This window comes from Bidens hawaiensis, unplaced genomic scaffold, assembly GCF_021521415.1.
Source record: "Bidens hawaiensis isolate Kalapana, Puna unplaced genomic scaffold, B.hawaiensis_p1.1 tig00029413_1, whole genome shotgun sequence".
NCBI lineage: Eukaryota > Viridiplantae > Streptophyta > Magnoliopsida > Asterales > Asteraceae > Bidens > Bidens hawaiensis.
Window position 1 is genome coordinate 103546 of NW_027494878.1, and position 72089 is coordinate 175634.

Below are 72089 nucleotides of genomic sequence, written 5' to 3' on the forward strand. Positions count from 1 at the left end.
CGTTTTAGTTTGTTTCGTTTTTGTTTGAATATTGTTTTATGTAAGTTCGCCATGTATGTTAGCGAACTTGGGATTAGCGAAGTTAGACAACTTCGCCTAGTATGTTAGGCGAAGTTGTCAAAGTCTATATATACTTCGGCTTAGGTTTTTTTGGAAAAGGTTTTGGACGGCAGAACGTGTGTTAGTGATTATTGATATCACGTGTTGAAGCTTTGGAATATAATCGAGTTTATTAGTATTGTTCCGTGCGTTATACTTTACCGATTCAACGTATTGCTTATCTTACACTCGTATCGTATTACGTGGGGATTCCGCACCCCCGTGTTACGAGATACTCCTGTGTAGATCCGGCTGGGAACTTATAATTGGTATCAAAGCATTTGCTCATGATTATGTTGTACGGGATTATCACACGGGTGTTAAGATCGTTCCGTTTGACTATTCGCGGTACGAGTTTACGTTGAAATACCTCGTTTTTGTGTCTTGCCCATCTTCCCCCATCAAATATACTTCTAATTCACCCCCGTGTCCCTCGCAATCAATCTAACCAAACCTGCAAAATTTAATTGTTCGTCAAGCGAAGTTGCCGTCACAAACAGTAGGGTTTAGGCGAACATATAAGGGTTTGGCGAAGTTGATTAGCTACGAAGTTAAGATACTAGCGAAGTTAGTAATAAAGGGAAGTTAGTGATTGGCGAAGTTAAGAAGCAGGCGAAGTTGTAGGCAAGCGAAGTTGTTCAGCGAACTTAAGTTTCAAGCGAAGTTATATCAACTTCGCTATTTGCTCACTGTTCACAGAAGGTTAATTTAAAAACAAAAAAAAATTTGAGTCTTGTTTCTTTCAACTATGACTTCAATAAATATCACAGAACTGGTAACGATGGAGGTTGAAGCCAGTTCAGCAACTAAAGCTCCGAAACTGCTTAAGGGTACCAATTTCGTTGCATGGAATGATCGGTTTGAACAATATGTGAAGTATCAAGATGCTAAGATGTGGGTTTGCATTCAAGACGGGTACATTCCACCAACATCCATGTTTAAAGGTCGTGAACAGATTAAGAAGTACAGTAAGATGGAAGAGGACGAAAAGAAAATGTATGAGGCAGAGAGTAAAGCTCATGCAGCTATTACAATGGCTCTTCCACAAGAGATTCTTCATACCTTCAAGAAATACAAAACTGCTAGAGAGCTATGGGAAGCAATTGAAAATAGATATAAAGGTAATGTGGGGATACGTACTTCCAAGACAAAGCTGCTAAAAACCCAATTCTCTGTATTCAAGTATTTGAAACATGAATCACTTGATGATATCATCACAAGATATTATCATTTGATGACCGAACTAAATAATTACTCCATTGAATACAAGGAAGAAGAGGTAGTAGGGAAACTTCTTGATGCTCTTCCACCGAAATGGGAAATGTAAACTGTACTGATGAGAGAAGATAAAGATTTTGACAAGATTGATTTGGAAACAGTGGTCAATAAGTTACGAAATTTTGAACTAAACATGGTTCGAAAGGAGACACCAACTGATCCGGTTCAGGATCCGGGAATGTATGGTGCTAAAGTCACTCCGAGTTCAAGTTTAAAATTAGAATCCACTACCTACTACTCTAAGGGGGAATCAAACTCAACTCCAGATGGTCATGTGATTCTCAATATGGATGGTGACGTATGTTTAGTAGCAGGAGGGAGTAATTCCTCAAAGCCTCAAACTACAACTGGAAATTTCTCATCCAATGCTTCAAACAATAACTACTCACAGATGCCTATGAGTGTGAAATCTGCTGAACAACAGTTTGCCCTCTATGCATCTTTCATTGCATCCTATGAGAACTATATCAAAGATAAAATAGTAGACCCTGCAACTTTGGATGAAGACTATGATCAGATCGATGCTGATGATTTGGAAGAGATGGATCTACAGTGGCAGATGGCTATGATAGTAAGAAGGTTAAAGAGATTCATGAAGAAAACGGGTAGAAAGTTTGTTGGAGAAAGACCAGGGTTTGATAAATCAAAGGTTCGATGTTACAACTGTCAACAAAATGGACACTTTGCTAAGGAATGTACAAATGAGAGAGTCGAACGAAGTCAGAACAGGCCTGCACAACAGAATGGGGGTGGTAGTGAAAATAGGGCTATGGTATCTCGACAGAATGGTGGATACAACTGGAATATACAAGTTGAAGAAGTGTTCGAACAGGCTAATTTGGTAAACATCGAAACTGGAGGAAGTGAGAGAGAGACAGAAGAAGATCAGGCATACATGGCAGAAGTGAACGATCAGCTCTCTAAGGTAACGTCTGAACTTCATTGTGAACAATGTGAAAATCTGTCTGAACAATTAAAAACATTAACTGATCAGTTTGTTAGTTTGGATACTAAATTTAAAAACCTGAAAGATGAACATCACTACTCTAAAACTAAAGAAAATAGTTACTCGGTAAAAATAAAAGCTAGTGAAAAGGATATCAGAAGTCTTAAAGCCGGTCTAGCTGAAAAAATACAAGTAATTGATCTTAGTTATGAAGTGTTAGAAGAAAAGACCAAACTAATTGCTGAAAAAGATAAACAGATAGCTGATTACCAGGTAAAAGTGGTGGAACTAAACAGGAAAATTAAACAATTTAGAAATTCTTCAACAATGCTAGATCACATAGCCAGTCCTCCAAAAACTGAGAATAAAACGAATACTAATTATGATGCTGGTAAGAATGTGAACACACCAAATTCATTGGACTAATCCAAGATTTCAAAGAAATCAGTCTCGTTTTTTCCCTGTAAACTACCAAACCAACAATTATAATTCAGTTAATTCACGAAGGTTTGGATGGCCTCATAGCCAGTCCTCTAGAAGGTTTCCGTTCAGAAATTACAGAAAGCATCCTCAAACTGACTTTGGGCAACCAAAGTACTGGATGCTGGACAACAGATTTAATCGACCCAAGACCAGTAGGTCTTGGGTCCCCAGATTTTAATTTATTTCTTTCATTGTGCAGGAACAATCAAACAGGGCTGTAAACAATATGTGGGTTGTAGACAATGGCTGTTCCCGGCACATGACTGGTAACAAGAAGTTGTTACGTGACTGGAAATCTGTTCAAGGAGGAAGGGTTAGTTTCGCTGGAGAGAGTGGAGGAAGAATCAGTGGTATTGGAACTGTGACGAATGGAAGAATAAAGTTAGAGAATGTGAATTTTGTGGAAGAGTTGAAGCATAACTTGTTGAGTGTTTCTCAGATTTGTGACAAAGAATACACGGTGCATTTTACTAAAAATGAGGCAATCGTTCTTTATCCTGGTTTCAAGATACCAGAGGCCTGGGTTGTGATGAAAGCTCCAAGAGAAAAGAACACATATGTAATGGATATGAGGTCAACTGAGATGACAACAGAAGAGTCATGTCTTCTGTCAAAGGAAACTGAGTCTGAGTCAGAGTTGTGGCATGGAAGAATAGGACATATACATCTTCGCAAAATGAATTACATTGTCAAGAATGGGCTGGTACTTGGGGTTCCCTTGAAGAATTTTAACTTTGAAGATCAATGCTTGTCGTGCAAGAAAGGAAAGCAACACAAAAAGCCTCATCACTCCAAGAGGGTTAACTCAATTGTCAGCACCCTAGACCTACTACACATGGATCTCTTTGGTCCTGTGAATGTAAAGAGTCTAGGTGGAACGTCATACTGCTTGGTTGTAACCGATGATTACTCTCGATACTCTTGGGTATACTTTCTAAAGGCAAAAGATGAGACAGTTCAGTTGGTAATTAACTTGATTACCAAGGTTGAAAATATTGTTGAGAGAAAGGTAAAGTACATCAGGAGTGATAATGGTACAGAGTTCAAGAACTATCAGATGGAGATGTTCTGCTTACAGAAAGGGATAGAACATCAGTATAGCGCCCCGTATACTCCGCAACAAAATGGAGTAGCTGAGAGGAAGAATAGAACGCTAATCGAAGGAGCCAGAACCATGCTGGCAGATGCTAAACTTCCCGTGGTGTTCTGGGCTGAGGCTGTTGCTACAGCCTGCTATATCCTTAATCGTGTTTTAACTATTAAAAGATTAAATAAAACATGTTATGAACTTATGCATGGTAGAAAGCCAAACTTGAAGGGTCTTGAACCTTTCGGATCCCCATGTTCGATATTAAAGACTAAATCTAAATTTGGTGAGAAATCCGACGAAGGTATCTTAGTCGGATATGTTGTTGGGACCCAAACAGAAGAGTCTTTAATTTATCAAACAGCAAGGTTGAGGTGGTCTGTAACACTGACATTACGAGTTACAAATCACCAAGGCCTAGCATGGGACCTGCTGAAGCTTTCGACTATGATAAACTATTCAAATCTTTTAATGTGCCTTACTTGGATTTTGCAGAAGTTGATGAGAAAATTGCTTCACAGATTATGTATGACAAGGAGGAAAATATTGTGCAACGGCCGCAATACGATGAAAGTCAACTAACCTCGTCAAGTGCTGTTGATACTCCTGCTGTCTCTACTGAAGAAGAATTCTACATTCCATTTCACACTCAACATCAATCACACACTGATGAACTCTCTTCAAATTTAGAAAACAATCTGGAAGTTGGTCCGGTTCAGACTACTAGAATTCACAAAAATCACCCTTTGGAGAACGTGATAGGTAATCCGTCTGACGGTGTTCGAACAAGAAGAAGTTTGGATGCACACAAATGTGTTTACGCAAGCATTAAAGACACGGGTATTATAAATGAATGCTTGTACACCTGCTTCATCAGCCAGATTGAACCAAAGAATTATCAAATGGCTCTAAAGGATAGCTCGTGGGTTGAAGCCATGCAGGAAGAACTAGCACAGTTTGAGAAGATGGAAGTATGGAAATTAGTTGAAAAACCACAGGACGTGAATGCTATAGGTACTAAGTGGGTTTTTAAATGTAAGAGAGATGAGAAAGGGAAAATCATACGCAACAAGGCAAGATTGGTAGTGAAAGGGTTTAATTAGCAGGAAGGAGTCGATTACAATGAAGTGTTTGCTCCTGTAGCAAGATTGGAAGCAATCCGACTGTTCTTGGCTTATGCTGCACACAAAGAAATGAAAGTGTTCCAGTTAGATGTGAAAAGTGCATTTCTGTATGGTGAAGTTGATGAGGTGGTATATGTTGAACAACCCCCGGGGTTCCCTGACCCAGATTTTCCTGATCATGTGTACAAACTGAGCAAAGCATTGTATGGATTACATCAGGCTCCTCGTGCCTGGTACGCAACCTTGTCCGACTACTTGCTTGAGAATGGGTTCGAAAGAGGAAAGATCGATAGTACGCTGTTTGTCAAGAGAAAAGGGGGAGATTTTCTACTCGTTAAGTCTATGTGGACGACACCATTTTTGCTGCATCAAAAGTCACCATGTGTTAGGAATTTGAAGCAGTCATGAAAAAGAGGTTTGAAATGAGCGCCATGGGCGAATTAACTTTTTTTTTGGGATTGCAGGTAGATCAGAAGAAAGATGGGATGTTTATTCATCAAACGAAATATGTCCATGATGTGCTCAAACGCTTCAAGATGGACGATAGCACCCCATTTGACACTCTAATTTACGTCAACCATAAACTGGGTGCTGATTCTGACAGTGATGAAGATGTTGATCCCACCCAATATCGAGCAATTATAGGTTCTTTAATGTATCTAACTGCACCTAGACCTGACATTATGTTTGCAGTTTGTCTTTGTGCTCATTTTCAGGCAAACCCGAAGGAGTCTCACATGAAGGGAGTGAAGAGAATCTTGCGGTATCTCAAAGGGAAGCCAAAGTTGGGACCATGGTACACGAAAGGGGGAGAACTGGATTTGGTAGCTTACACAGATTCTGACTATGGAGGTTGCAATCAGAACAGGAAGTTCACAACCGGTGGATGTTAGTTTCTCGGAGGAAGATTGGTATCGTGGCAGTGCATGAAACAGACCTCAGTAGCCATTTCCACCTATGAAGCAGAGTACATGGCAGCATCAAACTGCTGCTCCCAGGTTCTATGGATACAACATCAATTTCGCGATTATGGTCTGAATTTCACTCAAACTCCTATTTGCATTGATAACACTGCTGCAATCTCAGTAACTAACAATCCCGTAAAACACAGTAAAAATAAACATATTGACATTCGTCATCATTTTATACAGGATTGTGCTGAGAAGAAATTAATTGTGCTTGAAAAGGTGGATTCATTGGATAATTTTGCCGATCTTTTTACTAAAGCGTTTGACCGATCCCGTTTTCAAAATGTTGTTGAGCTTAATGGGATGATCAATCCCGAGTAACCTTGTTTTAAATTTTATTAAAAAAAAACCATCACTATTGCTTAAAATTATGTCGGTTGCTCAAGTTTGAAGGACATATCTTCGGATATGTTTGGTCCTTATCTCTACTTGTAGTTTATGAGGATAGCCATTAACTGGATGACTGAAAGTGACCTGGGCGGTTTTTGATGTGCTTTGGTTCTTTTGCTTAAAAATTAGTCGTTCATACTTAGTTAGAGGGACACATACTTGTATGTGGTCGGTCCAGCTGTTCCATTGGATCTTCAGGATAGCCGTTTACCTGATGACTTTCACTTGTTCGGGGCGTTAGAATTTAAAATTTTTTTTGGGGAGATGATATAATTTTTCAAGTCTATAACTTCGTAAGAAGTTTCAAAACGATGTTTAAAAGAAAATTGATCCAACCTTGGAAAGTGATAGAAAAACTGTTTTTGTGGGCTTAACTGGTGAAGTTATTAGGCTTAAAAGACTCTAGAACAGTCATTGTATGTTATGGTAGCTTTCTATGGTATGTAAAAGTAGAAGTGATACAAACTAAATATTCTCGATTTAATGTGGAGAATCATTTTGAGTTGTGCATGTCTCCATATACATCTTTCTGAATGATAGGCAGAAAAGTGATTACCCGTACACGAGCCCCTGAGTGTTCTGATTTCCGCGAAGAAAGTGTTAGTATCTGCAATGATCCAGATTCGGGACTTGCAGTGGTCTTCAATTTGTACTTAGTAAATGTTAAAAAAAACAAAAAAAAACTTATTATTATTAAGCCTTCTGAAGCTTTTATTATACCAAATATCTAGAAAGAGGCTAGGAAGAATTGTTCAAGTGTAAGATTGTACGGGAAGAAGACTCTAAAGAAAGACGTGTGCTCATTGTTTTAATCAGACACTAAGGGTCGAAGTCAACTCGGGGTGACTTGGGGAAAGCCAAATACGCTTTGAGAATAGATAGGAGGCACCACAATCTCTCATGTGATGTCCATCTAAATTTTGAGCTTAATTGAACCTAATCCGTATCACAGAAGCGATGAAAAACCATACTAAGTTTTATACCTGCTTACAAACCTGCTTCTTTATGTCATAATACCGGTGAACATGGATCTAAGTGACAGCCACTTAATCAGTATGATTCCTGTTCGGATCTTTTCTAAAACATGCTGGCTTGTTAAGACTGAAATTTGATCCCGTTTATTCTATTACTAATTTTTCGTTATGTATTTCGTTTTATGTTTTACATTTATATAACATGGTTACTTGGTTCTTTGATTATCAATTTTAAATTTGTTACTGAAAATTGTTAAATAGTATAAAGTGAACCTTGTTAAATCTCTAAAGGTTCGGTCTTAAAATGGGAGACGTTTTTGGCGAAGTTAACTTATCAGCGATGTTGACCACAGTGTTAACAAAGTTTTGGCTGAGCGAAGTTAAATGTGGGCGAAGTTTGATACATGGTTTTGGTTAAGCGAAGTTAAACTAGGGCAAAGTTAACCTAACTTCGCCCCTGGGTTACGTTTACCTATTTAAAGGCTTTAGATGGTCAATTGAGTCAATTATTTTCACACCTTAACCCATCGGCGAACTTAGTCCTTGAACAGACCTTGTATTGATCCTCTCTATTGTTTGATTTCTGTTCCGTGATACAGGTTTGTAAGATCATTGTGACCCGTAATTCGTAAGACTTGGTAATAATCGGCGTCTTGATGATCCAATGTGTGGCTTCGGTTAAACGGACCTTAAACCCTCGTTCAACATCTTGTGTTAACTGTGTTTTAGTCTTCCTATGGTCATCTGAGCCTATATCGGCTACCGATTTCATGTTTTCATTCGCAAAATCGATCAAACACAGCCCCAATTGGGTCATTATGATGCGCCGATTAGAGAAGTGAGGTTAAGGGACTGATTAACTTCGCCTTATCAGAAACTTCAACCCTAATTTATCTGGTTTATTTCGTTTTACTTAGGCGAAGTTGAGCCACAGCGAGGTTAAACATAAAAGATGTCATAACTTCGCCACTGGTAACAAGCGAAATTATGATCTGTTAATAAACTATTCTAATTTAGACCGTTTGTTGTGCATTTATGGCTGCTGTGGCAGGGGCTGGTGGTGCTGGTGGTGACGAAGGTGGTGACAACAACCGACAGTTTTTTCCGGGACACAACATGTATATTACATTGGATCCGGATGCTCGTGGCCTTGATGATTATCGGGAGATCATTTCATTCCTTGTTCGTTCACGTATTTTTCATGCCATCACGACTACTCTTCCCATTTCATTACCAAATATCGAAGACTTTTTGGCGAACAGTTGAATATGACTGTAGGGTTGATCCTCCGGTTATGCGTGCTACAGTTAACAATCAGGTGGTATAGTTCTCAGCTGATCAGATAAGGGTAGCTCTACAGCTCGGGGTTGAAACTACTAATGATCCTACTGATTTTTCGGCCTACTTTAGAGATGGTGAGTTTCTACGTATGGGGTATTTAGGTCCGATGGGAGACTCTCAGAGGAGGAAAGGGTTTCTGTTAGATCAGTGGCGGTTTCTTATGCAAGTGATGATAGTGTGCATGTCAGGACAAAAAGCTGGTACAGATGGTATGGGTGCGATGATGCAATCGGCTATGACTGCTTTAACCTATAATAGGCCCTATAGTTTCAGCCAGATGATTTTTTATGAGATTGATCGTCAGAGACGTGCGACTGCCCGGGAAAGATTTTTGATGTATCCGAGATTTTTACAGATGATTCTGAATCATGTGGCTCCTAACTTGCCACAACGACGTCCTATTTCATTTGTGGAAAGTGTGTCTTAGAGAATATTTGCACAATGTAAGTCATCAAGTGCTCGGAGTAACCCTGATCTACGTCCACGGCACACTACCCTGTATGGTTATTTGGTGAATCCGGCGTATGTTCCTCCTCAAGGTGATGAATTTCGTGACCCGGCACCGCAACAGGCTAATGTTCCTCAACCACCTCCTGTGGTTCAACCACCACGTGTGGTACAGCAAGCATTGCCTGCTGATCCTGTTGTCGCTGTGGAACAACAGGTTGATCTTGAAGTTGCCTTTGGAGGCAAGGTTTCTTTGACATGGATCGGGTTGATCCAGCTGCTGAAATTCAAGCCTCAGTAGCTGAGGTGTCTGGGGTAAATGTGTCCATGATTGCTACTTTGGTGGCGGATTCTAGAAGAGCCGACTCTGATTTCTCCACTGACGATGTTTTTAAGGCACAACAGATTATTGCCAGACAAGGAAAAATACATGGAAAGAGGAAGAAAGATTCGGATGATAGTGAATCTGACTATGAGTAGGAGTTAGACAAGTTGGTACGAAGATCGAAGATGGCCAGGGCTGGTGAAAGTTCAGGAGTTGGTGAAAGCTCAAGGGTGGTTCGTTTCTCTCCACCCTCGTTATCTGGTATGACTATGGTTCCTACTACTACGACTGTTACAGTGCCGATTACCACCAGTGTTTCTTTGGCGACCACGTCGTTGTCTTTTGGTACTCCTCCAACCACATTTCTGTTTACTGCTCCAGAGATAGTTTCCTTGCAAGATTTGTTGAGTCTACAGTGGTTGCTGAACAGTCAAGAATTAATCTCATCCAAACTCATGCCATCCAGAGACTTGTGGCAGAGAATCAGTTACAGTCGTCCCTCCTTGTTGAACACGGTAAATTATTTGATGCCTTTAAAGAGTTCTTAGCATCTTAGGGGGAGACGAGCTGCAAGGGCGATGAGTTGAGAACCAAGAAGAGACAAGATAGAGACGATGATCCCAATGCATCGAAAGGTGCAGGTGGTGAGTTGCCAAGAACTGAACAAACTCTTGGGACTTCCACATCTCAGGGGGAGTCAACTGGTACATCAGGTGGATCAGGTGGTGAGAATGTCGTTGTTGTTGATGATGAGGAAGTGTTGGGTGATGATGATGATGATTTAACAGATGATGTGTTAACTATTGTTGAGATTGAAAAGATAGGAGAACAGATTGTGATTGATAGTGAGATAGAAGAAGGTGAGATTGTGGATGATAGTGTAGAACATGATATTCCAGATGTTGACAAGGTGAATGTGAGTCAAGATGTGGATGTGTCAGATGAGTCTGAATGGGAAGAACAGCCGAGATGGAAGGAAGGCTGTGCTCAGTGGTTCTTCAAGACAAAGAAGCCCGTAGTGCCGACAATGTTCTAAAAGAGTTACAACATCAAGGGGTATGCTGAGTCGAAGAAAGGTATTATTTGCTGGCTGTATGATGAGCAGTTAAAGTTGTTTGTGAATAAGCGTTATGATGGGATTCAGTACTTTAAAAGGCTTTGAGATCACTGAACACCTTGCCTGAGTGTGAGGTGAAAGACTTAGCTAAAATTGGGATTGATTAATAGGAGTGGTGACAATATGGCAAGAATAATTGGGAAGATCGTGTGGAAAGAGAGTGTAAAAGAGAAGAAGTTTGAGTTGCTAAAGCCTCAGAAAGGGAAGTTAGTTGAAGATAAGGAAAGGGGAACGCGAGCTGATGGCAAGCCTTGGATGGTGATGAAGTAGAAACCAATTCGGTGTTTGAAAGAGGTGCCATTGAAAATGATGCCTAAAGATGTGTTAAAGAATCTCAAGTGATGGTATGTCGACTGCCAGACTGCTGAAGCCGTTAGGAAGATGAGGACGAGCAGGAGATTCTGAGAGTGTATGATCCCATGCACTTGGTTAATTTGTCTCAAGCTGATTTGCAGGTACTGAACGATAAGAAGATATTCTATATTCCTGCGTGGAAGGATGAAGCAAAAAAGTACCAAAAGGTGGTCTCTGTCTGTATAAGGCAGGGAGTTCATGCTTGAAGATGAGTGGCATGAGAGTTTTGGGATTACAAGACACGAGAAAGAAGATAGAGATATGAAGCTACTGCCAATGGGGAGTCTGTTGGTGCATGATGTCAGTAGTTCAGTATCTCGTGTTTTGCATGTGTCTGTAATCGTTTTAGTTTGTTTCGTTTTTGTTTGAATATTGTTTTATGTAAGTTCGCCATGTATGTTAGCGAACTTGGGATTAGCGAAGTTAGACAACTTCGCCTAGTATGTTAGGCGAAGTTGTCAAAGTCTATATATACTTCGGCTTAGGTTTTTTTGGAAAAGGTTTTGGATGGCAGAACGTGTGTTAGTGATTATTGATATCACGTGTTGAAGCTTTGCAATATAATCGAGTTTATTAGTATTGTTCCGTGTGTTATACTTTACCGATTCAACGTATTGCTTATCTTACACTCGTATCGTATTACCTGGGGATTCCACACCCTCGTGTTACGAGATACTCCTGTGTAGATCCGGCTGGGAACTTATAATTAATAATAATAATAATAATAATAATAATAACATAATTAAGATAAATAAATCTTAACAATACCCCCCCCCCCCCTCAAATAACCTTTTTCCCTCAAAAAGTTATCATGTAACATTGTTGGAGAAGCATATCATTTGCTGTAAGATCTTGTTAAAACCTTCCCTTTCTTAATACGTGTTAATTTTGTACTCTAATTATTTAGTAACTTGTTGATCTGGATTTTGTCATTTTAGTTGAAGAAGCCGTAAGGAAGGCCTGCGTTCCCAACACTATTTTTGTCATGTTCTACGGGTTTAGAAAGATAGAACAAAGGGTAATGTTTCTGCATCTGCCATATAGGTCACCTTTTACATTTTTAAAGTTTTCTTATTTAATTAAATGTTTCTGCATCTGCATGTGTCTTAGGAATATGGATGGATCAAGGACTGGATGATATATCCATTTCTAGACCGCTTCGAAAGGTGTGCGTATATATATATAGTATTTAAGCATATACTGTTTTACACAATTGGGCTATGGGTTGTGTTTTAAATGAGATGTTAAAGATTGTTTAATTAACTAATTATACTCGTTCAGTTTGATGATTTCTGTAAGGCAATACATGAGGCGTACCAAGCAGGAAACGGGTATTTAAACTCAGCCTCTCTGGACAGGGATTTCTGATCAGATTTCAGAATCTAGTCACCGTGGTAAGGCAAATTGTTTGTTAGGATTAAACGCAAACACAAACTGAACATGACATGAAAGCAATAAACGACACGAGGATTTAACATGGTTCGGTCTAAACTGACCTATGTCCACGGGTGGCAACTAGATATTCTTTATTGAGTGACAATGTTAACAAGTACATAACATCAAATATATAGAGATACACTAAGGGTTTGTATCTTATTTAACAAGGAATCCAAACCTGGCCGGGCCTGCCCTTTGGACTTCAAATAATAAACCGGGCCAACACCGAAAAGGCCTACGAAACCCAACAAACTCCCACTCGGAGGCCTTGAGTACTCTCGTTTGCACTCCTGATTGTACTTCTGTAATCCTAACATTAACCATCTTCTAGTTGCCACCCGCCTTCTCATTAGTTAACAGGCCCGTTAAAGCTCCCCTGAGCTCCAACACGTCAGTCATGACTAGAACTGCCCCTGACCCGTTCTCTGTCCCTACCGGCTCCCACGAAAATAAACTACCGGATCCTGAGATACTCTGAGAACAAACACTCTCCATATTTAGCAAGTAATTCACTGGAGAGACTTTTACAGCCGGAATACTGGTTTTCTTAATCCACTTTCGACCAAGAACTGTAACTGAAACACGACTTGTGCTCCCACTGTCACGATGTCCTCTGACTGATTTAACATTCCTAGCTCGTTCATCCTGAATCTTCACTTTGGCTCTGGGTTTGTCACTTGCAAAACGAACCTTCTTCTGCCCACGAGATTCTGTGAACCGGACTTTGTCTTTCACCAAAACTGGATCAACTCCTTTCGGTGACATATCGACCATATACAACGAACCCATTTTCTTGCCACGAGCAACAACGAGATTCCCTTTGACTACTTTCCACTGCCCATTCCCGAACTTAACATCGTAACCCTGGTCATCCAACAGCCCAACTGAAATCAAACTTTTCTTCAAACTTGGAATAACCCTAACTTCTTTCAAAGTCCAAGAAGTACCGGTTGAAGTTATCAAATCAACATCTCCCATACCCGTAACCTCTAGAATATCATCGTTCGCAAGTCGAACCTTTCCAAAATCCCCAAACTTTAAATTCTTTATCGTTTCACTACAGTGAGTGGTATGAAACGATGCACTAGAATCCATCACCCAAGCATCAACGTTATCCTCAACACTAAGAATGAAAAACTCATCCTCTGGGCATTCTTCTGCAGTGTTGACTTCTTTAACGTTCACCTCTTTTTTACCATTCGGACACTGATTCCTGAAGTGTTCTTTCTCTTTACAACCCCAGCATTCAATATCTTTGCGAGTCCTAGACCGACTCCTCTTCCTGCTCCCACTGCCTCGTTGTTTTCCCCTACCTCTGCCTTCTGTGACTAATATATTACTTGATGATTCACCTGAATTTCTGCGTCTTGAATCTTCTCCAAGAATCAAATCCCGAATCCCATCAAAAGTAATTTTTGTAGACAAACTACAAACTGCAGTCACTGTTTGCGACCAACTGTCGGGCAAGGAGGATAACAATAAAAAACCTTGAACTTCATCATCAAACTTAATGCCGACTGACACTAAGCAGGAGAGGTTCGAATTAAGAATATTGATATGCGTTGTAACTGACCCACCCTCTTTCATTCGAGTTGTCACTAGCTCTCTGATAAGATAGACCTTATTCACTGCCGAAGGCTTCTCATACATGTTGGATAGTGCGTCCATCGTACCACGGGCTGTGGTTTCTTTCATAACGTTAAACGCCACATCTTCCGACAACGACAAAGTAATACAAGCACTAGCTTTCTTGTCTAACTTCTTCCAATATGCTTCTGACAACTTTTCTGGTTTTTCCTCCTCAAGCACTACATCCAAGTCTTTCTGACAAAGTAGCGCTTCAATATGCATCTTCCACCAACCAAACTTCTGTCCGTCAAACTTCTGTATCGAAACCTTTCCGTGTTCTGCCATGACAATGACTAAAACAAAAAACTGGATAAAAACAGAGATAGCCACGACAATTTTACGAGCCCGAACTTAACGATTGTCTTATTGAACTCTGTTAAACAATCAACCTATTTTAAACATGCAGCGGAATAACGAACTGTAAATCAGAAAACTGAAACGATAAAACCTGACAAACGCGGTTGGCACTGGCCTAAGTTTCTTTAAATTTCTTCTGACTTGAAACTGTTCTTCAACGAAAAATAGGATCTTGATTCAACTGTTTTTGACTAAACTGCCAAATACTTTAGGCCAACACAATAATGAACAAACTCGGCTACTGCCTTTTGTATTATTACTGCCTTTTGTAATTGGTGTGACGAGGAGCAGGCAACAAAGTAAAAAAAATTACTTAACTTTTGTTTGGTGTGAACTCCAAGAAAAAGAAAAATAATATATTCTTCCTTCGTCTCTCTGGTTTCAAACACCAAACTCAGAACATAAATATTCCTTCGACAATCCGGCGATCCAAACGAACTTCGCCTCGCCTTCCTCTTCTGGTCAACAACAAACTGAACGGTGGTGATGCTTTGCTTAACTTGTTTTGTACAGAACCCAAACACTCCAATCTTTGACGGCAAGCGACCGCGACAACCGGCTGTTGTGGCGGCGAGAATCGAACAGCGACGGCGGCAGAACCCTAGCGCAGTAGGGTGGCGGCGACAACTCGGTGGGTTCTCGTGTTCTTCGTGTGATCCCAAACCTAAGCTCTAGATACCACTTGTTAGGATTAAACGCACACACAAACCGAACACGACACGAAAGCAATAAACGACACGAGGATATAACGTGGTTCGGTCTAAACTGACCTACGTCCACGGGTGGCAACTAGATATTATTTATTGAGTGACAACGATTACAAGTACACGACATCAAATATATAGAGATACACTTAGGGTTTGTATCTTATTAAACAAGAAATCCAAACCGGGCCGGACCTACCCTTTGGACTTCAAATAATAAACCGGGTCTACACCGAAAAGGCCTACGAAACCCAACAGTTCATGTAATTGTGTCTAAGCATTCTTTTTCTTAATATGTGTTTTTACTCTTATTTACTAGTTGAATTGGATTTTGTTAATTTAGTTAAAGAAGCAACAAACATGGAGGCAAATCATAAACAAACTGTTGTTGGGAACAACAGGAGCCGGAATTTTGGGAATCTAGTATTCCCAATCTGCTAGTTCACAAAGAACCAAGCGGGTGAGGTTAACGGAAAACCCTTTGACGGATGCTTAGATTTTTGGCTTTCGCAATGGGGTTAGAAGGCGGTGCATTGAGTAAGAACACGAGGCAAGCGCTCAACAGTTCTTGGCAGAGATTTGCATCAACCAGAAATCAAGTTGTAACTTTTATCATTTGGTTTCTAATGTAAACATTTGTTTGGTTATGTATTTATTTGATTTCACTTCGCATATTCATTTCGGTTTAATTATTGGTAGAGAGAAATGTTTCAAATGTGTGTAACAAACGGCAATATTTAATGCTAACATAACCATTGAAAGGATTTCACTCCTGACGATGTTCTTCGACATGCAGTACTTGATAGATTGTTCCTTTTTTTTGACAACCATAAAAATAGGGACTAAAAAGGATTTATTAGTCAACCATAATGTGAGAACCCAAGACTCGACGTTCAATTAACTTAGAATAGCCATAAGACGCACACGCTAATCTTCTGTTAGCCAAGCTTAATTTCAGCCTATGTGTTAATGAAACAAACTCGGCCCACATTTTAGAATGCACAAGATAGGCTTGGCCCTTGTCTAGAAAAATCATTGATGTAGGCCCGACCCACATATGTTTATTAACATCCTATGGGCTGGCCATATCTTAACACAAGAACTCAATACTGTTAACTTTAAGAATATTACTATCGCATACCACCAAATAAAAACACAATATTATAAATAATGAGCTATCATTAAAATTTCCAAATGCTCCATATAACTAATTTATGAAAAAAAGTTTATTTATAAAAGTGTTTAACAAGAAAATACTTAGGATAACTCTGAAATTTAAATATGCAATTTGTTACTTATTATTCAAAAATAATTTCTTTACTTCTTTTTTTATAAACATAGCTGGCCGCCTCCTATTTACAACTCATTAAAATGATAAAACTTTATAAAAACAATTATTTGATATCTTGTATGTCTTGAAAATCCCCTTAAGATATTATGCCTCTTTCATCTCTCCATATAATCTCTTGCAATCACAATCATATCTCAGTTACAGACATCTAGCAATCTCGCTGCTTGTACATTAAAGAACCGAAGTTGCCATCTATGATCCAGAATTCGGGTACATTATAAATATTCTAATGAATCCATATTCCATTCTGGCATACTCCAACTATTGATTCCGATGATATTATGAAAAATTTGTAACATTCGTTATTTTTCAACATATTAATAACAAAACGAATTCTTATGACTTATATTATTTTCGTTATGTTTAACTTAAAGTATCGATTATGTTTAATTTCCTTATGATTTATATGTTTACAACTTGTGATTGATCAACCATAAACCAGGGAACAATTTGTAAATATTATTCAAGATCCATGTTTTCCTTTCCCTTTGACCCGTCATCAACGACCAGCCCCCACCTATTTCTTATCTTCAAATATTGAACCTCAAATATAGAGTAAAACAAGGAATCATTCATGCTTACTCGCGTCTTGTCCAACACGTTAATCTCCTATATGGTAATCTCGCGTAATTACAGCAAACTTTGAACGAATTGATCAATTATCATTATTACAAACCGCTGACATATATTGACGCTAATCCCCTATAAATACTAGTCTATAATTCAATTAAACAAAACCGCACTATCCTCTCAACATTCCGAGTTAAAACCCTAAATCAATTTCAACACACAAGCTGTCTAAGATCGAGTTTGATTTTGTGCTCCAAGCCGAAAACCCTAGGTTGTCGTTCACTCTCAATACATCATCATACCAGGGATTATTATATGGGTTTTGATAGGATGTACATGAATGCTTGTTAAAACCCCTCTGTCAGTTTGAATGGACAAAGGGTATAAGATGATCAATTTGGAGTTTGTCTAATTAGGGTTTATGTTGATTTAGGAACTAACCAACGCATGTAGTTGTATTAAATCTAAAGCAAACTTACGTTAATATTCTAGTCGGTCAAGTTGTTCGTGTTGGTGCGTGTTCAACCCAGGCTCTCATAGACCCGGGTTTGATCCTCTGCAGCACCAAGTTGACAATTTTTCTTTCTATCCTTTTATTTCTTTTGTTTTTAGTTAAATTTATTTAAAGTTATAAATATAATAAAAGCCAATAGTGTTGTACTTGTTTTAATGAACCGAACCCCTTTAAACAATTTAAGGAAATTTTTCCCATTTAACAATTCCATACATATATGTAATTATATATTCATTTATAAATTTATATCACCTTGATTTAAAAAATATACCTGATATATATATATATATATATATATATATATATATATATATATATATATATATATGGGAGGGTTATTTTGAGAACCAGGGTGAGTTTTAAGAACTTTAAGAACTCAATTTTGAACCACACATTTATTTAAATGATATGAAATATGAGGCTGAGATTAAATTTAATTAAAAGATAAAGCATGAGAGAGAATAAGTATTTTTGATAATTATACAAGTTTAAACGTTAGTTACACATGTGTAAAAATTCGATTGGGTGTGTAAAAAAATACCATAATTTTTTGTACATCACTTACACTTACGTATTACACATGTGTAAAAAAAATTCGAAAAATAATTTGTTACGTTGAGTTCTTTCGAGTTCTTAAAACTCAAAGCGGTTCTCAAAAGAAATCAATCATGTATATATATATATATATATATATATATATATATATATATATATATATGCATGTATGTTAAATGAGATATTTACCTAAAAAGAGTTTTATTTGTCTAAACTAGCCGATCACCAAAATAAGTTTTTCGTTTAAATACATAATTATATAATAAATATTAGCAATTTATAGTGTAAGGTCCCGTTACCGGCGCCTCACATTTGGACGTTGGATTTACTCATAAAAATAGTTCTAAACTGAAGAGTTAATAAAAAATTCGCGGAATATAAAAACTTTCATAAAACATTTCATCAAACCATAACTTGTCTTAAAACAACATCTTGTCTTTCAGAATAAACAAAACATTAAATTTAAACGTCTTGAGTCTTCCGATGCCAGCCTCTTATTCAATGCCACATGTCCCCTCAAGCGAGATACCTCATTCTACTCACCTGCGTGCATACTAAAAGTCAGCTACGCTGAGTGAGTTCTAGTTAATCACGTATCGTATAATACATACACTTACCTTCAATCATACATCCGAAGATACATAATAATTACTTTACTAACTTACTTTCATTACATAATTTCATACATACATTCATACTTTATTACTTTCATACTATATAAATTACTGTCCATTCTAACTCAGATATTATTAGGGTCTGGTCCCTCTTTCCTTTGTCTATCTCAGATATTATTAGGGTCTGGTCCCTTTCTTGTCTATCTCAGATATTATTAGGGTCTGGTCCCTTTTTACATCTCTATCTCATATATTATTAGGGTTTGGTCCCTTCTATCTCAGATATTATTAGGGTCTGGTCCCTCTTTCTTCATCTTTGAACATACTGTCTTTACATACCCATAACATACATACTTTCTTTAATCATACATACATATTCATATATTGTACACATATATATATCATACACATTCATCTATCATAAACATACCTCCCTTGTTAGCACGTGCAATATCCGAAGATCGTTCACGTACCGACAAGCTTTCACTCACATTTAAGATATACATACATAACATATAAACCATATAAGGCATACACTTACAGGTTATGGTAAGTGTATTAACTATCACATCGAGTATGCACATAGCCCCGAAAACATAACAAGGAAATGGGCTAGAAACTCACCTGAATGGGGTTACGTTCACCGTTAATGGTAATCCCGTTCTTCAGTTATGCATGGCTGACTGTATAATAATTACACGTATCAATTAACTATCACTACTCATATCATCTTTCTAGTCTTAGTTATTACCCACAACGAACGGGGGTCCGGGGGTAGCGCCCCTGTCAGCGGGGTTCTATGGGCACTAGCCCCTAGCAGGTCCAAGGGGCAGAGCCCCTGGCTGGGGTCGAGCTGCCAGGTCAGCTCGGATCTCGCTCTCTCTCGGCGGCCGTATGTGGTGTAGTGTAGATGTGTGTTTTTTTGAGTGTGTAGAGATTAGGATGATAAGAATGAGGACTTAGGGTTTTAGGATGATTTAGGGGATATTTATATCCCTTAAAGCCCATGGACCTAAGGTCCATTCCCTTTAATCCATCTTAATTAGTCCAAGTCCATGATCTTTATTAATACTAATTAATTATTTAGACCCAATAACTAAACACGACTTTCTTTTATTAAATACGAGAATTTTAGGATGTTACATATAATTAAAAATCAATAAATAACTAGTCAAAATAATTAATCGTTACATTTAATTCGACTTATTTAAAATGTATATAAAATATATTCAATGCTTTATTAATCCCAAATTCGTTATAAACCCTTATTATCAAGTCTTGTTCATTTATAGCATCCAAGTATTTATTTTATTTGTACATTTAAAATTAGGACATATCATCGAGACTTCTCGTGAAAGTAACTAACGTGTTCTCTTTAACCGCCATTACGTCATCGTCTATCATATCCAATGTGAGTTTTCATACCCCTTTTTCCATCTTTTATATTTTGGGGGTAGCATGTATACCTTATTCAATTTTATTCATGTTTTATTTCTACATCTATTAAAAGCATAATTCAATATATGTTTATTTATGATTTATTGCGTGCTCTATGATGATGCTCTATGTGCTTAAATGTTTATTTTAGGTTTGGTGGTCGGCATCTCATCCTCATCTATACTCATATGATATGATCGTACATTTACCCAAATACATTGATTTTGATTCAATAGGAACGGGTCCACATCTATTTAGTTGTTTACATTTTCTTAAGATTTGTAATGTTCATCATTTACATATGAATTGTGATTTACCTATCTATATATATAATACTAAAACTTATGTATTCTTACCAGCATTCGTGCTGACAAACTCTATTTTTATACATGCTACAGGTACAAGTAGTGATATTGTTCAAGATTGAAGATATTAGTATTAACTTAGGATAATCACTCAAAATACAAAATCATGATATAATTGTTTCTTATTATTAAATTTGTGTACTTGTTTAATATTAATGAAATTAAATAGTTATTGTCGCTTTAATTAGTGTCTTTTGAGCTACTGTCCAATCAATACGTTACGCCCCGGCATGTTCTTTCACCTTTGGTCGGGGTGTGACAGAGAGCCAAAGGCTATAAGATAGCTGGTTAGATTTAAAGACCTAGTAACATGCTTAGGGTCCTTATACGTGATATGTCTTTACGTATTTGCACCCTGAGTTATATTATTGATTGCAGTAGCTTAAGCACTATTTAATGATTTAATATTATTCTTGTACACAAAATCACACACTTATTCCGAGGCTATGCCTCACTATCAAAATTATTTTTAAAACTCTAGAACGGTTTTTAATCGGGAAATTCCTTAAGAAATCCCACCTTTTTACTCCCCTCTCCTTGAGGATGATTCGGGTGACGAATATGTAGTAAACTGTAAGAGGAACACACTTGTTCACCGAACTCTTGACACCAAGGCTTGCGAGCCTAAGGAAGTTCAATGCGCATAAATCTCAATTAACCGCGCCGACAGCCGGTTCACTTAAAGTAACAAAATATATGAATATGTATGTATGACTAAAGAAAGTATGTATGTTATGGGTATGTAAAGACAGTATGTTCGAAGATGAAGAAAGAGGGACATGACAGCCGGTTCACTTAAATCTCAATTAACTAATATATCTTTTTTTAAAAGAAGAAGCAAAACTGGGCTGCCGGGGCTCGAACCTGCGCCGACAGCCGGTTCACCAAATACACTCGCCACACCCAACCAACTGAACCGGGCGTTAAGATGGTTATGACCTGCTAACACCAAATTAAAAACACACAGTCGCAATCCAGGTTTTTGATATAAACCCTAAATCATCAATCCATTTAATCAGTGATTGTTAATTAAATCAGTGTTAGGGTTACCGTTGAGGGATGAATGGCGATCACAACAATATAACTAATTACCTCAGAGGATGATGTTATGATGGTGCATTATAAACGGAACTCGACGGCAAGAAACGGGAATCGTACGCCGATGTGCAGATCATTGAAACATAATTCATCATGGGGTTAACACTGGCAATGGCTAGAGGATGCTATTTGTACAATCAATTGAATTATTATTGCTCGATTACATGTATTATAAAAACGGGTTTAGACGGTTATTTAGAATATATCAATACATATTAATATTGATCTTGTTTCCTAAAAACAATTGTCAGTGAAGGCCGATTATGGTATGAGGAACAATATTGTTGATCTAATTCCAACTATAGAAAGAAAATTGTGTCCCAAGTTATCATTTATTGAATTCAGGTTCAATAAAGTAAAAGTGGATACGGGTTTGGATCGTGGATATCCGTTTGGTGAAAACGGTTATAGCAATATTTGCAGTTTAGACCTTGTAGTATGAAGTTGGAAACAATTCACACGCTTAAAGGAACATGAAAGGAACATGACAGCCGGTTCACTTAAATCTCAATTAACGAATATATTTTTTTTAAAAGAAGAAGCAAAACTGGGCTGCCGGGGCTCGAACCTGCGCCGACAGCCGGTTCACCAAATACACTCGCCACACCCAACCAACTGAACCGGGCGTTCAGATGGTTATGACCTGCTAACACCAAATTAAAAACACACAGTCGCAATCCAGGTTTTTGATATAAACCCTAAATCATCAATCCATTTAATCAGTGATTTTTAATTAAATCAGTGTTAGGGTTACCAATGAGGGATGAATGGCGATCACAACAATATAACTAATTACCTCAGAGGATGATGTTATGATGGTGCATTATACACGGAACTCGACAGCAAGAAACAGGAATCGTACGCCGATGTGCAGATCATTGAAACATAATTCATCATGGGGTTAACACTGGCAATGGCTAGAGGATGCTATTTGTACAATCAGTTGAATTATTATTGCTCGATTACATGTATTATAAAAACGGGTTTAGACGGTTATTTAGAATATATCAATACATATTAATATTGATCTTGTTTCCTAAACACAATTGTCAGTGAAGGCTGATTATGGTATGAGGAACAATATTGTTGATCTAATTCCAGCTATAGAACGAAAATTGTGTCCCAAGTTATCATTTATTGAATTCAGGTTCAATAAAGTAAAAGTGGATACGGGTTTGGATCGTGGATATCCGTTTGGTGAAAACGGTTATAGCAATATTTGCAGTTTAGACATTGTAGTATGAAGTTGGAAACATATAGGGTTAAAAGTATTGTTTAGGGTCATTTTTTTATATACTTGAAAGTTATTATAGTTAAATTAAATATATATAACAAATAATAAAATAATACTAACTCGATAAAGGTGACCTTTATTAATTAAAATTTTTCGAACATGAAAAGGGGTCGGGCAGTTTAGATTTGGAAAACACGAGTTGTTACACCCGCAGGCATCATTGCTTTGTCTCTAACAAGTCACCTGAAACATGTTTAAACTATTTGTTCAACAAGAAATACCGGTGAGTACATTCATTCGTAAATGACACATTTTACATTTACAACATTAAGATGTTTTTACATTTACATTTGATCAACATTTTACATTTTACATATGCCTATTTACAAACTACCGAAGGGTACTTACCACTCGACTGTATCTATGACTGTGGTCATATTACTCATTGGCTAACACTTATCCAATAAGTAATGTGTAATAGCCCAGTAGGCAAGCCTTGCAAACAAAACCCCACAATACTGATAGTAACCATCCCATAAGTTTACAGAGACTTAATCACAGTAATGTATTTAAAATACTTTAAAAATATATTTGATAGCATTTAGACCATCTGCCATGAGTTTTATAGGTCTTTGAAATCATCATGACAGTGTCGGAAAAACGGTTGTCTCACGCAAATGTGAGTGGTACAAAAACTCGAATGTCTCACCTTGCAAGTTTACAATTAAAGAACGCCTCTTGGTATTAAGCACCTAGGATAAAAACAATGTAGTATATCTAGATTAGTATAAAACCGATAATAATAACGATAATCACGAGATTAGAAATTTTACATGATGGCACAATTTCTTACCTTAATATGCAAAGCTTTTGGATTCACGCATATAAGTTTCTTTCGATAGGATAGGATATTGCTACGACACTCGGGTATTATACCATCTTTCTTAATTTACATATAATATATAAGGAAATTTCAAAGAGAAAGAAATTTTGGACGAAGAGAAATGTCCCGTTTTCAATCTAATAATGCAATTTCTGGAGCCTGTCGCGATATGCGATGGCCATAAACAAAGGGCGTCGCGTATCTCTAAGAATCTTGTAGCTTAGCCTAGTGAGCCCTAGGCATGCTATGTGACATGCCACGTGGCTCGTCTGCGTAACCTCCACGTCGCGGTACGTGATGTGCTACTTTAATAGGTTATCGCGTATCACTATGCCACAATGTTTCTTGATAACTTACATGTCATCGCGCAACGCGATGAGGCTAATCTAAAACTATCGTGTATCACGATGGGAGGATTATTAAAAATCTAATTTTTACATAAAAATACTAAGGTGGCCCTTAAGCGGCTCACGGCGATGCGAGCGTGCGAAGTGCAAAGTGCGCTATCGAAGCGCCACATTGCACCCATCGCACTTCACCCGAGCTCGAGCCCGTGCGTGTGTGCGTTCGGGTGCTTCGCACCCTCCGCTAGGACTACTGGTTGTGATTTGTCTTATAAGAATATTATCATATGAGTTTTCTTTCTTATAAAGAGATCACTAGTTTTTTAATCTAGCAATGTGGGATAAGAACTTACACTCCTATTTATACCATGGTTGAAGCCTCTCTTTTCATTCCTCCACCAATGTGGGATGGAATTTTCTTCATTATATTTCTTTAATTTTATTTTGTGATTTGTTATAGCTGACAACAGACAAGTTGTTGACAAGAGTTTGCATCAACAGTGTTCGGGTGTAGAGTTGGAACTTGAGTGCTTGTAAATGGTGTGGTAGACATTCCACGAAACTGATTGAACAAGTAGTGATAATCAAACAACCAGTTGGGTCTGGTGCGAGCATCGGTAGGGTTAAGCTCTTGCCAGTCAACATTGAAGGACTCCATAATCACCTTTGTTATCTTGTTGAAGACACGATAAGCGGTTTTGTTGGCTACATACCCAACAAAGTAACACTCATCGGCCTTTCAGCAAACTTTGGGTCTTGGTGAGCACCTATATGGAGTAAGGTATGAAAGAGCCTGATTGAATGAATACGAATCAATTCATAGAGTCATACATATGGATCTAGTTCTTGATGTGTTGTAGGTGATTGAATGATTAAGTGAACGAAGTGTGTGTGTGTGTGTGTGTTGGGAGGGAAATTCGACAGAGTAACGACACACTTGAATAATTATCAACACATTTTTTAAATTACGTTTCAGGAAACAACTATATATAGAAGACGAAGTCCATTCGTTATACAGGTCATAAGAATAATACTCATTCATCTTCATTCCGTACTTTAACATAACAGTATAGCGAATGACTCATTTGCGATACCTCATATGTTAACATTCCATAACGAATTGTACAATAACTAATAATGATTAGGCCCATTCATTAAACATCATTAATGAATGGCCATTAAACATAACATATGAGTTCGTTAGACATCCTTAACGAATGAACACCTAAACATAACGTATGGACAAGTGAAAAGACCAAATTACCCTTTTACATTAATAAAGATACATTACAATAAAAACAAAGACCGAGATGACTAAAACAATGCACTAACAAACATCCCCTCGTCACGTGCTCTTTCTCTTTAATCAGTTGAACCTCTTAGACTTTCAATCTGCAAGCTCACTCGCGGTAATTTTACCACTCACCAATGTTTCATAAGAACTCATGAAAGCACTTAAGAAAGGAAAATGTTGTTCAGTTTCTTTCATGTTCACATTTGGTGGTTAAGCTGAAGCATTACCAATACCACCATAACAATTGTTTGACCCAGAAGCCATGAAACAAATATTTGGCATTTGTTCATTCATTGAAGATGGCATTTCTTGTGAATTCTGAGACAAGAAAGAGTAATTGGAGCTGAAGAGCTGCCTTAAGGTAAAGATCCTCTATACAATGTTAGATCTTGGTTTTCTTTAGTTGATTTCGGGCACTTCATATCATATTACCTTTACTCTATATCTTGAATGAACTCCATTTCTGTTAACTCCTCAGATTTAAAGAATGAATTTTATTTTAAAACAAGTAGAAAATTGGAATAAGAATTCGACAAAGCGTTCTTTATAGTGTCAATCTGGTCAGACTGAGAATGTTCCATATTTTTTTTACTCATCTCACCAATAAGATAACTAAAGCTGGTCAACATGTAACATCCCAAAATTTCAAATAATAACAATTAATATATTATTATTTATTATGATGGGAAGGTTTACTTGAGTTAGTAAAGAAATGATAAAATAATAAATTTGGAAAGAAAAGTAGGCTAATTAGATGGAATTAATCATAGACCAAAAAGGAAAGATGGGCCTTAGGTTCATGGGCTTAAGGGAGTATAAATACCCCTTAAACCATAATCCTTTCCATTTCCATCCATTCTACACCCTTGCTAACACCACAAAACACACACACACTCTCTCCCATCATTGACTGAATACCGATAGATATTGGTTACACGAGCTAGATACAAGATAAAGGTTGATAAACGAGTTAAATCGTAAACAAAAACTTCAAATGTATGTTCTCGATCTTTAAAGCTTATGTTTTTATATACGGTTGGCCATGGAATTAAGCCCGAGAGTAGATCGGGTATAAACGAACCATAAAGTAGCAAACTTGATGTTAACATGGACTTAACGAACCTATGATTATGAATGGCTCATTTAAAGAAACCCAAGATCTAGTTTTGAACATCTTTAGCCCTAAAGGTTCAAACTTTATGCCAAGGGTGGGCTAGATCTTGACGATGGATGGATAATAGGTGTAAAAGATATAAGAAGAGTAGCTAATTAGTAATGAAAACCATCAACAGCTACCTGAGCTGATAAAGAATTTCCAAATTTAAGTTGAAAGCATCTGACGAGGAGTTCTCGGCCACTAAGTTCTCGGCGACCTGAGTTATCGGTCAAATAAGGAGTTCTTGGTCAAACATGGGAATTCGGTCAAACATGGGTTCTCGATCAACAGGGGTTCTCTGTCTTGAGTTCTCGGCCACTCAAGGTGGCTAAACCCAGTTGGACCCAGATGTTCAATGGACAGTTGGGCCTGACCTGACTAAGTCCACAAGTTTTAAGCCTATATTCTACCTAAAACAAACTAGTCCATCATCATAGACTAAGCAAACGAGCCCAACTTAGAAAATACGTTAGTTAACTAAAATATCAACTTAATCAATTATACGGTTAATTAACAAATATATATTTAACAGTTAGTCGGGCTCAGTTAAAGAAGGGAAAAACAATGAATGGGGAGCATAACAGGATCCAGGTGAGTTTCTAGCCACATTCCTTGTTATATTTTCGGGGTTGTGTGCATACTTGATGTAATTAGTTAATACACTTAGCTTAAGTGGTAAGTGTATGCCTATTATGATATATGTGAAGGTTATGAATGAATGCTTGACGGTACATAAACAATCTTCGGATATTGTATGTACTGTTAGGAGATCGTTTAAAGATGTGATTGTTTATACACGTTATATGTATGATGTATGTATGTTATAGATTAATGAGTATGTAAGAAAGTATATAAAATTAATAAAAAGAAAAGGAAAGTATGTTATGAAAGAATTAATGGTAAAGGGTGGCAGACCCTAATAATATCTGTAAAGGAGGGTGGCAGACCCTAATAATATCTGTGAAGGAGGGTGGCAGACCCTATTAATATCTGTGGGGTTATAGGGCAAGAGGCTCTTTAAGAGGCTCTTTAAGTATGAGAGATTTAAGCATCCTACATGCTTAAACTCGAACAGAGAATGGGATTAAAGTAAGAAAAGAAAGAAGATGCCAGTTCAAGATAGCTATAGGTCACTCAAACAAGCTCAGTAAAGGTAAGGTGTATGATCAGATAATAAATGTTAATGTTATCTTAATTGCTAAGGAGGAATATGTGAATTTTAGGGATAGGATTAATTGATTATTTTAATTGACTGACTGTTTAAAAGTAGAACCAACACAAATAGACTCATAAGGGGAAGTGTATAGGACACGGAAAGTAACATGATCAGCTAATCACAGCTGGCCACTGTTATTACATGTTAGCCTTACTATCCTTGTACTAAATAGTTCCTTGAGTGATGACGCTTGTGTTTTTCCCCTTTAGAATACGATGGCTGGAGCTAGAGAAGTTGTGAGAGCAGGAGGTCGAACTGGACGTCATGGCAGGCCTCGTCTTGTCCAACAACCTTCGGTAGAAACAACTTCCAACACTGGAGATGAACGAAGCACAGCTGGATGAAACCCTAGCAACAACGAAGGGGTTCAACGGGATCCCGCAATTCAAGCAGCTATTATTCAAGCTGTTGCCACTGTTGTGAAGAACTTGACCCCTGAAGGGTCTGCTAGAAGCCGCGAAAGAACTGCTGAATGGGCGGGTGGAGAGGGTAAGAAAGATGATGAAAGATAGAGAGAGAGAGAGGCCTCAAGCATGGTTAAGTCAGTAAAAGTTAATGATAGGAAGAGAGGCCGAGGTGGGTGCAACTATAAGTCCTTCAAGGGATGCGACCCACCGAAGCTGACTGGTTTGGGAGACGCAATCGCTACTCTCCAATGGATAACCACTATGGACAAGGTTATCTGCATTAGCGAGTGCCGTCCCAATCAAGCTCTGTGATATGCTACCCAATCGTTTGGTGATGAGGTAATGTACTGGTGGGAGTCAGCTGAGCAGAGAAAGATTCGGGAAGAGATAAAGGCAAAGAGGTGGGATGATCTGAAGGAGTTGGTGATGAAGAGATTTTGTGCTAATGCAGAAGTTGAAAGAGTTGAGATGAAGTTTCTGAATTTGAAAGCGGGTAACTACTGAAATCAACCGCATGTCTAGGCTTGTGCCAGACATGGTGAACACTGAGGCCAAACGAATCAAGTGTTATGTGAGGGGGGCTACCGCAGAACGTCCGCACATTGGTGAAGACTAGTAAACCTGCTACTTTTGACTCTGTTGTCGAACTCGCAGAGATGGTTTACGATGATCTGGCCGTGGACGATATGGTGGTAGAGGAGGAGAAGAAGGAGAAGAAATGGGCTGTTCCTGCTAAACGACCTGGTACTCAGTTGTGGAACTCCAAGGATAAGAAACATAAGGTGTGGGAAAGGAAGTCATGTAAGACTTGTGGTAAGATGCACGGTGGTGAGTGAAAGTGGGGTACTGGTTCCGATGTGTGCCGTAAGTGTGGGAAACCTCATGGTGGAGAGTGTAGGCTAGGGTCAAATGCTTGTTACAAATGTTGGAAGGTGGGGCATTATACGCATGAATGTAACGCCGAGCCCACATGTTATAAGTGTGGTAAGAAGGGCCATATGGCAAGGGAATGTAGTGAAGTTGGTGGTGGTGGAAAGAAAGATGCTGAACCGTCAAGACCAAAGACCAGAGCCTACATGCGACTCAGGAGCAAGCCAAACAGATTCCAGACGTTGTGACAGGTACATTTTTAGTAAACGGTATTTCTGCTTCGGTATTGTTTGATTGGGGTGCGAATAGAAGTTTCGTAGCTACACTGTTTAGTAAATTATCTAAAATGAAATGTTTCCGATTGTCCAAAACCTTTATAGTAGAAATCGTTAGTGACACTTCGGCTAAAATAATGAAAATTGTTAAGGACTGGAAGATAGAGTTAGAGGGACATGAGTTCCGTGTAACCTTGTATATTATAACCTTAGGAGGGTTCGATGCGGTCTTGGGGATGGATTGGTTGTCAGAGTATGAGGCTCATATAGTGTGTAAGAGTATGATAATAAGGTTAAAGTCCTTGGATGGTATTGTGGTGACGGTTTATGGTGATAAGGAAAGTTCAGGGCTTAATGTCATTTCGATGATAAAAGCTGAGAGTTTGTTAAGACGAGGGTGCGGTGCCTACCTAGCGTATGTTGTCAACGCTACAACCGAGACAAAACAAATGAAAGATTTTCCTATCATGCGCGACTACCTAGAAGTATTCCCTGAGGATCTTCCTGGGTTGCCTCCGGAGAGAGAGATAGAATTTCAGATAGACTTAGTACGAGGAGCCCAACCCGTCACGAAAGCGCCTTACCGTCTAGCACTGTCCGAGATGAAGGAATTGATGTCCCAACCACAAGAACTCCTCGACAACGGTTTTATTAGACCAAGTGTTTCCCCGTGGGGCGCACCAGTGTTGTTCGTGAAGAAGAAGGATGAAAGTATGAGAATGTGCATAGACTATCACGAGTTGAATAAGCTTATAGTGAAGAATGGATACCCTTTGCCAAGGATTGATGATCTGTTTGACCAACTACAAGGTTCAAGTTGGTTCTCACGGATAATTCTCAGATCAGGCTATCATCAGCTGAAAGTGAAGGAGGCAGACATCCCTAAAACAACATTTTGGACGCGGTATGGACACTACGAGTTCCTCGTGATGTCATTTGGTCTAACGAATGCTCCTGAAGCATTTATGGGCATGATGAATAGGGTGTGTCGGCCAATGTTGGATAAGTCAGTTATCTTCTTAATCGATGATATATTGATTTACTCCAGGAGCGAGTCTGATCATGCCGAGAATCTGAGAGAGGTGTTGGAGACTCTGAAGAAAGAGAAGTTGTACGACAAGTTTTCAAAATGCGCGTTTCGGTTACGAGAAGTGCAATTTCTAGGTCACATGATTAATCCTGAAGGAATTACCGTGTCCCAGCTAAGATTGAAGCGATAACGAATTGGAATACTCCACAGAATCCGACTGATATACGAAGCTTCTTAGGGTTAGGTGGCTACTATAGGAGATTCATCGAAGGTTACTCCAAGATAGCCGCACCGTTGACCGGTATTACCCAAAAGTCGGTAGTATTTAGTTGGGAAAAGTTCCAAGAAGAAGCTTTTGAAGAATTAAAGAAAAGACTCACTCAAGCTCCAATCCTTGCTTTACCAGATGATGACGAGGATTTGGTTTTCTGTGCTGATGCTTCGCATCGTGGGTTAGGTTGCGTGTTGATGTAACGAGGGAAGTTGATAGCTTACGCGTCAAGACAGCTGAAAGTCTATGAGAGTACTTATCTGACGCATGATTTAGAGCTAGCAGCAATAGTACATGCTCTTAAGATTTGAAGACATTACCTGTATGGCACTAAGTGTACTATTTACATGGATCATAAAAGTTTAAAGTACTTCTTCGAGCAGAAGGAGTTGAACATGAGGCAGATAAGGTGGTTAGAATTGATAAAGGAATATGACTGCGACATTTGTTAGTGCACGGTCTTGCGTCTTGAGTCTTTGTAATTAACGTTAATATTTTCCATTAATATTTAATGTAATAATTAGTTTAATTATTGTCTAGTTCGCTATATGTATGGTCTAGTTCGCTAGGGGATGTTAGTGAACTAAGACTTAAGCTTATTCCCTCCTGATTCGTTAGAGGATGTTAACGAATCAGGGGGTGTTTTGTTATTTAATGAATGTAACGAAGTAGAGTCTGGTTCGCTAGGGGATGTTAGCGAACTAGACCTATCTTCAGTATATTGGGAACACTGTTCACGCATAAAAAAAAAGTTTTTAGAGAGTTAATTATCAAAACCCTGTCAAAACGCTCTCTCGATCTTCAACTTAATATTATACAAACAATTGATATATACTTATAATACATAAACATATACAACACTTAATCTAAGGTAATTATTAGCTAGATATATGTAAACGTATTAATTGATTATACACAGATATGAGATCTGTTATTGTTATTGTTGCTGGATTGATACGAATCAGGGGTTCTAACAAGTGGTATCAAAGCTTTCGGGGCTCAATTACACTTGAATTGGTGTTTCATTAGTTTTGATATTGGTAATTTTATGTTTGGATTAATTCGAATCAATTTTGTGTTGAATTGATTGAATTATGGACAAATTGGAGTGAATTTGAGTTGGTTAAGGTATTAGAATGGTTTTCTGAATGGGAATTGAGTTTTGGATTGATTTTGGAGTGTTTTGATATCGGTTTGGTTTAAGGCCGAAACAGGGATGATGTGTTGGGATAATTGAGTTAGTTATCGGTGTTAATTGGTTAAGAGGTTTGGTGTATTGGATTCACGATTGTATTACGAGTTTTTTAGTAGGTTATTCGTGTGATTTGGTTAAGAATCGAGGTTGTATTACAAATTTACGTATTCTGGGTTTCTGGGTTTAGTGTTCATCAAATCCAGATTTCTGGAAATCTTCTTTTAAGATTTGAAGATTTGAAGATGAATATGATTTGCTATCATCTTCATGGTGATTCGTTTTATTATTCACTTTGATTCGTTATCTAAATTAGTTGATTCGTCATAACTTTCAAGTGATTCGCTAGCCAATTCGTATCATTTGTTAGTTCATGTCATTTGATTCGTTACTTGGATTAACTGATTCGTGCGACACGCGTCCACTTTGGGATTTGTGTCATAACAACCTTTGCCACGTGGCATAAGGTCTCAGAGTTTGTTATAAACGGTTGTAACAACCTGATTCGCTATAGTTTGATTCGTTATCAACTATAGCCAATTCTTTATCTTATTTCGCTAAGAGTTCCTTAGTGATTCGTTACTGATTATCCTCTAATTCACTAAACTAATCCTTTGTGATTCGCTTGGTCAATTCGTTAAGTTGACTATGCATTGATTTTTGATTCGTTAACCAATACTCTAATTCGTCATCTAATTCGTCATCTGTTTTGCCATCCGATGAATCTTAACTTTGTTAAGGGTTGATTCGTTAGATACTGTTCACAGTTCGCTACAACTGTTTGCAATTCGTTACATTTACCATTCGTTAATCTTATTCTCTTGTTAATTCGTTACACTTACATCCTTGAAATTTTTGAAACTTGTCAAAAATGGCTGGTATGTATGCATTAGCTTCTCAAAATATGTTGATGCAACAAATGTTGCAACTTGATACCGAGATAGGTTCACATTCAAAATGTCCAAGATTGATGAAGTTCAGTGACTTTGCCAAGTGGGAACCTCGGTTTCGTGCTCATTTAGGATCAGTTCATCCTGATTGTTCATACTGCTTAGATGAAGTCTATACTGTACCTATGATTGGAGATGAGACTATTGGTTTTACTCCAAAAGCTATCTCACAGTATTCTGTTGAAGAAAAGAAAGCATTAGAGATAGAAACAAAAGCTTATTCTACTCTAACTATGGCTTTGCCTGAGAATATTTTTCACCAAGTGGGTAGTATAAAAATATGTGCTTCTTTGTTTCAACATATTCGAATGAGAAGTATGGGTAACACGGCTGAAAGCAAAAAGGTGATGCTTAAGTTTCAATTCAGAAACTTTAATTTACTAAAGGGTGAGACGGTTGAAGAAATGACAACGAGATTCAATCACTTGAACGCTGAGATGGACAAGATGAAATTAGATGTCTCTGAGATGGATACAATTAACACTATTAAGAGTGCACTCCCAAGTTCTTATTCTACATTCTTAATGGTTCTCAAGGAAAACAATTATTTTTTGAATGAAGATTTGACTGCAATTGAATTCTTACAGAAGATTGAAGCCAGAGAATATGATATTAAGTGTCAGTAATCTTCAAAAGAAAGTCAAGATCCTTCTTTCTATGGTGGTAGTATGCCTCTTAGTTCAACCATCTCTCCATTGACTGCTTTTCTTACTCAAGAGGCAAGTGAGAATGCAACTACACTGTATAGTGATCCACGAGCCTGTTTTTATACAGCTGGAAGTACTGGATCTTTTGGTATTTCTGGATCAACTGGAGCTTCTGGAAGTTCATCCAATACAACTCACTATTCAGCACCTTCAAATGTCAACATGAAAGAAGTTGAACAAAACTTTGCTTTTCTATCTGCTTTCATGACTTCGTGTGAAAATCTGGTTAGTAGCAAAATTGTCACTAGTGATTTAACTTATGAAGACCATGATCGGATTGACCCAGATGACATGGAAATCATGGATTTAAAATGGAACATGGCGATGATTGTTAGAAAGGTGAAAAGATTCATGCAAAGAACCGGAAAAGATCTTCCTGCTCTAAACAAAAAGTTGGGATTTGATAAGTTGAATGTGAAATGTTACAATTGTCAAGAATTCCGTCATTTTGCAAAAGAGTGTGACAAACCGAAAAAGGAGTATACTGGTCCTCGTGGTCAAAGTTCAAACTCTTCAACACCACGAGGTAATGATGCTGAAAAGAAACCATCAAGTTCCGGGTCACAAGCAATGTTAGCTAATGGAGATGATTGGTCACAACGACTACTGTGTAATGATACCCAAGCAAATCTGGCAATGATTGGGCTTACTGAAAATGTTCAAGAGGATAGTAGAAGTTAGTTGTCTTCTGATAATGATTATGGATCTGAGTCTAATGAGTCAAGTAAAGATCTTCCAATCAATTTTGCTTGTATGGCAAAAATCAGTGATTCTTCCACATCTGCTTGTACGGCCAAACAAAATGAGGTTAGTAAATCTACTTCTAAGGTGTCATGTGTTGATTGTGATTATAATAAATCTAAAACTGATTCATTAAAACTCCAAAATGATAATTTGCTAAAAGAGATTGTGTCCTTAAAAGACACTTATAGGCAATCCTTAACTTCTCAAATAAATTCAAGGGAGAAAATCGAGGCTTTGACTATAAGTAATCATGATCTTAAAGCTCAGTTATCTGTGAAAATGACAATTAATGATCAAAAGTTTCAAGAAATTTTGAAACATCGTTCAAAGATAACCGAGCTTGAAAATGAGGTTCTTGAGTTGAAGAACAAATTGGGTAAATTTCGAAATTCATATTTTCTGTTAAATGAAATTATTGAAGTTTCTGGAAAACAAAAGGATTCAAAGAAAGGTATAGGTTTTGTTGAAATTCCACCACCATTTCACAATGATTATAAAATTAATCATTTTGCTCCAACTGAAGAAGATGTTATTCTTAAAGAGTCTGTGATTTCTGAAAATTCTAAACCAAGTCTGAAACTGTTAAAACCCAATCCGTTTCTCAGAAACCTCATGTTCAAAGCAACAAAGTTTTTGTGGAAAATGTTGATAAAGTTATCATTGAGGATGTGTTTGAACTTGAAATTATACACAAGAACAAGAACATTCCAAGTTCTAATCACATACTGTGTGAACCTCATGAATTTGAGGAGGCTGTGTATGCTTCGCACATAAGTAAAATGAAACAAGATTTGTTTGTCAAACCGGTGAAGGCTAAGAGACCAGAAAAACCCAAAATTTCTGGTGAGGATTTGTTGCGTTTTATAAATCCTAATGCACTTAAGCCGTCATCTGCTCGTGTTTTTAAGTTAAAGGGGATGGATACGATGTTCACTGAAAAAGACATTCCTCTTAGTATTATTAAACTTGAACTGATTGAGAGTGTGTTTTACAATGAAACTTCCAAGGTTCGTGAACTTGAACGTCAGTATGCTCATGCAAAAACATCAGTTTCATGAGACCCGATGACAAGAGCAAAGCAAGTTTTAAAACAATCTAAGAAAATTAACTTTGTGAAATCAACTGGGACAAATACATTGAAAAGTTTTTTACATTGTTCTAATTTAGATTTTTACTTGAAAAAGAAATCTGAGTTATCTGATGATTTTTCTAAAAGCATGACTAAAAATGTGAGTCATCAGTCATCATCTGCGTCAAATGTTCCAACAAATTCTCAACATAATCATGTTGATATGCGAAGTTGTTTTCTTTGCGGTCAACAAGGTCATGTAGTAAGAAACTGTGGCCAGAAGAATTATCAGACTCTTCATCCTTTTATCAAAGACCATTCCAAACCGATTCCAGTGGTAAAGGAGATTCTGAAACGACCCGTGTCGTATGCTGATGATACTCACATTATGTTTTCTAATGTACATCCTCGAAAAATTGTTCATGTGAATGAAACTCATGGTTCCGTTAAACCTAAGTTTATTCCTACTGCACCCTTATGCAAGAATGAAAATTCAAATGTGGTTCAAGCCACTTACTTAAGACGAATGTCTAGAAAGCCAGTAAATTATTCTCAAATTGCTGAACAACAATTGAATGCAACTAAGGTTAACTTTTCTCAAGAAAACCAAAAGGTGCCCAAGACTGATGCCTGGGCTGCCTTTTTGAACTAATCATTTTCTTTTGTGTGTAGGGTTCATCCAGACCATTTCTGGTGAAAACTGGATCCTGGACAGTGGATGTTCTCGTCATATTACTGAAAATCTCAACCTCTTATCAAATGTAAGAAATATTCAAGGAGGTTATGTGGCGTTTGCTGGGAATTCTGGAGGTATGATCACACAGGAAGGTGATGTTTCAAATGGGAAGATTACGTTTGAGAAAGTTAACTATTGTGATAAAGTGGATCATAATTTATTGAGTGTATCGCAAATCTGTGATAAGCAATACACTACAGTAGTATTTACAGATAAAGAGTGTTTGATTCTGAAACCAGGTTATGTGATTCCCGAGGACATGGTTGTCATGCGATCACCTCGATCAAATGATATTTATGTCTTGAATAGACCCAATAACTAAACATGACTTTCTTTTATTAAATACGAGAATTTTAGGATGTTACATATAATTAAAATCAATAAATAACTAGTGAAAATAATTAATCGTTACGTTTAATTCGACTTATTTAAAATGTATATAAAATATATTCAATGCTTTATTAATCCCAAATTCGTTATAAACCCTTATTATCAAGTCTTGTTCATTTATAGCATCCAAGTATTTATTTTATTTGTACATTTAAAATTAGGACATATCTTCGAGACTTCTCGTGAAAGTAACTAATGTGTTCTCTTTAACCGCCGTTACGTCATCGTCTATCATATCCAATGTGAGTTTTCATACCCCTTTTTCCATCTTTTATATTTTGGGGGTAGCATGTATACCTTATTCAATTTTATTCATGTTTTATTTCTACATCTATTCAAAGCACAATTCAATATATGTTTATGTATGATTTATTGCTTGCTCTATGTGCTTAAATGTTTATTTTAGGTTTGGTGGTTGGTATCTCATCCTCATCTATACTCATATGATATGATCATACATTTACCCAAATACATTGATTTTGTATCAATAGGAACGGGTCCACATCTATTTAGTTGTTTACATTTTCTTAAGATTTGTAATGTTCATCATTTACATATGAATTGTGATTTACCTATATATATATATAATACAAAAGCTTATGTATTCTTACCAACATTTGTGCTGACAAACTCTATTTTTATACATGCTACAGGTACAAGTAGTGATATTGTTCAAGATTGAAGATATTAGTATTACCTTAGGATAATCACTAAAAATACCAAATCATGATATAATTGTTTCTTATTATTAAATTTGTGTACTTGTTTAATATTAATGAAATTAAATAGGTATTGTCGCTTTAATTAGTGTCTTTTGAGCTACTGTCCAATCAATACGTTACGCCCCGACATGTTCTTTCGCCTTTGGTTGGGGTGTGACAGAGAGCCAAAGTCTATAAGATAGGTGGTTAGATTTAAAGACCTAGTAACATGCTTAGGGTCCTTATACGTGATATGTCTTTACGTATTTGTACCCTGAGTTATATTATTGATTGCAGTAGCTTAAGCACTATTTAATGATTTAATATTATTCTTGTACACAAAATCACACACTTATTCCGAGGCTGTGCCTCACTATCAAAATTATTTTTAAAACTCTAGAACGGTTTTTAATCGGGAAATTCCTTAAGAAATCCCACCTTTTTACTCCCCTCTCCTTGAGGATGATTCGGGTGACGAATATGTAGTAAACTGTAAGAGGAACACACTTGTTCACCGAACTCTTGACACCAAGGCTTGCGAGCCTAAGGAAGTTCAATGCGCATAAATCTCAATTAACCGCGAGACCCGGTTGCCTTCCTGGAGTGTTCGGTGAGGGTGTGGAACTTATTAAACCAAAGCATATCACACAAAACGTACCCGAATCTACTACCATCATTGTATCAAACGCGGTCATGTGACAACCACACTCTTAAATCATATACCGAATTCACGATGACGCATGGATATTCCAACGATGAGATTTTGGTTTAAATTTTTTATTTTGTTAAGAATGAATATTTTCTCAAGTTATCAATTTCATCAATACTCTAATTTAAGGTTAATACAATTTTATTTTGTACCCTCATGAATTTTCACAAAACCCGAAATTTCACATAGTTATAAAAAAAAATTTCTTCCCAAAACATAGCATGTCGTCATTGTAGCATGTCTTCTTCCCGCCTTATCAACCGTGACCGTCGTACTAGCAACTCGGGCCGTAGCATGTCATCCCGCATTGCTAAGGGAATCATGGAAGCCCTCTCAACAATCATCTCTTAACTCCAAAACCATGAATGCCACTGCCACACCCATGAATCCAAACACAACTACGTTCTCTTTCAAACAATTCAAAAGTGCTAACCCAACCGAGTACTTTGGGCTCGAGGGTGCTACCGCCCTCCTTCAATGGTTTGAAGAGATGGAGAGTGTGTTTCTCTATTGTGCGTGTCCGGGGGACAAGAAGACCACCTATGCGTCGAGTGTTTTCAAGAAAAGCGCCCTCACATGGTGGAATGGCGAGAAACACGCCTTGGATTCGAGGTTGTCATGGCCTTACCTCAAGAAACTCATGCTCAAGAAGTTTTTCCTGAAACATGAACTTCGAAAGTTGGAGGAGGAATATTGGAATTTGAAACAAGAAAGTGGTAATGACACCATCTACATCGATCGTTTCCATGAACTGAGCCTTCTAATACCCACATGGTCACTCCCTTTGAACGCTCAATCGACAAGTACATCTCACCTCTAGGTTTTGCCTATGCAAATCCAAGATTCCGTCCTAAGTCGTGATCCTCAAACCCTCCATCATGCCATCATCTTTGCCGGTACCCTCACCGAGAACCACCTCAAGGCCGGGACTTTGACGCAGAAGAGTTACAAGAAGCCTACATCTGATCCCACCAAAGAACCCAAACCTGAATCTTCCAAACCCGAGTCTTCTAAGCCTGAATCCTTCAAGGACAACAACAACTCTCCCCACTACCGCAACAATAAAAGAAAGTCCATTCCGAAAACTATATCTTGGCCCAATCACAAGCCCAACCCACCAAGAAGCCCTACACAGGACCCACCCGTTATGTGATACCTGTAAATTTCACCATTCGCCTAACCTCAAAGTGTCGCCAATGCACCCATTGTGATCGATTTGGTCACCTCTTTACCACATGTCGTGAACGCAACCAACTCATGATGCAACCACTTACCTCGCCTCTTACCCAACCCGGAACTTTACCTTATGCTCAACCATTTACTCAATCACCCTCAACTATTAGAGCTTACTACAATTGTGGAGACACTAGCCATTATCGCAATGCATGCCCAAGACTCGCACACATGAACTAAATTCAATCATACTAAACCAAACCCAAGTGAATCAACTTCAACCAATCCAAGCTCAACCCAATCAAGCATTTCAAGTCCAACATAATCAAGCTACCCAAGCCAACCAAAACTCATCCAACCAAGCTCAAGTAAACCAATCTACTCAAGGTGCCCAAGGACATGCGTGTTACATCAACGGTTCCCAAGTCTAAGCCTAATCCTTTATGAAGACATGCTACGCAAAGACGTTTATTTTATTTAGTTCTTTTCTTTTATATCTAATGTATTGACTTAATCAAATCTCAAGTTTGTTACGAATAAAAATTATGTTTATTTATAATGATGTTCAATCTCTCATTTATTCCTATTATGTCGTTTATTGCACTATTTATTGTTACACAATTTATCACGATTTAAGTGGTCTATGACCGGTTATTTACAGGGACGATGTGCATGGTGTTGTGCATGGTTATCGAATAGTACCGTATTTGTACCATAAACTACCTATGACCTATACCCTAAAGACGTTTTGCTTTAGAAATTGGGACTATGAACATTTGTTGTACATAGTTATCTAATAGGAGTCGCATATACAAAATTTATTTTTATATTAATCGGCTACCCAAAATCCCCAAAACTCACCCCACTCTCGTAATACTCCTTCTTTATCTTATCCAATTTTATAATTTTGTCTAATCTACTATCATGTTCCTTTAAGCGTGTGAATTGTTTGTTGTGCGGACTAATTTATGTGGATAGTTATTCTTGAATTTTGTTGTCATCTACAATATCTCTATACATCAAATGTGTAAACTATTTATTTAACTTCAAAACTTCCCCATCTATTTATTTCAATTTGTTGTTATTCTCGATGGTTAACTTCAACAATTTCGTTTTTTTTTTCTAGGATTATTTTTACTAGTTAATTATGGTCATCAAATTTCATTCAATTTTTAGTTCACTGCTCTTGATCAAATGATTCAATTTAAATATAAATTTAAAAAGTTTTCTTTTGCCCTTGTTTTCAAACCCGCACACCGGGACGAACCATGTGCATCATGCGACGATCTGAATAATTATGAGTGCACGCATAATTATCAAAATCCTCGCATGGAACACATGGTGAATATGGTTGTATGTCATAACTCGGAACCTAGGGTGATGCTAGGTAATGATACAAATATCGATGTGATAAGGGTTTGCTGGATACGCCGCTGGTACATCATATATATAAGTGTTCTTATCATATTTTTCCTTTTGTATCGTTATTTGGGTCACTTAAAGATCTGTGTTAGTGTTTTTATATCAAAAATATCACTTTGACACTTACTTTCTTTCTCTATGTTATGGTTTTTCTATAATTTCGGGACTAAATTTTCAAAACGTTGTGAATACTGTAATACTTGTTATTTTTCAAACCCAAAACCCGACTCATACGTATTAATAACAAAACGAATTCTTAAGACTTATATTATATTCGTTATGTTTTACTTAAAGTATCGATTATGTTTAATTTCCTTATGATTTATATTTTTACAACTTGTGATCGATCAACCATAAACCAGGGATCAATTTGTAAATATTATTCAAGATCCATGTTTTCCTTTCCCTTTGACCCGTCATCAACGACCAGCCCTCACCCCTTTCTTATCTTCAAGTCTAGATCATCAAATCAAAGCCGTAAAACACAAAATCATTCATGCTTACTCGCGTCTTGTCCGACACATTAATCTCCTATATGGTAATCCAGCATAATTGCCAGCAAACTTTGAACGAATTGATCAATTATCATTATAACAAACCGCAAACATATATTGATGCCAATCCCCTATAAATACTAGTCAATAATTCAATTAAACAAAACTACAGTATCCTCTCATCATTCCGAGTTAAAACCGTAAATCAATATCAATGCGCAAGCTGTCTAAGATCGAGTTTGATTTTGTGTTCCAGCCGTAAACCCTAGGTTGTCGTTCACCCTCAATACATCATCATACCGGGGAATTATTATATGGGTTTTGATCGGATATGAATGCTTGTTAAAACCCCTTGTCAATTTGAATGGATAGAGGGTATAAGATGATCAATTTGGGGTTTGTCTAATTAGGGTTTATGTTGATTTAGAAACTAACCAACGCATGTAGTTGTATTAAATCTAAAGCAAACTTACATCAATATTCTAGTTTGTCCAGTTGGTTGTGTTGGTGCGCGTTCAACCAAGGCTCTCACAGACCCGGGTTCGATCCTCTACAGCACCAGTTTGACAGTTTTTTTTTATTTTTTATTATTTCCTTTGTTTTTAGTTAAATTTTATTATTTAAAGTTATAAATATATTAAAAGCCAATAGTGTTATACTTGTTTTAACGAACCGAACCCCTTTAACCTATTAAAGGAAATTTTTCCCATTTAACGATTCCATACATATATGTAATTATATATCCATTTATAAATTTATATCCCCTTGATTTAAAAAAATACCTAATATATATATATATGTGTGTGTGTGTGTGTGTGCGTGTGCATTTTAAAAGAGATATTTAAACTAAAAATAGTTTAATTCGTCTAAATGAGCCCATCACCAAAATAAGTTTTTCGTTTAAATAGATAATTATATAATAAATATTAGAAATTTTTAGTTAAAAATGAATAAATAACTTGTGAAAATAATTAATCGTTACGTTTAATTCGACTTATTTAAAATGTATATAAATATTTTCAATGCTTTATTAATTCCAAATCCGTTATAAACCCGTATTATCAAGTCTTGTTCATTTATAGCATCCAAGACTTCTTGTGGAAGTAAGTAACGTGTTCGCTTTAACCACCCTTACGTCATCGTCTATCATATCCAATGTGAGTTTACATACCCCTTTTTCCGTCTTTTATATTTTGGGGGTAGCATCTATACCTTATTCAATTTTATTCATGTTTTATTTCTACATCTACTCAAAGCAATATTGTATATATGTTTATGTGTGATTATTGCATGCTCTATGATGATGCTCTATGTGCTTAAATGTGTATTTTATGTTTGGTGGTTGGTATCTCATCCTCATCTATTCTCATCTAGTATGATCATACATTTACCCAAGTACATTGATTTGGTATCAATAGGAACGTGTTCACATCTATTTAGTTGTTTACATTTTCATTAGATTTGTAATGCTCATCATTCACATATGAATTTTGATTTACTTATCTATATATATATATAATACTAAACTTATGTAGTCTCACCAACATTCATATGACACTCTATTTTTATACATGCTACAAGTACAAACAGTGATATTGTTCAAGATTGAAGATATTAGTATTACCTTAGGATAATCACCCAAAATACAAAAAGAATGATGTGATTGTTTCTTATTATTAGATTTGTGTACTTGTTTAATGTTAATGAAATTAAATAGTTATTGTCATTTTAATTAGTGTATTTTGAGCTACTGTCCATTCAATCGTTACGCCCGGCATGTTCTTTCACCTTTGGTCGGGGTGTGACAAAATTTCTCCAAGAACCTGTCCTAGTGTTAGGTAACCATGAGTGATTGCTTTGATATCATTCTTTTTTTTATATTGGAAAATTGGCTTTTAACAATCACAATTATATCCTATTGGCGAATAACTGTCCCAACTTTAAACTTGTCTGGTCCTATTAAAGGGGTATTTTTTTAACGGACCATGATCACGGATGTTAACTCTGTTAGTGATTTGCTAGCGTGGACCTTCTATCCTTTCGCACAACGCCGGAATACCTCAACTCGCCTCCATTCTCAATAATATCGTTACACTATCTCGGTAACATTTCGGATTTTTTTATATGTATTCGTTTTTGTTTACCCGAATAGGGAATGAAATTCAAACGAGATTGTTTAAAAATTTCATTTATTAGTATTTAACTTGGTTTAACCCATTTATATCCTCATAACTTTCAAACTCGTCAAACAAATATTAGAAACTCTTTAAATCGTTTAAAATGGCTAAAGAATGCATATTTAGAAAGTAAGGGACCAAATCTGACACAATGGAAACTCTAACTGACAACACCCATCGTGCTACGGATGGTGTCGCCTACTCTCCATCGTGATACGCGGTCCCTTTCAAATCAACATAATTTGATTTTTTTTGTTTATTTGTTTTCGATCCTCTAAATTCTTCCTAAACTGACCCTAATCTCGAAAATTAAGTCACAAGCCATGTCATCTGATATTATAACATGATCACATTCATTTTCTTGTTGCACAATATGAAATTTTATGTTAATTGACCCTATTTTGTCATAATTTCATAATTCGGTTTCCTTAAATGTACAATTACCTAATAAACGATTTTAAATTGTTTTATTTAATCTAAACACATCATAAAACCATAACATATTACTAAAACACATCAACCAACATCTCTTATTCACGAAATTACTCTCGTCTATTGTTGATTTATTCAAGATAATTCAAGTTTTTTTATGCCTTGTTGACTTTCCAGTTTCAAGACCATTTGACCACGAATTTCTTTTTGTTCCATTCAATTTTCGGGTAAGTTGTGTGTTGGTACATAAATGTCAGTAGTTCATAGTCTAGCGTTTGTAATCGAGTCTGTAATGTAATTATGTTTAAGTTTATGTTTATGTATGTAAGCGAAGTTGTCAACAAGTTCGCTTAGGCGAACTTGTTGAACAAGCGAAGTTGTCGACAAGTTCGCTTAGGCGAACTTGTTCAACGAGCGAAGTTACTGACAACTTCGCCTGAGGCGAAGTTGTCGTGTATTTATATAGCCTACGGGTTTACGGTTTAGAGTTAGTGTTTTGGTTAATCACGTGTGTTTCAGCAAGTCGATAGACGAGAGATAGAGTCTGTAATAGACGTGTTTCAAGTTATAATATATAACGTGTTCGTTTGTATCGCGTGTGTTTGTTTTACGTATTCTACGCTCGTAACTACCTACGCAGGGATTCCGCACCTGCGTAGATAGCGATATCCCGTGTAAGATCCGTCCGGGAACCTACATTGGCTCGATTGTGTGGTTCGGGATTTCATGCGGTTGTAGAAAACGTCTCGTTTGACCTATTCGCGGGACGTGTTTTCGTTGATATTGTGGTATACTCACCTTATACAGTCATATTCAAGCCGTCACACCGACCGGAAACTGCTAAATCGTCGAAAACAGATCTGAATATTTTCAGTGTTCTTCGGGCGAAGTTGTTGTTCTTCAGGCGAAGTTGCCGTCGCTGGAAGTAGGGTTTCGGCGAAGATATAAGGTTGAGCGAAGTTAACCACAACTTCGCCTACCTCATAAGTTCGCCTAAGCGAAGTTATCCTCAACTTCGCTTATCTCCTAAGTTCGCTTACCTTAAGCGAAGTTATTCTCAACTTCGCCAAGTCACGCGAATTTAAGGATTTTCCAGCGAAGTTAACACTTAAGCGAAGTTATCCTTAACTTCGCCTATAGTACTGTTTGGAAGAATTTTTGTTTTTATCAGGTTTTTCGTGTTTTCGAGAAGATGTCGCCGATTAACATCTCAGAGTTAGTCAAAATGGAAGTTGAAGCGGGGTCGGCTACTAAGGCCCCAAGGTTGATGAAAGGAACCGACTTTGTGGCGTGGAAGGATAGGTTCATTCAGTATATTAAATACCAGGATGCAAAGATGTGGGTGTGCATCCAGGATGGATATATTCCACCGACAATGGAATACGAAGGTCGGGATGTGATAAAGAAGTACAGCAAGATGGAGGAAGAAGAGAAGAAGATGTATGAGGCCGAGAGCAAGGCCCATGCTGCAATTACTATGGCTCTTCCTCAAGAGATTCTCCATACATTCCGGAAGTACACTTCTGCACGAGAGCTTTGGGATGCTCTTGATAATAGATTTGAAGGGAACGTGGGTATTCGTGCCTCGAAGATTAAGCTGTTAAAGACCCAGTTCTCTGTCTTCAAGTATTTGAAGAACGAATCGCTCGATGATATTATCACCCGATATTATCATCTAATGACAGAGCTGAACAACTATTCTATTGCTTACAGAGAGTAGGAAATAGTTGAGAAGCTTCTCGATGCTCTTCCACCGAAGTGGGAAATGTACACTGTTCTAATGAGGGAAGACAAAGACTTTCACAATTATGACTTGGAGACAGCAGTAAACAAGCTCAGAACCTTTGAGCTTAATATGGTTCGTAAAGAGACACCAACGGATCAGGTTCAAGACCCTGGTATGTATGGTGCCAAAGTTAACTCAGGCTCAAGTTCGAAGTCTGAATCTGCTACTTACTACTCCAAAGGAGAGTCAGGTTCTAACTCTTCTCATGAAGGAAATGTGTCAGTAAACATGAACGGTGATGTTTGCTTTGTTGTTGGAGGATCAAGTGCTTCGAAACCTCAAGCATCCAAGAGTAGTTTCTCTCACAGTGCTTCAAGCAATAACTACACTAAGATGCCAATGAGTGTCAAATCTGCTGAATAGCAGTTTGCATTCTATGCATCTTTTATTGCTTCTTACGAGAACTACATATAAGGGAAGATAGTGGACCCTGCTGCTTTGGAAGAAGACTATGACCAGATCGATCCTGGTGATCTGGAGGAGATGGATCTGCAATGGCAGATGGCGATGATAGTCAGAAGAGTGAAGCGTTTCATGAAGAAGACTGGCAGAAAGTTCGTAGGTGGAAAGCCAGGATTTGATAAGTCAAGGGTGAGGTGTTACAATTGTCAACAAAATGGACACTTTGCAAAGGAGTGCACTAATGAACGTGTAGAACGTAGTCAGGGGAGGACTACACAGCAAAGTGGAGATAACAATGGGAATAATGCCATGATGTCTGATGCTGGTGAATACAACTGGAACATGTTCTCTGGAGAACTCTTTGAGCAGGCACACATGGCGAAGGTTGCAGCTGAAGAATGTATGAAAGCTGCTGAAAATGAAAAAGCTTTCATGGCTAATTACCAGAACTCCGAGGTATGTACTAAACCTATCTGTACTAAATGTGAGAACTTGTCTGAACAGCTTGCTACAATTACTGATCAGTATGTTAAGTTGGATGCCGAATTTAAAACCTTGAAAGAAGATCATCACTTCACAAAGACAAGAGAAAATAATTATAAAATAAAAATTAAAGCATGTGAAAAAGACGTTAAAAGTTTAAAAACAAAATTAGCTGAGAAAATTGATGTGATTGATCTAAGCTACGAGGTTTTAGAAGAGAAAACCAAGTTAATCGCTGAGAAAGAAAAACAGATTGCTGATCACCATGTAAAAGTGGTGGAACTAAATAGGAAACTGGAGCAATTCCGGAATTCCTCTGCTATTCTTGATCACCTCGTTAGTGATCAAGGTTCCTCACCTAAGAGGGGAGGAATTGGTTACCATGAGGTTCCACCACCTTATAACCATAATTATACTTTCAATCCTAGTGTTCATGAATCTGTTAATTTTGTAGCTGATCAGACAGGTCCTGCTAAGGAAACTGGTAAAGTACCGGAAGTTAGTAAAGGCGAAACAAGTTCGCCTGTCTCAAAAGTTAAAATTTCTATTTCAAGTCCAGTCTCATCTGATTCGGATAAGTCATCCGAGTCGGGTAAGACAAAAGAGAAGGAAGTGTTAACCACTAGTGGAGAAAAAGTTAATTCAACTAAAAGGAGTACTCCACTCAACCCATATGTCCCACCTTATGTGAGACGTACGGTTGGTAATACTGCCTCCACATCTAAAACATCTGCTGAAAAGAAAGCTGAACATAGGTGTTGTTTTAGATGTAATCAAACAGGGCACCTTGTTGCTGATTGCCCTCTGAAGCAGCGTTTCAGAGAGGTGAGGCCCTCGAAAACTGAGACTAAGGTTTTTGATAATCGTTTAAATGTTAAAAATGAAAACCATTCAAATTTGAGAGATAATACAGGTTTTCAAAGAAACACATCTCGTTTTTACACTACTAATAACCAAACCAAATGCTATAATTCTTTTGATTCTCTTAATGTTCGTCGGTTTGGTTGGCCTCACTATCAGTCTCCAAGGAGGTATCCTGTTAGGACTCGTGGAAATTTTTCTAATGCTAACTTTGGTCAGCCAAGGTGTGTGAGTTCTGTTAAGAAGGTTAATCGACCCAAGACCAAGAGGTCTTGGGTCCCCAAATTTTAATAATCTCTTTTGTTTGTGCAGGAATAGTTGAATAGGGCGTCCAAGAATCTTTGGGTTGTGGACAGCGGCTGTTCCCGGCACATGACTGGTAACAAGGATTTGTTACAAGATTTAAAACCTGTTCAAGGAGCAAGAGTCAGTTTTGCCGGTGAGAGTGGAGGCAAAATAACAGGAAGGGGTACGGTAACTAATGGGAAGATGACGTTAGAAAATGTGAACTTTGTTGAAGAACTGAAGCACAATCTGCTGAGTGTGTCGCAGATTTGTGATAAAGATTATACCGTACACTTCACGAAGACTGATGCGATTGTGTTGAAGCCTGGTTTTCAAATACCAGAGGAGTGGATAGTAATGAAGGCTCCACGTGATCGAAATACGTATATGATGGATTTAAGTTCAACTGAAATGTCAACGGAAGAATCGTGCCTTTTGACGAAAGCAAGCGAATCGGAATCTGAACTGTGGCACAGGAGAATGGGGCACATTCATCTTCGGAAGATGAACCATATTGTCAGACATGGGCTTGTGTTGGGTGTTCCCTTAAAAAGTTTCAATTTTGAAGACAAATGTATTGCATGCAAAAAGGGAAAGCAGCACAAGAAGTCCCATCTCACCAAGAAAGTAAATTCAATTGCCAGTACACTAGAGCTGCTTCACATGGATCTCTTCGGTCCTGTGAATGTAAGAAGTCTAGGTGGTACAACTTATTGCTTGGTGATCACTGATGACTACTCACGATACTCGTGGGTTTACTTCTTGAAATCAAAGGACGAAACGGCTCAAATGGTGAAGAATCTGATTACCAAAGTTGAGAACATTATGGATAAACGAGTGAAGTTCATCAGAAGTGACAATGGTTTCGAGTTTAAAAATTTTGAAATGGAGATCTTCTGTCTGTCAAGAGGGATTGAACACCAATTCAGCGCTCCGTATACTCCGCAACAGAATGGAGTGGCTGAAGGAAGAATAGAACTTTAATTGAAGGAGCCAGAACTATGCTGGCTGATTCGAAGCTTCCGGTGGTGTTCTGGGCAGAAGCTGTTTCTACAGCTTGCTATGTACTGAATAGAGTTTTAACGGTAAAAAGACTTAATAAAACATGCTACGAGCTTATGCATGGGAGAAAGCCCAATTTGTGTGGACTTGAAGCTTTCGGTTCCCCGTGTTCAATTTTAAAGGCACATTCAAAGTTTGGTGAAGCAGCCGTTGAAGGAATCTTAGTCGGCTATGAAGTTGGGACTCCCAACAGGCGTGTCTTTAATACAACGAACGGCAAGGTTGAGGTGGTATGTAACACCGACATTACGAGTTACAGATCGCCAAGACCGAGCATCGGACCTCCTGGGATTTTCGACTATGATAGGCTCTTCAAGTCTTTTAACATACCTGATTTGTTTTGTACAGAAGAAGAAGAACGTGTTGCTACGAAGATGATTCTAGATGAGGAGGAAAATTTGGCACATAGACAGCTATTTGATGATTGTCAACCGTCCTCATCAAATTCTATCGGTTCCCCTGCTGTCTCTCCTGAAGAAGAGTTTATCAATCCATTTCACTCTCAGCCAGAAACAACCATTGATGAGCTCTCTTCTAATTTAGAAGATAATTTGCATGTCGGTGCTGTTCCGACCACGAGAATTCACAAAGACCACCCTTTGGAGAATGTTATAGGTGATGTGTCCTCCGGTGTACAAACCAGAAGTAGCTTGAATGAGCACACCTGTGTTTATACAAACATTAAGGAAACGGGTATAATGAACGAATGTTTGTACTCATGCTTTATTAGCCAGATTGAACCGAAAAATTATCAAATGGCTCTTAAGGACAGCTCGTGGGTCGAGGCCATGCAAGAAGAGTTGGCTCAATTTAAGAAGATGGAAGTTTGGACTTTGGTTGAAAAACCAAGGAATGTGCATGCGATAGGCACAAAATGGGTGTTTAAGTGCAAGAGAGATGAAAAGGGGATTATTATAAGAAACAAGGCGAGGCTGGTCGTTAAAGGGTTCAATCAGCAAGAGGGGATAGATTATAATGAAGTGTTCGCTCCGGTGGCCAGGTTGGAAGCGATAAGATTGTTTTTGGCGTTTGCTGCTTTTAAGAAGATGAAAGTGTTTCAGTTGGACGTGAAGAGTGCGTTCCTCAATGGGAAAGTTGATGAGGTTGTGTATGTTGAGCAACCTCCGGGTTTTCCTGACCCAGACTTTCCTGATCATGTGTACAAGTTGAGCAAGGCGCTGTATGGATTACATCAGGCACCTCGTGCCTGGTATTCAACGTTATCGGACTACTTGCTAGAAAATGGTTTTGAAAGGGGTTTGATTGACAGCACACTGTTTGTGAAGAGAGATGGAAGTGACTTCCTGCTAGTTCAAGTCTACGTGGATGACATCATATTTGCTGCATCAAGAGTCTCCATGTGTCAGGAATTTGAGGCCGTCATGAAGAAAAGATTTGAGATGAGTGCCATGGGTGAACTAACGTTCTTTTTAGGTTTTCAGGTTGATCAAAAGAAGGATGGGATGTTCATTCATCAAACAAAATATGTTCATGATGTCCTCAAGCGCTTCAAGATGGAGGACTGTTCTCCATTTGACACTCCAATTTGCGTCAACCACAAGTTGGGAGCTGAAATAGACGGTGACGCAGATGTGGACCCAACTCAGTATCGGGCTATAATAGGTTCTTTGATGTATTTGACTGCTTCTAGGCCTGATATAATGTTTGCTGTTTGTCTTTGTGCTCGTTTTCAGGCAAACCTAAAGGAATCTCACATGAAGGGTGTGAAGAGGATTTTGCGGTATCTCAAAGGCAAGCCGAAGCTAGGGTTGTGGTACCCGAAGGGAGGAGACGTGGAACTGGTTGCTTATACGGATTCTGATTATGGAGGGTGCAATCAGAGTCGGAAGTCGACAACAGGAGGATGTAAGTTTCTCGGTGGAAGATTAGTTTCCTGGCAGTGCAAGAAACAGACATCAGTCGCAATCTCTACGTGCGAAGCTGAATATATGGCAGCATCCAACTGCTGCTCTCAGGTTTTGTGGATTCAGCAGCAATTGCGCGACTATGGTCTGAATTTCTTACTCACTCCTATTTTTATTGATAACACTGCTGCCATCTCAGTAATTAACAATCCCGTGAAACATAGTAAAACTAAACATATTGACATTCGTCATCATTTTATACGGGATTGTGCTGAGAAGAAACTGATTAAGGTCGAAAAGGTCGATACGCTAGAAAATTTCGCTGATTTATTTACAAAAGCGTTTGATAAATCCAGATTTCAAAACCTAATTGAGCTGAACGGGATGATCAATCCCGAGTAACCATGTTTTTGTGTTTATTTAAAAAAAAAACGTCACTATTGCTTAAAATTAGTCGGTTACCTCAGTTTGATGGACATATCCTCGGATATGTTTTGGTCCTCGTTTCTACTTGTAGAGAATGAGGGTCGCCATTAACCAGATGACTGAAAGTGACCGGGGCGGTTATGATGTGTTTTCTTTCTGTCGCTGAAAATTAGTCGGTCATACTTAGTTAGAAGGACACATACTTGTATGTGGTCGGTCCAGTTGATCCATTGGATCTTCAGGATTGCCGTTTACCTGAAGACTTTGACATGATCGGGGCGATTGAAGTCAAAATTTTTTTTAAGGGAAATGAAATTACTTTTCAAGTCTGTTACTTCGTAAGAAGTTAGTTAGCTATGTTGAACGGAAAATTGATCCAACCATGGAAAATGATAGATATACTAACTTCGTGTGCTTAACTAGTGAAGTTATTAGGCTTAAAAGGCTTTAGGACAATCATTGTATGTCATGGTAACTTTTTATGGTGCGTAAAAGTAGATGTGATACAAATTAAATTTTACTTGATTTTATGTGGAAACTCCTTAAGAGTTTTGCGTGTCTTCATGTATATCTTTCCGATTGATAGGCAGAAAAGTGATTACCCTATCATACACGAGCCCGTAAGTGTTCTGATTCCCGTGAAGAAGGCGTTTCACCACACTGCAGTGATCCAGATTCGGGACTTGCAGTTGTTTATTACTCTGAAGTCTATAAGTATGCGTTTTAAAAAAAATAAAAAAAAAATAAAAAAAAAATAAAAAAATAAAAAAATTTAGTACTTATGAGTTATTGTAACATTCGAGAGTTCAAGATATCGAGACTTCTCAATCATGGAGTAAGAATGTGTACGGGAAGCAGACAAAGAATACTTACAAGTTAATCAGACACTATGGGTCGAAGTCAATTCGGGGTGACTTGGGGAAAGCCAAATACGCTTTGAGAATAGATAGGAGGAATCAATATTTCTGAGTTGTTGCCCACTTAAATTTTAAGGATTAATTGAACCTAACTCGTATCACAGAAACGATGAAAACCATCTTAAGCATTTTACCTGCTTACAACCTGTCTCTATGTGTCATAATACAGCTAAACACGGATCTATGTGATAGTCACGTAGTTAGTATGATTCCGTTAGGATCTTTTCTAAAACATGGTGGTCCCTGACTAGACTGAAATTTGATCCCTTAATCGTTAAATTTTTATAAGTTTTTCTTAGTTTTGTAGTTGTATTATTTTTTAACTGGTTACTTAGAATTGATCAAGTCGGGAAGTTTTAATTCAAATTGTTTAAAATTATAAGGTTTGATTTTGTAAATATATAGGCGATGTTGTTGAACAGGCGAAGTTGTGGATAACTTCGCCTAGGCGAAGTTATCTGTAACTTCGCCTGTATAACAGAGCCTCTATATAAAGGATTTTAAGGGTCAAAACTTTTCATCAGAATATACAGCGAACTTATTCGAAATTTCCGGCGAACATATATCTTTTACGGCGAACTTGATTCGTTTCCGATTTCGATCCTTTTTCTCAGCTTCGTTCATAGATTCAAGGTGTGTGTTATCGATTAACCGTATATCCAAAGACAGTGATGCTTTTCATAGGTCGTTTTGAACGGTTTCGTGACCTCGGTCCGGTGACCTTTCAAAACCGAGATTTACGAACTTGTATTACGTGTTCATGGACAATCTTTTCATCTAACCATCCGTAATATCATGTGTTACAATCTCCTGGATCGTCAAACTTTGCCGAATCATCGGATTCCGGCTGTTAGAATCCTAACAGTTGCCGATTCAGTTCAGGCGAAGTTAGGGTTTCGGCGAAATTATCCGCAACTTCGCCTGACGATTAATTTCGCCTGAGGCGAAGTTATCCGCAACTTCGCCTGAGGCTTAATTTCGCCTAACCCTTATCTTCGCCTGAGGCGATGTTGTGAAGAGGCGAAGTTATCACTAACTTCGCCCAGACCATTTTACTTCAAAATTAATTAGACGAACTTAAAGATGAAGCGAAGTTGTTCCCAACTTCGCCTCACCTTTAACTTCGCCTATACAGGTTTGTTCACAACTTCGCTCCTGATAATCAAGCGAACTTGTGTAACACTTTAACGTTTATCTAACTTGGTTCGTTTAGTGCAGATATGGCTGCTGTTGGAGGTGCAGGAGGTGCAGGTGATGACGGTGATGATCACAGACAATTCTTCCCAGCTCATAACCAGTTCATAACACTTGACCCAGATGCAAAGGGCGTGGAGGACTATAGGGAGATAATTACTTTTCTCCTGCGCTCACGGATATATCACGCAATAACAACTACCCTGCCTATTTCCCTACCGAATATTGAAGACTTTTGGGAGACGGTAGAGTACGATTGCCGGGTTGAGCCCCCGGTTATGCGAGCCACCGTAAACGGTCAAGTTGTTCAGTTTTCTTCTGAACACATACGGGTGGCGTTGCAGTTTGGTGAAGAGACGAGGGATGACCCAACGGAGTTTGTTGCGCCATTCCGTGATGGGGCGTTCCTCAGGATGGGGTATTCTGGTCTCTTAGGGGACACTCAACGGAGGAAGGGATTCCTTTTAGATCAGTGGCGCTTCCTTATGCACGTCATGATCGTATGTATGTCAGGACGGAAGGCAGGCACTGATGGTATGGGTGCGACAATGCAGTCTGCTATGACTGCGTTGACTTATAATAAAAGATATTCTTTCAGCCAGATGATCTTTTACGAGATCGATAGGCAACGAAGGGCTGTGGCGCGGGAGCGGTTTACAATGTATCCTCGATTCCTACAGATGATTTTCAATCATGTGGCTCCGACGCTGCCTCAACGACGCCCTATTCGTTACGTGGAAAGTGTGACAAAACGTATCTTTGCACAGTGTCGCACTTCCAGCGCATGAAGCAAGCCTGAGCTGCGTCCCAGGCATACTCCGCTCTTTGGGTATCTTATAAACCCGGAGTATGTGCCTACGGCAGGGGACGAGTTCAGAGACCCAAGACCACAACAGGCGGCAGCATCCCAGGCTGTATCAGCTGCGCTTGTTGTATCTGCTGCTGTGTCAGCTGCTGAGATTGACCTTGATGCCATGTTGGGAGGCCAAGGAATGTTTGATATTGACCGAGTTGATCCACAAGAGAATATTCAAGTCTCGGGTCCACAAGCTGATTTTGATGATGTGATGGAAGAGGCTAGAAGGATGATGGTAACTCATGAGAGAACGGTTGGGAAACAAAAGAGAACTGCTGATGACGACGACGAGGAAGATGATGAAGAAGAAGTTGTGCAGCTGGTGAGAAAGCGTTCACGAAGGGAAAGGACAGGTATGGGTGTAGAAGCCGGAGAGACTTCACGGTTGGTACGTTTTGCTCCACCTGCCCTATCTGGTATGTCCTTTGTTCCTACCTCTGTGCAGGTATCGAGTACAAGCGCTACGGTTGTTCCCGTAGTGGCTACATCGTCGGCTGACATTCCATCGATCACGGCCGTCCAGACGTCGGCTCCAGCAATTGTGTCTCTACCACCTCAAACGATTACTCCATCGGTGGTAGTAGCACGATTTGTCGAGTCTACGGTCACCACTACTGCAGGGTTATCGGGTACGGTACCACCTACGGTCACGCCCACTTCAGACTCGGAACGAATAGCTTCACTAGAGCAGATTGTAGCTGAGCAGTCCAAGACTATTCAAAGCCTAGTGGAAGCAAATCAACTGCAGGCATCCCTCCTGGCTGAGCACGGGAAAGTTATAGATGCCTTGAAGGTGTTCTTGGCATCTCAGGGGGAGATGAGCTGTAGAGGAGATGAGCTGAGGACCAAAAGAAGAGAAGACCGAGACGATGATCCCAATGCATCGAAAGATGCAGGTGGTGAGTTGCCAAGAACTACTATAGCTCTTGGGGCTTCCACAGCTGAGGGGGAGTCTGCATCTGGTGATGATGTGGTTGCTGTTGGTGATGATGTGGATGTGGTTGAAGATGTTGAGAGTGTTGATGATATGATTGATGCGCTGAAAGAGATAGACGATATGTTAGAGGATGATGAGTTGATAAATGAAGATGATGTTCTGCCAATCGATGAGATTGAAAAGATTGGTGCAGAAATTGTGGTTGAGAATGTGATAGAAGAAGGAGAGATTGTTGAAGAAAATGTAGAGCATGAGATCCCTGTGGTTGAACAGTCGACTATATGTGAAGATGCTGCGATTGACAACACTGAGTGGGAAGATCAGCCAAACTGGAAGGAAGGCTGCGCTCAGTGGTTTGTAAAGACGAAGAAGCCAGTAGTACCGACGATGTTCAAAAAGTCGTATAATATAAAGGGATATGCAGAATCAAAGAAGGGAATCATATGCTGGTTGTACGATGAAGAGTTGAAACTATTTGTGATCAAACGTTACGACGGCATTCAGTACTTCAAGAAGATGTTAAGATCCCTGAATACCTTACCGGAGTGTGAGGTGAAAGACTTAGCAAGACTGAGGCTGATAAACAGAAGCGATGATAACATGGCGAGAGTAAATGGGAAAATTGTTTGGAAGGAGGCCATTAAAGATAAAAAGTTTGAACTTCTGAAGCCTCAGAAAGGGAAGTTAGTAGAAGACAAAGATAGAGGGATGAGGGCAGACGGCAAACCATGGATGGTTATGAAGTATAAACCAGTCCATCATTTAAAAGAAGTGCCGATGAAGGTGATGCCCAAGAACGTCTTGAAAGACTTGAAGTGGTGGTACGTGGATTGTGAAACTGCTGAAGCGGTCATGGAGGATGAAGATGAGCAAGAGATCATGAGAGTGTATGATCCTATGCACTTAGTCAATCTGTCTCAAGCTGACTTGCAGGTACTACATGCTAAGAAGATTTTCTACATTCCTGCTTGGAAAGAGGAAGCTAAGAAGTACCAAAAGTTGGTTTCTGTATGTGTTAGACAGGGAGTGCATGCTTGAAGAGATGAAGAGAGAAGACGAGAGATTACAAGACACAAGCTTTGAAGATCAAGATATGAAGCTACTGCCAAGGGGGAGTCTGTTGGTACATAAATGTCAGTAGTTCATAGTCTAGCGTTTGTAATCGAGTCTGTAATGTAATTATGTTTAAGTTTATGTTTATGTATGTAAGCGAAGTTGTCAACAAGTTCGCTTAGGCGAACTTGTTGAACAAGCGAAGTTGTCGACAAGTTCGCTTAGGCGAACTTGTTCAACGAGCGAAGTTACTGACAACTTCGCCTGAGGCGAAGTTGTCGTGTATTTATATAGCCTACGGGTTTACGGTTTAGAGTTAGTGTTTTGGTTAATCACGTGTGTTTCAGCAAGTCGATAGACGAGAGATAGAGTCTGTAATAGACGTGTTTCAAGTTATAATATATAACGTGTTCGTTTGTATCGCGTGTGTTTGTTTTACGTATTCTACGCTCGTAACTACCTACGCAGGGATTCCGCACCTGCGTAGATAGCGATATCCCGTGTAAGATCCGTCCGGGAACCTACATTGTGTCATGTTCTATGGGTTTAGAAAGAGAGAATAAAGGGTAATGTTTTTTTATCTGTCATGTAGGTTACCTTTTACATTTCAATAGTTTCTTATTGTTTTATTAAAATATTTAATGAACTTGGTTATGTTGTTTAATATGTGTTAGGAATATGGATGGATTAAGGATGGGATGATATATTGTAACATCCCAAAAATTCTTGAATAATATTTAATATCATGTTTACGTCGGATGAATTATTTGGGTTAGTGGAATAATAATAATAATAATAATATAATAATAATAATAATAATAATGATTAAGGGGTAGAGGGCTTGATTAATAGAATTAATGATGGACCAAAAAGGAAAGATGGGCCTTGGGTCCATGGGCTTAAGGGAGTATAAATACCCCTTAACCCTAATCCTTTCCATTTTATCCATCTCTAAACCATAGCCTACAACATCAAAAACACACACCAACATTAACCTTTAACCCGAGCCTAGATCCGAAGCTGAAAACCCATGCTTGTTCGTGCTAGAACGTTGTGACGAACCGAACTTACATCAAAGACCGGCTTGTGTTCGTGAACCGACTCATTTAAGGTATGTTTATAATGAAACTTGTTCATTTAGGTTCGGATTCATTTAGGTGATCTTAGATCTGAATACATATGGTAAAAACGAAACCTACACAACAAATCTTACTGAAATTGGTTAATGTTTAATGGGTTAATCGGTTGATAAACGAGCCGTATGAGTATGTATGAATCGAACCTTGTAAAACGTAATAATTGGATGATTTGTAGATTGGGGTTTTTGGCGCTGAGAATACAAGTTCAATGGTACCAAATTTGTGATGTTTCGTTAAGAATCGAAGGTTTAATTACAGATCTATGAGGGTTGATTGCGTCTGTTCTTATCAATTCGTTATGATGGACGGATCAAGATGACGAATCAAGTAATTCGTTACTCGTCCAGTTCGTTATGTCAAGGTAACGAATTAGCTCACTAAGTTCGTTACGTTAAGATAACGAATCAACTGATTCGTTACTTGCCCAATTCGCTATGTTTAGATGACAAACCAGATAACGAATTAAGCTAACGAATCAGAACAACGAAGTGGATAACGAATTAAACTAAGATCTGATAACGAATTAGACTGTGATCTGATAACGAATTAGGCTTAATTAGTTATAGCAAATGAGATGACGAATTAGATAACAATTTAACATTCTAATGGAAAATGTGTTAAGACAGTTAATGGAAATAAAGTTTTTCCAAGATGACCTGGCAGCTCGACCCCAGCAATGGGCTCTACCCCTTGGACCCTTCTAGGGGCCAACCGCCCCTAGAACACCGCTGCCAGAGGCCCTGCCCCCGGACCCCGTTCGTTGAGGGTTATAACTAGACTAGAAGCAAAATATGAGCAGTGATAGTTAATTGATACATGTAATTAATATACAGTTAGCCGTGCACATCTAAAGAGAAGGACAACCATTAACGGTGGACGTAACCGCAATCTAATGAGTTTCTAGCCCCATTTTCTTGTTATGTTTTTGGGGCTGTGTGCATACTCGATGTGAAGTGTGAATACACTTACCTTAAGTGGTAAGTGTATGTTATAGGTGATATACCAGTCATTTAATAATGCTTTTCGGTGCGTGAATGATTTTCAGATATTGCACGTACCGTCAAGGAGAGCGATCACGAAGTGATTATTAATGTGTGTAAATTCTATGATGTGACTTGCTTACTATATAAATAATGAACTGATAGGAAGTGTGTTTTAGACAAGTAGAAGTAGAGTGCGATAGAAGTGGAGAGGGGTCTAGTAAGGGTGTTAGGAGGATGACGATTGTACGTGGTAGGGTAAGCCTATACATGCCTTCGTTATTAAAGTGGCATAACGTGAGTGCGTGGGAGGATAAGCCTCTACGTGCATTCGTTAATAAGTGACATAACGTGAGTGCGTGGGAGGACAAGCCTCTATGTGCCTTCGTAATAAGTGGCTAAGGCGTTAGGGGGTAGTTAAGTGGATAAGTGGTAAGGTGAGCGGGATAGATAGACGGCTATGTGTCTTTGGACACGTATATAAAATTTCATGTAATGGTTGTATGGTATGTTGCTTGATTAACTAGAACTCACTCAGCGTAGCTGATGTTTAGTATGCACGCAGGTGAGCATACTAAGGAGCTAGCATGAGAATGGCACATGGCATGGATTGAACGGCTGGCATCTGAAAATAGAAGAAATGATGTTTTAAATATAATGTCTTATGTTATAGTTTTGAAGAAAAGATTAAATGATTTGTAACGAATGATTGAAGTTAACGTTTCCGCAAAAAGTTTTAATAAACTCTGATTTGTAGAACTGTGTTTATGAGTAAATCCGACGTTAAAGTGAGGCATCGGGAATGGAGCCTTAGATATATCCGTTTCTAGATCGTTTCGAAAGGTGTGCATATATATATATATAATATTTAAGCATATACTATTACACAATTGGGCCTATGGGTTGTGTTATAAATGAGATGTTTAAGACTGTTAAATTAACTAATTATACTTGTTTAGTTTTCTGGGACAAGCCAGATAATTTTCGTAAGGAAATACATGACGCGTACCGAGCAGGAAACGTGTATTTAAACTCAGCCTCTATGGACACGCTAGGAGGGATGCATTACAACACATGTGATGCAACGGTAAAACGATAAGGGAGATCGAATCATGTTGATTCTAAGAATACCCGTGATGAATTTCCCTATACTCCCAAATCCCACCAAAAGGTCAAGGAAAATGAAGAGAAAAAATCTTTATTGATAAATTCAAGTCTGGCTTTTCAGATTACATTAGCAACATATAAATAAACTTTCAAATATGAAATGGGCCGAAAAAGGCCATGGGCCAAACACAAACCCAAAAATAAAAATGTAAATACTGACGAAAAACATAAAAAGACCCATAAATTTATTTAGGGGGCGTTTTTGGGCTTCGGATAGTGAACAACCCGCCGTAGGCATTTGCCACATCGTGATCCTCGTCTCTAGCTTCAATTTAACTGGTCGTGGGCTTGAAATGGAGCTTCGTAGGCCAAGTTATGCCCGTTTTCGTGGGCCACCTTAGGAAGCACGATCATGGGCCTCCAAATATAACATGACACACTCTTTAATACTTGGGCCTCCATCAACATGTAAATAGTGTTTCTGATCAGATTTCAGAATCTAGTCACCGTGGTCAGGCAAGTTGTTCATGTAATCTTGTTTAAGCATTCATTTTCTTAATATATGTTTATGCTCTTATTTACTAACTTGTTGATTTGGATTTTGTTATTTTAGTTAAAGAAGTAGCAAACATGGAGGTAAATCATGAATAAGCTGCGGTTGGGAACATCGAAAGTGGGAACTTTGGGAATCAAGTATTCACATTCCGGTAGTTCACAAAGAACCAGGCAGTCGTGGTTAACCGAAAACCCTTTGATGGATGCTTAGAGTGTTGGCCGACATGGATGTTGTTTGGTGAGCTCTAGTGGTGGGAACATGGGGAGTGGGAACTTTGGGAATCATGTATTCCCATTCTGGAAGTTCACAAAAAACCAGGCAGTCGTGGTTAACCGAAAACCCTTTGATGGATGCTTAGAATTTTGGCCGGCAGGCGTGTCTTTTGGTGAGCTCTAGTGGTGCTGGTGGCGGTACACACAAAGTTCACTCAGAAATCAAGTTGTCAAGGTATGGATGCAGAACAAGAAGTCTTTTGTGGGATGGGGCTTAATTGATAGGTTTATACTTGTTCGGTAATTGTAATCATTCAGTTCCAAACGGCAATATAGCATTGTTCTTTTTTTTTGTCAAACTTAAAAATAGGGTCTAAAAAGGATTATTAGTCAACCTTAATGTGAGAACCCGAGACTTGACGTTCGATTAACTTAGAATAGCCATAAGACAACCACATTGATGTTCTGTTAGTCAAGCTTAGTTTGACCCAATAGGTTAATGTAACAGACTCGACCCACATTCTAGAATGCACAAGCTAGGCTTGGCCCTTGTCTAGAAAAATCATCGATGTAGGCCCGACCCACATATGTTTATAACATCCTATGGGCTGGGCCCCATATCTTAACACAAGAACCCAATACTCGTTAACTTTAAGAATATTACTTCCGTATACCACCAAATAAAACACATATTATTATAAATGAGCCATCATTTCGGATATTTTTTTTATTTGTATTCGTTTTTGTTTACCCGACTCAGGAATGAAATTCAGACCTTTGAGATTGTTTAAAATTTTCATTTATTAGTATTTAACTTGGTTTAACCCATTTATATCCTCATAACTTTCAAACTCGTCAAACAACTATTAGAAACTCTTAAAATCGTTTAAAATGGCTAAAGAATACATATTCAGAAAGTAAGGGACCAAATCCGACACAATGGAAAGTCTAGCCGACAACACCCATCGTGCTACGCGATGGTGTTGCCCAATCTCCATCATGAAACGCGGTCCCTTTCATATCTGCATAATTTGATTTTGTTTGTTTATTTATTTTGGATCCTCTAAATTTGTCTTAAACCGACTCTAATCTCGAAAATTAAGTCCCAAGTCATGTCATCTGATATATGCACTTATATCCGAAAATTAAGTGCCTATAATTAATATATATATATATGTATGTATATATATATATAGGGTTAGTATCATTTTGGAACTCATGATTTTATTAATAACTCTTAGAACTCCTCTTTGACCAATCAGATTGTCTTTATTTATTTACATATTTTCCTTTTAATATATAAGGGTAGTATGGTCTTTTCCATCAATAAATTTGCAATCTAATGTCCAGATATATCACATTCTAAGATTCTTTTCAATATTAGTTCCTAGTTTTACTCAAAACTAATTGCAATTCTTTAAATGGATTTAGTCAAACTAATCAATTCTGTCATTTTCTTCTTATTGATTTCCTTGCTAGATTTGGTTTTATTTCGTTATGCCTATGAATATTTGTCATGTTTTAGGAATTATCTGTGATCGGAACTGACTAAAAACTTGGCTCTTTAGTTTCTTTTTTCATATATGTAAATTATCTAATTTTGTTCTTTTATGACGTAGATTTGCATGAACGTTAAAACAAAAATTCAACATCACCATTATAATTAATTGTTAAAAATCTAGACTTAAAACAATTTGAATTATTAAAATTCCATAATCAATTATAACATCATTCATAGTAATACGAAAAATGCTATTACTCTTTTTCAATTTTCATGCAATTTTTTTTTAATAGTGAACACACTACTAAGTAGGCCAAAGACTAAAGAGGTCATCGACTCTTGTACTTATATATTCTACGTTTGTTGTGTTGAAAAAATTTATAGAATCTTTTAATAAGTATTTTGTTTCTGTAGCTTACACACGTGTAAATCAACGATTTTCATATATGTAAACTACTTATTTACATATATGTAAAACATATTATTTACATATATGTAAAACATATTATAAGCATACGTGACATATTTACATATACGTAAATATAAATTTATATGTGTATTACATGCACTACGTGAAAATTAACCTTCGGTCACATGAAAAAGTGTGGCCGTAGGCCTTTAGCCACACACATCTGGTTCAGGTCATGTGTGACCAAAGATCGCGACACCGTGGGTATGATATGGTCACACACAGTTATTAGTGGCTTTATGTGGTTATAAGTGACTAAAGGGTACAAGCATTAGTTGCTGGCCATCAAGAATCCTCTCCAATAAGTGTGGCTACACGGTAGAAAATGGCCACATGACTATTTACTATGAGTGACCATTGCATGTATAGAGCCACATGAATTCATGTTTCTACCACATGAATTTTATAATAAGGTGGCTAATAGGGTTGTGTTAAGCTTGCATTGTGACCTATACCGTCTGGATATAGCAAAGAAATGACCACTTAAATTTAATAATAGAGTGGCTAATTATATCATATAGACACGGGATATTACATTAAAAGTGGCTAAAAATGTTTACTTGCCACTCAAACACTCCTTTATAGATTATAGTGTGGCTATTATCTTACCATTTGTCACACATAATGCTTTTCGTAATTTAAAGTGTGTTTGTTATCAAACTTTTCGTCACACATAGTGAGGTATTGTGTGGTTAATCATATCATATAGACACCGGAGGTTATTGTCAATGTGGCTAAAAATGTGAACTTGATAGTCAAAAACTCTTTTGTAGTTTGCGGTGTGGCCATTGTCTTACCATTTGTCACACATAATGCTAATCGTAATTTAAAGTGTGGCTATTGTCAAACTTTTCATCACACATAGTGAGGTACGGTGTGGCTAATCATATGATATAGACACTGGAGGTTATTTTCAATGTGGCTAAAAATGTGAAGTTGACACTCAAAAACTCTTTTGTAGTTTGTGGTGTGGCAATTGTCTTACCGTTTGTCACACATAATCTATTCCTAATTTAAAGGGTGGCTATTGTCAAACTTTTCGTCAAACATAGTGAGGTACTGTGTGGCTAATCATATCATATAGACACCGGAGGTTATTGTCAATGTGGCTAAAAATGTGAATTTGCTAGTCAAAAACTCTTTTGTAGTTTCTGGTGTGGCCGTTGTCTTACCGTTTGTCACACTTAATGCTTTCTCTAATTTAAAGTGTGGCTATTGTCAAACTTTTCGTCACACATAGTGATGTATTGTGTGGCCAAACATATCATATAAACACTGGAGATTATTGTCAATGTGGCTAAAAATGTGAAGTTGTTGCTCAAACACTCTTTTGTAGTTTGTGGTATGGCCATTATCTTACCATTTGTCACACATAATGCTTTTGTAATATAAAGTGTGGCTATTATCATACTTTTCATCACACATAGTGATTTTTCCAATGACGTTTGATCTCGTTCCGCCACACAAACAAAAACCAACTGATGAAAGTGTGGCTAATGTTTTTGTACCATTTCGTCACACAAAAATGTTTTTGTTGTGGATAATGGTCATTTATAGACTCTAATTTATGTAATATCAGGTGTGGCTATTGTCTTACTTTTGGCCACACCTATTTAATGTGTTCTATGTTGCCAAATTTTGTGTAATTAGGCAATATATAATTATTTTTATTTTTTGTGCAGTAATATAAAACAGCTATAAGCAAGCATGACAAAACAAAATTAGAAACAAATTATATTAACATTAATATTCACTTAAGCAAAATATCTTACAAAATACAAAAATAACGACTACCTATATACTAGTTAAGGCATCGGTTTTCTTGGTACTGCTCCTTGTCTTCTGTTTGGTCACCCTGTCTATCGTTGTATACTTTTACTTTGCCTTCTTGCCAGCTCTGTCTAGCTCTTTTGAGGATGAGAGTGGTGGTAGATGGAACAAGATAATATGAAAAACAAATATGTATAATTAATGTCATATTTTGTAATTTAATAGAACCAAATAGTAGGCCTGCAAACGAACCGAACGTTCGTTTAACTGTTCGTGAACCTTTCGGCAGGAAGTTCGTTTATCTTTGTTCAATTACGTTAGTTTAGATTATAAACAAACGAACATAAACGAACACAAGTGTTCATTTTTTAAACTAAATGAAAGTGAACATATATATTTGTTCGGTTAAGTTAAAATGGAACAAACCTCCTGGTCACATAAGATTAGGTGTTCTGGCCAAGCAACAAAAGTACCAGTTGCGTCGCCAACGGTCATAATTTCACCGGCCTCACAAGGAATAATTGCTTGTTCCTTTATGGCTTTATCAATCCTAACTTTATAGCAACCTTCCGGGATTGCTTTTCCATGCAACTATTGTGGAACCGGTGACCAATGAACTGCACCACGTTCCACCTTGTTACCCTTGTCATGCACACTTAAACGTCACTCATACACCTATAAACAAGCATGTGAAATTAAGATGGCTTAGTTGAAGTCAATATATAAGTACATACCCATGGATATGCCATGTTGGTGGGAAATTAACAATGTTTCGCGCAGTACATACCTTTATTTCAGCAGGTGGGGAAGCTTCATCTGTAGATACATCAACTTTTCTTTTATGGCTTCTCCGTTTTACCTAAAAATCATTCAATGAATCAGCTTATGGATGGAAATCAATCAACAATTAAAGGGAAAACTGAAATTTCCAAATACTTACTAATGCTTTTTTTTAGCCGTTACTATCCGGAGTGTGGTGTAGTTGTGTTGATGTTTGGTCAACATTGTTCTCTACAGGTTTCATTGGTAATATAAAAGAAATTGGAATTGTTAGACTTATTGGGTTATAAAATATAAAAACTGAAATTGCCAAATACTTACTAATGTCGCGCTATGGGGATCGACTACCGTTTGGTCAACATTTTTTTCCACGGACTTGGCCTGCAATTCGGTGATAGAAATTGAGCACACTCATATTGGAAAACGAATTATAAAAAGTACTGAAATTGTCAAATACTTACTGATGTCGCGATATGGGAAGCGAGTACCGTTTTGACAACTATTTTATCCACAGACTTGGCCTACAATTGACTTATGCAAAATCAGCACACTCACATGGAAAGTTAATTATTAAAAAAATCAATCAAACTGTCAAATGCTTACCTGAGTAGCGGATTCTTGTTGCACAGCCTCACCTGAGGTAAAGTTGTTTTCCACAGAACTGGCCTACAAATCAATTTATTAGGTTATGGAAAATAAAAAATCACATGGAAAGTTGTAATAAACAAACAAACTGTCAGATACTTACTAGTACTGGCATTTTATTTTGCCCCACAGCACTAGTACTTTGGTTAGAACCAACCTGATTGGGAACAGTATTTACCTACGAATTGTGACAAAAACAGTGCCAATTATGTATGTCGAATGTATTAATTAATATGTAGCATACGTCACTTACTTGACTTGCGGACATTTGCGGCAACAATCCTTCGAGATGTCTGAACCTGGCCTCAAATGCTAACTGTTCCATCTCACGACTTGCCAGCATAGCATTCGTGGATTAAAGTAGAGACGTCAACTTGTTCACCAGTTCATCACTCTGCACCGCCTCATATTCAAGTTGGGAATCCATTGCTTAAACGAGCCTTTTACCCGACTCACACCCCAATATTTACATGCTGTCAATTCGTACCCAATCCCTTTTAAAAACCCACCTTTCTCTTTGCCAATCACATCTGTGCAGGGTTCAAGTGTCAGGGCTCCGAAAGCGATCTGCTCCTCATGCTCAACCTACAAGAAAACAAATGTCAAACTACCGATTCCTTACAAGCATAAAACGCCAGATTTCATGAACTACTGTAAAAAAATAAACACTTTGTAGACGATTAGGTTAAAATATGTTATATATTTGTTCAGATGAGTCTATTATGCTTGTAACACGCTTATGTACAAAAACATATATAAATATTCTAATACGCTAGTAACACGCTTATATATCCACATCAAGAGTTGAGACAAGTTAGATAGACTCAAGTTTGTTTGACACCAATATAAGGCAATGAATTAACTTTAACATGATTTAAAAAGTTTAATACTAAAACATACTAATTTGTAAATAATTCAAGAGAAAGCAGCTGACAGTCATGCATTAGACACATAACCAATAAATCATTAAACTAGAGAGAAAGCAGTTGACGATGATTACCAGTTTCTCTCAAAGGTAGATATAACCCTTGTCCCTTGTGATGATCAAAAACATTCTTTGCTTGAGCTCCCTTTGATGAAGCCGATTTTTTCTTCAACCACACATTATAATCATTTCTTTATATTTTTTTTTTAAAGAAGAAGCAAAACTGGGCTGCCGGGGCTCGAACGTGCGCCGACAGCCGGTTCACCAAATACACTCGCCACACCCAACCAACTGAACCGGGCATTCAGATGGTTATGACCTGCTAACACCAAATTAAAAATACACAGTCGCAATCCAGGTTTTTGATATAAACCCTAAATCATCAATCCATTTAATCAGTGATTGTTAATTAAATCAGTGCTAGGGTTAACGATGAGGGATGAATGGCGATCACAACAACATAACTAATTACCCCAGAAGATGATGTTATGATGGTGCATTATAAATGGAACTCGACGGCAAGAAACGGGAATCGTACGCCGATGTGCAGATCATTGAAACATAATTCATCATGGGGTTAACACTGGCAATGGCTAGAGGATGCTATTTGTACAATCAATTGAATTATTATTGCTCGATTACATGTATTATAAAAACGGGTTAAGACGGTTATTTAGAATATATCAATAAATATTAATATTGATCTTGTTTCCTAAACACAATTGTCAGTGAAGGCCGATTATGGTATGAGGAACAATATTGTTGATCTAATTCCAACTATAGAACGAAAATTGTGTCCCAAGTTATCATTTATTGAATTCAGGTTCAATAAAGTAAAAGTGGATACGGGTTTGGATCGTGGATATCCGTTTGGTGAAAACGGTTATAGCAATATTTGCAGTTTAGACCTTGTAGTATGAAGTTGGAAACATATAGGGTTAAATTTATTGTTTAGGGTCATTTTTTTATATACTTGAAAGTTATTATAGTTAAATTAAATATATATAACAAATAATAAAATAATACTAACTCGATAAAGGTGACGTTTATTAATTAAAATTTTTTGAACATGAAAAGGGGTCGGGCAGTTTAGATTTGGAAAACACGAGTTGTTACACCCACAGGCATCATTCCTTTGTCTCTAACAAGTCACCTGAAACATGTTTAAAATATTTGATCAACAAGAAATACCGGTGAGTACATTCATTCGTAAATGACACATTTTACATTTACAACATTAAGATGTTTTTACATTTACATTTGATCAACATTTTACATTTTACATATGCCTGTTTACAAACTACCGAAGGGTACTTACCACTCGACCGTATCTATGACTGTGGTCAATTACTCATTGGCTAACACTTATCCAATAAGTAATGTGTAATAGCCCAGTAGGCAAGCCTTGCAAACAAAACCCCACAATACTGATAGTAACCATCCCGTAAGTTTACAGAGACTTAATCACAGTAATGTATTTAAAATACTTTAAAAATATATTTGATAGCATTTAGACCATCTGCCATGAGTTTTATAGGTCTTTGAAATCATCATGACAGTGTCAGAAAAACGGTTGTCTCACGCAAATGTGAGTGGTACAAAAACTAGAATGTGTCACCTTGCAAGTTTACAATTAAAGAACGCCTCTTGGTATTAAGCACCTAGGATAAAAACAATGTAGTATATCTAGATTAGTATAAAACCGATAATCATAACGATAATCACGAGATTTGAAATTTTACATGATAGCACAATGTCTTACCTTAATATGCAAAGCTTTTGGATTCACGCATATAAGTTTCTTTCGATAGGATAGGATATTGCTACGACACTCGGGTATTATACCATCTTTCTTAATTTACATATAATATATAAGGAAATTTCATAGAGAAAGAAATTTTGGACGAAGAGAAATGTCCTGTTTTCAATCTAATAAAGCAATTTCTGGAGCCCGTCGCGATATGCGATGGCCATAAACAAAGGGCGTCGCGTATCTCTAAGAATCTTGTATCTTATCCTAGTCAGCCCTAGGCGTGCTACGTGACACGCCATGTGGCTCGTCTGCGTAACCTCCACGTCGCGATACGTGATGTGCTACTTTAATAGGTTATCGCGTATCACTACGCCACAATGTTTCTTGATAACTTACACGTCATCGCGTAACGCGATGAGGCTAATCTAAAACTATCGTGTATCACGATGGGAGGATTAATAAAAATCTAATTTTTACATAAATATACTAAGGTGGCCCTTAAGCGGCTCGCGGCGATGCGAGCGTGCGAAGTGCAAAGTGCGCTATCGAAGCGCCACATTGCACCCATCGCACTTCACCCGAACCTGAGCCCGTGCGTGTGTGCGTTCGGGTGCTTCGCACCCTCCGCTAGGACTACTGGTTGTGATTTGTCTTATAAGAATATTATCATATGAGTTTTCTTTCTTATAAAGAGATCACTAGTTTTATAATCTAGCAATGTGGGACAAGAACTTACATTCCTATTTATACCATGGTTGAAGCCTCTCTTTTCATTCCTCCACCAATGTGGGATGGAATTTTCTTCATTTTATTTCTTTAATTTTATTTTGTGGTTTGTTATAGCTGACAACGGACAAGTTGTTGACAAGAGTTTGCATCAACAGTGGTTCGGGTGTAGAGTTGGAACTTGAGTGCTTGTAAATGGTGTGGTAGACATTCCACAAAACTGATTGAACAAGTACTGATAATCAAACAACCAGTTGGGTCTGGTGCGAGCATCGGTAGGGTTAAGCTCTTGCCAATCAACATTGAAGGACTCCATAATCACCTTTGTTATCTTGTTGAAGACACGATAAGCGGTTTTGTTGGCTACATACCCAACAAAGTAACACTCATCGGCATTTCAGCAAACTTTGGGTCTTGGTGAGCACCTATATGGAGTAAGGTATGAGAGAGCCTGATTGAACGAATACGAATCAATTTATAGAGTTATACATATGGATCTAGTTCTTGATGTGTTGTGGGTGATTAAATGATTAAGTGAACGAAGTGTGTGTGTGTGTGTGTTGGGAGGGGAATTCGATAGAGTAACGACACACTTGAATAATTATCAACACATTTTTTAAATTACCTTTCAGGAAACAACTATATATAGAAGACGAAGTCCATTCGTTATATAGGTCATAAGAATAATACTCATTCATCTTCATTCCCTACTTTAACATAACAGTATAGCGAATGACTCATTTGCTATACCTCATATGTTAACATTCCATAACGAATTGTACAATAACTAATAATGATTAGGCCCATTCATTAAACATCATTAATGAATGGCCATTAAACATAACATATGAGTTCGTTAGACATCCTTAACGAATGAACACCTAAACATAACGTATGGACATGTGAAAAGACCAAATTACCCTTTTACATTAATAAAGATACATTACAATAAAAACAAAGACCGAGATGACTAAAACAATGCACTAACAAACATCCCCTCGTCACGTGCTCTTTCTCTTTAATCAGTTGAACCTCTTAGACTTTCAATCTGCAAGCTCACTCGCGGTAATTTTACCACTCACCAATGTTTCATAAGAACTCATGAAAGCACTTAAGAAAGGAAAATGTTGTTCAGTTTCTTTCATATTCACATTTGGTGGTTAAGCTGAAGCATTACCAATACCACCATAACAATTGTTTGACCCAGAAGCCATGAAACAAATATTTGGCATTTGTTCATTCATTGAAGATGGCATTTCTTGTGAATTCTGAGACAAGAAAGAGTAATTGGAGCTGAAGAGCTGCCTTAAGGTAAAGATCCTCTATACAATGTTAGATCTTGGTTTTCTTTAGTTGATTTCGGGCACTTCATATCATATTACCTTTACTCTATATCTTGAATGAACTCCATTTCTGTTAACTCCTCATATTTAAAGAATGAATTTTATTTTAAAACAAGTAGAAAATTGGAATAAGAATTCGACAAAGCGTTCTTTATAGTGTCAATCTGGTCAGACTGAGAATGTTCCATATTTTTTTTACTCATCTCACCAATAAGATAACTAAAGCTGGTCAACATGTAACATCCCAAAATTTCAAATAATAACATTTAATATATTATTATTTATTATGATGGGAAGGTTTACTTGAGTTAGTAAAGAAATGATAAAATAATAAATTTGGAAAGATAAGTAGGCTAATTAGATGGAATTAATCATAGACCAAAAAGGAAAGATGGGCCTTAGGTTCATGGGCTTAAGGGAGTATAAATACCCCTTAAACCATAATCCTTTCCATTTCCATCCATTCTACACCCTTGCTAGCACCACAAAACACACACACACTCTCTCCCATCATTGGCCGAATACCGATAGATATTGGTTACACGAGCTAGATACAAGATAAAGGTTGATAAACGAGTTAAACCGTAAAAAAAAACTTCAAATGTATGTTCTCGATCTTTAAAGCTTATGTTTTTATATACGGTTGGCCATGGAATTAAGCCTGAGAGTAGATCGGGTATAAACGAACCATAAAGTAGCAAACTTGATGTTAACATGGACTTAACGAACCTATGATTATGAATGGCTCATTTAAAGAAACCCAAGATCTAGTTTTGAACATCTTTAGCCCTAAAGGTTCAAGCTTTATGCCAAGGGCGGGCTAGATCTTGACGATGGATGGATAATAGGTGTAAAAGATATAAGAAGAGTAGCTAATTAGTAATGAAAACCATCAACAGTTACCTGAGCTGATAAAGAATTTCCAAATTTAAGTTGAAAGCATCTGACGAGGATTTCTAGGCCACTAAGTTCTCGGCGACCTGAGTTATCGGTCAAATAAGGAGTTCTTGGTCAAACATGGGAATTCGGTCAAACATGGGTTCTCGATCAACAGGGGTTCTTTGTCTTGAGTTCTCGGCCACTCAGGGTCTGTTGGGTTTGGGCCTAAACCCAGTTGGACCCAGATGTTCAATGGACAGTTGGGCCTGACCTGACTAAGTCCACAAGTTTTAAGCCTATATTTTACCTAAAACAAACTAGTCCATCATCATAGACTAAGCAAACGAGCCCAACTTAGAAAATACGTTAGTTAACTAAAATACCAACTTAATCAATTATACGGTTAATTAACAAATATATATTTAACAGTTAGTCGGGCTCAGTTAAAGAAGGGAAAAACAATGAATGGGGAGCATAACAGGATCCAGGTGAGTTTCTAGCCCCATTCCTTGTTATATTTTCGGGGTTGTGTGCATACTTGATGTAATTAGTTAATACACTTAGCTTAAGTGGTAAGTGTATGCCTATTATGATATATGTGAAGGTTATGAATGAATGCTTGACGGTACATAAACAATCTTCGGATATTGTATGTACTGTTAAAAGATCGTTTAAAGATGTGATTGTTTATACACGTTATATGTATGATGTATGTATGTTATAGATTAATGAGTATGTAAGAAAGTTTATAAAATTAATAAAAAGAAAAGGAAAGTATGTTATGAAAGAATTAATGGTAAAGGGTGGCAGACCCTAATAATATCTGTAAAGGAGGGTGGCAGACCCTAATAATATCTGTGAAGGAGGGTGGCAGACCCTATTAATATCTGTGGGGTTATAGGGCAAGAGGCTCTTTAAGGGTGGCAGACCCTGATAATATCTTTGAGGTTATAGGACGAAAGACTCTTTAAAACGTATAAGTATATATGTAAAGAACGATAAAATAGGAAGTACGAAAGAAGGAAAGTATGAAAGTAAGAATGAAATTATATACTTACGTATGTATGAAAGAAAGTAAAGAAGTCAAGTATGTAATATAAGAACGTATTGTATGTTACCTGTATTAACTAGAACTCACTCAGCGTAGCTAACTTTTAGTATGCACGCACGTTAATAGATTGAAACAGTTAGCTTGAGGAGGACACATGGCAGGATTGGACGACGCTGGCATCTAAATATTTGTCGTGATGTTTTGATACTATAATTTAAGTTATGTTTTAAAAGACAAAATATGGATGTTGTAACGAACGATTTAAGTTTTACTATTGTCGCAAATGTTTTTAATTAACTATGATATTTAGAACTGCGTTTATGAGTAAATCCAACATCCAAAGTGAGGCACCGGGATCATGGCCTTACAAGTTGGTATCAGAGCAAAGTATGACAGATTTAAGCATCCTACATGCTTAAAATCGAACAGAAAATGGGATTAAATTAAGAAGAGAAAGATGATGCCAGTTCAAGATAGTCATGTGTTACTCAAACAAGCTCAGTAAAGGTAAGGTGTATGATCAGATAATAAATGTTAATGTTATCTTAATTGCTAAAGGAGGAATATGTGAATTTTAGGGATAGGATTAATTGATTATTTTAATTGACTGACTGTTTAAAAGTAGAACCAACACAAATAGACTAATAAGGGGAAGTGTATAGGACACGGAAAGTAACATGATCAGC

At 37.7% G+C, this 72089-nt stretch overlaps 1 long non-coding RNA gene across 1 annotated transcript; it reads right to left on the bottom strand.

The window, feature by feature from the left end:
- Positions 1-6323: 6323 nt before the first annotated feature.
- On the bottom strand, positions 6324-50885 carry LOC143578965 (uncharacterized). Its single transcript, XR_013143368.1, has 2 exons — positions 50741-50885; positions 6324-6459 (listed from the first exon to the last, which is right to left on the bottom strand). It is a non-coding gene; the product is annotated as an uncharacterized LOC143578965 (long non-coding RNA).
- Positions 50886-72089: the final 21204 nt, after the last annotated feature.